Source organism: Thalassophryne amazonica, chromosome 1 (genome assembly GCF_902500255.1).
Source record: "Thalassophryne amazonica chromosome 1, fThaAma1.1, whole genome shotgun sequence".
Classification (NCBI taxonomy): Eukaryota; Metazoa; Chordata; class Actinopteri; order Batrachoidiformes; family Batrachoididae; genus Thalassophryne; species Thalassophryne amazonica.
Genome location: NC_047103.1, coordinates 146,783,021 through 146,855,109, shown reverse-complemented (window position 1 = coordinate 146,855,109; position 72,089 = coordinate 146,783,021). Strand labels below are relative to the sequence as shown.

The 72,089-nt window shown below is 40.3% G+C and overlaps 1 protein-coding gene and 1 long non-coding RNA gene across 3 annotated transcripts in view; one reads left to right on the top strand and one right to left on the bottom strand.

The window, feature by feature from the left end:
* LOC117520579 overlaps positions 1–13,294 on the top strand; it is a 15,526-nt gene extending 2,232 nt beyond the window's left edge. Inside the window, exons 2-3 of the long non-coding RNA XR_004563693.1 lie at positions 4,258–4,262; positions 13,283–13,294. This is a non-coding gene — a long non-coding RNA (uncharacterized LOC117520579). The remainder of the gene's footprint in view (positions 1–4,257; positions 4,263–13,282) is intronic.
* An 8,890-nt stretch (positions 13,295–22,184) lies between these two features.
* Positions 22,185–62,424, bottom strand: spry2 (sprouty RTK signaling antagonist 2). Of its 2 annotated transcripts, none has more exons than XM_034175591.1 (2): positions 61,965–62,424; positions 22,185–23,975 (listed from the first exon to the last, which is right to left on the bottom strand). In XM_034175591.1, exon 2 carries the CDS (start codon positions 23,925–23,927, stop codon positions 22,878–22,880), a length of 1,050 nt encoding a protein of 349 aa, XP_034031482.1. In that variant the 5' UTR covers positions 23,928–23,975; positions 61,965–62,424; the 3' UTR covers positions 22,185–22,877. The 2 variants fall into 2 exon arrangements, with proteins under 2 accessions (XP_034031482.1, XP_034031488.1); XM_034175597.1 differs by lacking the exon at positions 61,965–62,424 and adding an exon at positions 48,416–48,524.
* Positions 62,425–72,089: the final 9,665 nt, after the last annotated feature.

Here is a 72,089-nt window from a genome sequence, read left to right as displayed (position 1 = left end):
CTACTGCTCTCAGTGTGTAATGAACGCCTTGTATGGCAGCACCCTCACATCGACGTGAATGAGTCATTATTTGTAAAGCACTTTGAGCATCTGATGCAGATGGAAAAGCGCAATATAAATGCAGTCAAATTAACCATTTAGAATGAACGCCCAAGTTGTTACATGACGTACTATCATTTGTATTTAAAGAATGCTGTGCTGTTTTGTACATTAATATTTACAGTAGTGTTCAGAATAATAGTAGTGCTATGTGACTAAAAAGATGAATCCAGGTTTTGAGTATATTTCTTATTGTTACATGGGAAACAAGGTACCAGTAGATTCTCACAAATCCAACAAGACCAAGCATTCATGATATGCACACTCTTAAGGCTATGAAATTGGGCTATTAGTAAAAAATAAATAAAGTAGAAAAGGGGGTGTTCACAATAATAGTGTGGCATTCAGTAAGTGAGTTCGTCAGTTTTGTGGAACAAACAGGTGTGAATCAGGTGTCCCCTGTTTAAGGATGAAGCCAGCACCTGGTGAACCTGCTTTTCTCTTTGAAAGCCTGAGGAAAACGGGACGTTCAAGACATTGTTCAGAAGAACAGTGTAGTTTGATTAAAAAGTTGATTGGAGAGGGGAAAACTTTGTTGTGTGTTGGGGGGTGTGGCTGGATATTTTGGTGTTCTTTTCTTTTCTTTGCTCTTCAGGTGGCATGGAAACTGATTTGTCTGTGGAGAAGGTGCTGGCTGAAGAATCCTCACCCTCATCAACATCATGTGTAGCACCTGTGAATGGTGCTCACATGCAACCTTAAAGACTTTCAGCTGAAGCAGATAATTGGATGGCGTTCTGCATTTAAGTCATGTGTGATTCAAGCAGAACTGCCGGGAACTTGACCTTGTGATGTTCGTTTGTGAGACGCTGAGGACCGCGCCTGGGGTTGACACATCGAGTCCGTGAAGCAGGGAAGGGTGAGGACACATGCTGTCAGCACACATCAAAGGTGATTAAGTGTTTGACTAATTGTTGATAGTAACTTGGTGTTTTGTTACACAGTATACTTGAATTGTGGTGAGAGTTGTGCAGCTTGCTTCTCACTGCTGTGGCGTGCGGATAAGTGATCCTCCACCTGTTGTGAGAAGCTGCTCATTTGCATAAAGTTAAAAAAGATACAGACCTGAATGTGTTGCTGATAGCGTGTGTCTTTTGAAAGTTATTGTTGTAACTGCTGACTTACCTCACCTCTTCTTTGCTTCACAGAGAGCCAGTTTGTCGTGTCCACCTGGGGGGTGTTTGGCGGTGGTAGTGGGTCCAGGAGCGCCGGGCTTTGATCCTTGCGGGCGCTGGAGAGCGTGCCAGCCTTCACTCCACCAGAAGGACGCTATTTTTGTTTTTACACTTTTTAAGCACAGCGGGTGAAATAAATATATTGTTTTTGGAACCGCTTTTCTGGTTATTTGTAGCGCTGGGTTCCGTCTGACGCAGGTCCGCTCCTCAACCTGCGTCGACACATAACAAACTTATACGCAGGTGCAAAAAATTATAGGCTGTTCATCTACAATGATCTCCAAAGCTTTAAAATGGAAAAAAAAAAACAGACGCGTGGAAGAAAATGGAAAACAACCATCAAAATGGATAGAAGAATAACCAGAATGGCAAAGGCTCACCCATTGATCAGCTCCAGGATGATCAAAGACAGTCTGGAGTTACCTGTAAGTGCTGTGACAGTTAGAAGACGCCTGTGTGAAGCTAATTTATTTGCAAGAATCCCCCACAAAGTCCCTCTGTTAAATAAAAGACGTGCAGAAGAGGTTACAATTTGCCAAAGAACACATCAACTGGCCTAAAGAGAAATGGAGGAATATTTTGTGGACTGATGAGAGTAAAATTGTTCTTTTTGGGTCCAAGGGCCGCAGACAGTTGTGAGACGACCCCCAAACTCTGAATTCAAGCCACAGTTCACAGTGAAGACAGTAAAGCATGGTGGTGCAAGCATCATGATATGGGCATGTTTCTCCTACTATGGTGTTGGGCCTATATATCGCATACCAGGTATAGTGCAGCAGATAAACAATCGTGCAAATGGTGATACAAGCACTAAAGTTGGTACAAATACTATTTAGATATTACTCTTTTGACCAAACCGACTGGCCACTTGAATTTTCAATAAGCGGCCAGGTAGGGGTCAATTGAAGGATTACACAGGGGTCAAAATTAAAAATGCTCAAATCATTTTGAAAGCTACACCACATTATTTGTCTGATCGTAAAGATTCCAAAAAGGTATAGTTTGGACTATCTATGACTGAATGATCAGGAGTTATGGGGTAAAAACAGCAAAAATGGTGACAAAGGTCAGTTTCAGTTTGTACAGGGGTCAAAAGTTAAAGTTCCTTCAATTTTGGTAAAACGTAATGCAAACTATTGGTTGAGTTAATAGGATTAATAAATGGAATAGTTTTGATTGTGTTGAATGTTTGATCTCCAAAGTAAAGGTCAAACAAGGTCAACGTCCATTGGATTCTTTGACACGTGACATGTTACCCCGCAACATGATAACTAAGCATGATACATGGTCCAAACTATTCCTTTTTAAAACCCTGTTAACTCAACTAATAATCTGCATCATGTTTTACCAAAATTGGAGCAACTTTAACTTTTGACCCCTGTACAAACTGAAAGTGACCTTCGTCACCATTTTTGCTGTTTTTACCCCATAACTCCAGAACATTCAGTCATAGATAGTCCAAACTATACCTTTTTGGAATCTTTATGGTCAGACAAATAATGTGGTGTAGTTTTCAAAATGATTTGAGCATTTATAATTTTGACCCCTGTGTAATTCTTCAATTGACCCCTACCTGGCCGCCTATTGAAAATTCAAGTGGCCAGTTGGTTTGTTCAAAAGAGTAATATCTAAGGAGTATTTGTGCCAATTTTGGTGCTTGTATCACTATTTGCATGATTTTACTCTAAATATTCTCTTAGCTGCTGCACTAGTATCATGGATCAGTTTGGATATGTCAAAATACTTGAAGAGGTCATGTTGCCTTATGCTGAAGAGGACATGCCCTTGAAATGGGTGTTTCAACAAGACAATGACTCCAAGCACACTAGTAAACATGCAAAATCTTGGTTCCACACCAACAAAATTAATGCCTCGCAGATGTGAAGAAATCATGAAAAACTGTGGTTATACAACTAAATACTAGTTTAGTGATTCACAGGATTGCTAAAAAAGCAGTTTAAACATAATAGTTTTGAGTTTGTAGCGTCAACAGCAGATGCTGCTATTATTGTGAACACCCCTTTTCTACTTTTTTTTACTAATAGCCCAATTTCATAGCCTTAAGAGTGTGCATATCATGAATGCTTGGTCTTGTTGGATTTGTGAGAATCTACTGGTACCTTGTTTCCCATGTAACAATAAGAAATATACTCAAAACCTGGATTAATCTTTTTAGTCACATAGCACTACTATTATTCTGAACACTACTGTATGGAGCGTCACATTAAAGACACTCCACATGTACATTCAATCAAGGTAGGCAGCAGGTCACCTGCATACAAATGTCAAATGCAACACTTTCCAACCAATCACATAGCTCTACTCATCCACACACAGAGCAAGGCCCACCCATCTGGGTGTGGGCCGAGAGCAGGCTTAAAAACGTAGGTGGGGCGCTATGTCGCATACTCTTGTATGCAGCTCCAGGGGAACATTTGCTGCAAGAGTCCAGCACTGTCGTAATGACTCTTTTGGTCATCCTGTGAAGACATCTCTTTAATACATCTGATTTTGATGTCCATTTTCCGTCAGTCTCTGAGTCTTCAAGTTCGCTCACCACATTAAATTACCGGGAGGGGATCTGCCAGGCAATAAAGTCCCCTACAGGGTCTGTGAAAGAGAGAGCATTTTCACACAGAAAAAGTGTTGTTTTGCAATCCGTGAACAGTGGTTGCACTTTAAAACTCCTATAACACGTCACCGCTTGACACCTATGTAGCTAAAGCAGACACTTCTTTATTCTTTCTGTCTCTGAGCATATGGATGATTTTAAAGTTATATGGAAGTTTAAATGTGCATGGTGACTTAGTGGTTTGCAGTGCTGACTCACAGCGAGAAGGACCCAGGTTTGATTCTAATCTGGTCTTTCTGTGTGGAGTTTGCATTTTCCCTCCGTGTTTGTGTGGGTTCACTTAGGCCCCGTTCAGAGTGGGATTGGCAATACATTTGGAGCTAGATTCAATCCCGATTGCTTTCTAGCCAGATCGTGTTCAGACTTGGTGGATTTTCTGGCGAGAAGGTGGAGCTGATGGTTGTTTGCTGTCCTCGCTATTGCAGTCACACTGATCACCGCTACAGTGTTGATGTCGCTGTGGGTACAGGTGTAGTGAGGAAGTTTGAAGTCATTATCCCAGAGTTGGCGGTATTCTAGCCACATTTGTGTTCAGACCGTGGTGGATGCCATTCAAATCTGGCTCGGCCTACCTCATCTCCACATCTCAAAGAAATCATTGCGACATAACATGGTCATGAAACAACACAGTGGCTCGATGTCATTTTGCTGTCAATCTTGAAATCAATATCATAAAAGCCATGCAAATTTCAAATATAATGTAATGCTAAAATATCCTCGACCGTATGACCATTGTGTTCTTTATAATTTGCAGTTGTTTAATTAATTATTAAGATCCTATTGTCTTATGTACAATTTGTACATGTTCAAATCAAATCATTTGTTCATGTGGAAATCAAGGAATATTTGTAGATCACCCTCTGTGCATTTGCACGTTTTGAGAAATTTAACTCCATAGAAAGTTAGCTTTGAGTTTATGAAAGCTAGCGTGCAAGCTAACATCCACAAAATGTCTTGTAAATGACACCAGAGGTGTTATCAGGTTACAAGAACAGCGTTTTCAGTTTTAGAAGTGTTTATTTCTCACTAGCTTTTACATAATATACCAGAAACTAAGTGGCTAGCAAGTTGCTAAACTAGGAAGTGATGTCACCATGCTAACATCTGTAAAATGTCTTATAAATAAGTTTACAGGTGCTAATAGGTCCCAAAAACAGCATCTTCAGTTTTAGAAGTGCTTATTTCTTGCTAGCGTTTACATAATATATGAGAAATGTATATAAACACACAAAATGAACTGGTTTTGAAGAGACAGCTACTGACATCACGGTGCAGCTCTACTCTTATTAGCTGTTACCTGTGTCACTCAAACACAAAATGGATCAGATAACAGAATGCAACTTTTTAAACCTCTTAAAATACATCAAGGTTAGCCATCTTTGAACTTGTCCAAGGTCTGTGTCCCAAGAATGTTCCCTGTGAATTTCAACAATCTGGCACTAATAGGACTGACAGACGCAGTCATACTCTCACGAGTGCCACTAGCTTAACTTATGACAAACTAAAAGTGAACGCTTTCATTTTGGCCGCACTATTGTGTTAGTACGCGCCTGCGGCTGATGGGCTTGATGGATTCCTGCACAAAAAGTAGTTCCCAGATAATTGTGATATTTGGCACAAGAACTTGTGTATCTCCTGTGTTTTCACACCTAAATGATCGTAAGTCAATAGTCACACTCATCCAGCAGCATCTTTTCATGTCGGCAAATTCAGCGCTATTTTGCAAACAGCCGGAAACTGGATCAGGCAAAAGTAGTCCGGCGAGCTCAATCAGTGGGCGAGCTAACCCACAATGCCAAAATAGCAGAGATGTCGCTCCAGTGAGAGCGGCACACTGAGCAGGGTGAGACGCAGTGTTACCAACTTCTTAGTAAGAAAACAGCTATTGGCTGTCCTAAAAGTCGCCAGAAGTCGCTAAATGATGTCATCATCTAATTTACATATTATTTGCATAGTATGATATAATCACAAATGCTGTAGGAAAAAAAAAAACATTGTCAGAGAGCCATAATATTAAAACGTTGATAATGTCTCTCTGACAATGTGGAATTATGGACATGGAATTATAATATTAAAACGTTGATAATTCCATGTTCATAATTCATAATAGAGTATTGAAAAGGAATTTACATGGACGTCTGGCTGAATTTGAACAATATATAACCAGTATTAAGCTTATAGACTGTCCCAAATGTCATAATACTGTCACGCTCTATAAGGAATTTTTTTGAAGAGAATTAATATTAAAGAATGCCTTTACTTTTGTTACTGTACATTTTTTTTTCTGTCTTTGTGGCCTGTGCTTTGTTCATTTGCTGTTCATTCTGTTGTTAATGTATTTGTTGAAAAAAAAAGTGAGTAAAAACACCTTAATAATATTGAACTACAAATAAACTTGATTGTTGGTTTGTTTGTTCATTTTTCCATTAAAATTGGCTATCACATCTCAAAATAACATAACTTTTCAAGGCCAGGGATCCTCAAAGTCTGGAGACTAATTAGTTCCAGCGCAGCAATGAGGAAAAGGCTGTGATGTTTGCCATTCAATGCAGGAACAGCCGCACAGGTATCGCGCATTCCTGTTTGAACGCAGAGGATTGTAGATATCCCTCTGCTCAGTGCTTTGCAATCAGGCTCTGTGGCTTTGCAGCAGCAGCAGCGGAGGTGGGGAGACTCGTCGCTGCTTGGTGAGAACGGAGACTAGATCTGAGTCGCCAAACTCCAGTGATGCCAGGAAAAGTAGCTAGATTTGTCGCTAGTCACTTTGGAGAAAATGTCTTCAAGAGGGTTTGGAAAGTCACCAGATTTAGCTAGAATGTTGCCAAGTTGGCAACACTGGACAGATGGACGGACGGATGGACGGATGGACAGATGGACGGACGAAAAGCCTTTGCAATACCCAATGGCCATATTTTAGCCTTGGTTTAAAATGTCATTATTTATACAGTATGTTGGTGACCTGGTTACGAAAAACGAATTTCTTTTGGCAGTTGTTTTTCCTTGGGGTCATGATTCAGGATGGATTCACATGTTGATTTCACACACGTTTTACACCGGATGTCAATCCTGTCGACTTCATACGAGCATGAAGAATGCAGCACAGCTGGCCTTGAAGCACAGTAACCATATGTCCACCACCATCATTATTTAAACATACTGTGACAGAAACTGACATTGATACAGACTTTGTCAATGTCCACATATATACGTTTTAATGAGTGTCCTTCAAGTGCCAGATAAAATCTCACTAAACATCCTACTGTGTAACTTTGGGCAACCCATTCCGTTTTTATGGCTGCCTGCCTGCGCACCATCTGGTAGTTTCTTCATACATTATAACCACCTACTATATGATTGTAGGTGTTTTAGCAATTACACACTAAACAACCACGCGCCCGCATACACACAATTACCTTCACCCCAAACCACATGTGCACACCCTAAATGCAGCATGCTATAGTGAGTTGTCAGACCGCACTAATTCCTTTTTGTGTGCGTCTCTCCTACTGTGTAGCACAGGGATCATGATTGGCTTTCAGGATAACAAGTGGCGCTCTAAGCTCTTAACGTCTGTCTATCTGGGCAAACAACAATTGCCTGCTAAGCTGTAAAGAGTCTTGCAGTCACAGTGTCGCCGACAAATATCCACTGGCTGTCAGCAACAGAAGGTGAGCCAACTTCCTGTGGTGGACAGAAGTTAAGCGCCGCTATTAGACTTGTGCCTCCATTTGGGTTTTATTGTCTCCGGGGAAAAACGCGGTTATGCCACACACGTGCAAGAATACATAATACACCCTTGTAGGTGTATGTATAAACACCTGGGGGAGGTGATGGTCTGTTGGTTAAGGCATTGGGCTTGAGACCAGAAGATCCTTGGTTCAAATCCCAGCCTGACTGGAAAATCACTAAGGGCCCATGAGCAAGGTCTTTAATCCCCTATTGCTCCCGGTGTGTAGTGAGCACCTTGTATGGCAGCACCCTGACATCGGGGTGAATCTGAAGCATTATTTGTAAAGCGCTTTGAGCGTCTGATGCAGATGGAAAAGTGCTATATAAATGCAGTCCATTTACCATTCCATTTTAGGTACGCCTGTACCAGTGTGAATTTTATAGAAACTATGCAGGGTTGTGTGATTATTAGCCACCCTGTATGGCAAGCATTAATTTACCATGCTGCTCACCTAGAAAATTATTCATGGACTGGCACCTCCCTACCTAGCTGACGAATTAAACCTTACGTACGTACCAGCCCAGGCTTTGCATTCTCAAGGTGCAGGACTCCTTTGTGTCCCTAGGGTGAATAAGAAGTCCGAGGGTCACAGAGCTTTCTCTTATCGTGCCCCTGTTCTGTGGAATGATCTCCCAGCATCAATAACAGTCAGATTCTGTGGAGACTTTCAAGTCCACACTTAAGACGTACTTATTTTCCCTTCCATTTGGCTAGCATACTGGTGTAGTTCTGCGCTTTTTACTTTTAATTAATTTTATTAGGAAATGAAGCGTGCTGCAGCCTCAACTTTACCTAAATTCTGGGTCTTTTAGTGAAGCTTAGGGCTAGTGGCTGGCGATCACCTTAGTATTTCCTGTTTTTCTTGTTGTTTAATGCTGACAAATTATACTGTATTTCTTGTCTTTCTGATGCCTGATTCTGTTTTTTCTCTCTGTTTAAGGTGCAGCTCTATCCAGAGATGGGTGTGGTATTTGTGCTGGAGACCCTCCTGTCCTGTGCACCAACAGCATTTCTTGTATGTTTGTTTTGTGAATTGTTATCTAATTTGTGTCTGTAGCATGGCCAAGCAAAGGGTCACCCCTTTGAGTCTGGTCTGCTTGAGGTTTCTTCCTCAGAGGGAGTTTTTCCTTACCACTGCTGCTCTGGGGAGTTAGTAAGGTTAGACCTTACTTGTGTGAAGTGCCTTGAGGCAACTCTGTTGTGATTTGGCGCTATATAAATGAAAATAAATTGAAAAATTGAATTGAAAAGATTACCATGCAATGTTGGTTCCATATGTTTTGTACTATTGCAACTCAATTACAGTAAATGTTAGTAATGTCATGAATATAAGAGTGTCTTCATATTCTTAGTCAGATAATTAAATCACAAATAATAGTAGGCAAGATGGGAAATTCCATGATTATTGAAACACCTTTTCAGTTTTCAGTTTCAGTTATAACTCAACCACTGTTGTCATAATTAATACAATGGTAGGTGTGAATACACAAAGCTAACAAAAGTACCACTGTGATATTTGTTACAGTACTGGTTAAGAATACACAGCTGTCTCAACCACAATTATATATATCATTATCATCACTTAGGCCGTGGATAATGATACTCAATCAATAATGCCATTAGCCACCCACTACATTGGTCCCCTCTGGAATGGTGTTTTTTTTTTTTTTTGTCTTTTTTAATTTAAATATACTGTGGTATCATTGCATGAAGTGGCTGTAACCTGTTCAACAGCACAGCAGCACTCATCAGACCTTCACCCCAGGATATCGTTTATTTAGTTTTTTTAATTATTATGTTAAATGCAAGCAAGAGCAGCATAAAAATACACCGTATTAGGTGAAACACCACAGTTTAATCTAATTTCCTACTGCAGGATTCTGAAGGCAGTGTAACGTTGACATATTTGGTTGAAAAATAAAAAAATCATGATGGCAGAATCTAAAACTTTTAAATTGATTTTACAAAAGCAGCTATATTGAGTTTGGAAAAAGTTCTGCTGAAGAAGAATCCCAATGTACAGGTGCACTTTTCAAGTTTACCAAATGTGGGCGATACAATTTCCTGCACCTGTACACTATCTCTACCTTGTAAATTTTTGTGACACATATATTGTGTGTTTCTCCCCTATTTTGTTCAGTTGTCTTCCCTGCTGCTGAACTCTTCTTCCTGAAGGCATACCGCTAGTTCAGCTGTCACTGAGATATAAGATTTGGATTTTTTTTTAACCGCAGGCGAACTCCATAATTCACCTTTCACAGCTGTGCGCTCTCCCCGAGAGGCCGGCGGTGAACGGGGCCTGCAAGCTTCTCTATAAAAAGTCAAACTCAAAGGAGCAAATGTGGTGCTTCCGACAGATCGCTCCCTTAATGTTTCAGAGTTTTGTCAGGCCAAAGGTGACGCGTATGGTGGATTAATGTGCTGTATTCTTGCTGCGCTTTGTGACTGTCACACCTTGCTGTGTATTCAGGACAAACCCGGTGGAAAGTAAAGCCGCAGTCAGGTGGGGGATGTGTCGCCCACATCGGAAAAAAAGAAGAAAAAAAAAAATCAGCTTCTAAGAAAGCACACTCACTCGTACAGAAACGAAAGGTGTTGGTTACTTTTGTCACCTACACATTGTGGGGTTTCAGTATCATATCCTGTTTTTGCTGCCATGCTGTATTTGTTAAACCAATTTATTATAATCTTGGAATACTATGAAATACACACAAAGTTCTTTTATTATTATTATTCTACAGACATACTGTCATCTTTTTGGTTATCATGAATGCATCATCGCCATTTGGTGACAAGTTGAGTTTTTGCTTCTGTGACCGTTTAACATGATGAACCACAGCAGCAAACTTTAGCTGGTTTCAAGAAACTAAGTTACCACAAAAGATGAAAGGAATCTGAATTTTACCACATCCCCCGCAAATCACCATGAAGGCTTAAAGTTAACAACTGTTACTCTTAAACCTTTCTTTGAATAAGATTTACAGGACGTGATTATTATTAGTCAATTACAAAGCGTTAAAAAGTCAACTTTTGAAATTTGAGTCAGATTTATGTGATTACAATCACAAATGCTGTACAAAAAAGTCAAAAATCAAATCAAATCAATTTTATTTATATAGCGCCAAATCACAACAGTTGCCCCAAGGCGCTTTCAAATCAAATATTCTACTTTTTAATGGAAGAGATTTTCAGTGACATCTTGTCTATGTGTGACGGCCGACAGCGTATAGCGCAAGTCTACATACAACTCCACATTGCCATGATGGGGGTAGTGACATTTCCTGACTTTTGCCGAGTAGTGTGCCTTCAGGGGAGGTCAGTCAAGAGCTGGTGTAAGAACAGTTTAAGGATCAAATGTGCTGTTACCTGGCATTTTGCTATTCAGAGGGAAGAAGCGAGAGATTTTCTGGTATTGATACAATTCAGTAGACAAAAGTGACAAACATCTTGTCAAAGAACCACAAAATGCTGCAAGCCAGTGACTGCCTGAGACTTGCGTTAATGCTTCATCCATTTGTACTCGGTGGTCAGAGCTTCCCAGTTATGGCCTCTTAGGAACAGTGTTGCCACAGTTACTTTGAAAAAGTAATCCAATTACTGATTACTCCTTGAAAAAGTAACTTAGTTACTTTACTGATTACTCAATTGGAAAAGTAACTAAGTTAGATTACTAGTACTTTTTAGTTACTTTCCCCAGCTGCCGACAACAACCCTCTGCCACCTCAACATGACAATGATACTGTTTTGCCAAAACTCACTTTATAGTCACCCTTTCTTGTCTTCAATGAAAATAAATACTTGTTTTATAAAAAATAAAGACCTCTTTCTTGACTTCATATTTAACTGTCGACAGCACTGTAACAGTAAAACTTGCAATTTCTAACCTACATTGTTTATAAATGTAACTATTAAATTCATTCTAACATTTTTCTAACATTTAAATTCTCTCAACATTTTACTTGTCGAAATTATTATTATTTTAAGTAGTATTAGTAGTTGTAGAAAAAAACGGCTTCAAAACTGGACCTTTAATCTAGGGGTGTTGTGGGGGGCACATCCTTGCTCCACGCCCCCATTCCATCTGGATTCATCCCTGCTTTGGCGTTTGAGCACAAAGAATGGATAACATTTATTTATGCAGAAAACGTGACCAGATTTTCAGGTAAGAAAGTTTTATTGCGTTTTCACATCATGTGGTCCTCAGAAAGAGAGTTTAGGTGCATTTGAGTGGAAAATAGTGTTAGTTGTTGATACGTCGCGGAGGATCAGCTGTTTTTAGCAGCAGATACGGAGCGGCTCGGAGAAAAAACAAAAAGCATAGAAATGTCTTTGTAAAGCTCAGTGCAGGTGTGCTGTTGTCACCACGCTTTAAGAGGTGAGGACGAGTCGTAGCTGTTGCAGAAAACCGCAGATGAAAAGCTCACAGCTCGCTTAAAGTGTGTAGTTCAGTTGAACCCCGACCTCCTGCCCACGGACCAAGTTTAATGCTGCTATCGACCCACAATGCAAAAATAATAGTAACGCACAGTGACATGGAGAAGTAACTTTAATCTGATTACTGATTTGGAAAGATTAAGGCGTTAGATTACTCGTTACTAAAAAAAGTGGTCAGAGTAGAGTAACGGTAATGCGTTACTGAGTAACGCGTTACCGGCATCACTGCTTAGGAATGTCACCTAAAGTAATTCCAACTCGTACTAACCCCACATCCTCTGAGTTCACAATCCAACATGGTGGCTTCCAACAGCAACAGAAACAAAAGTTGAAGCTGTCATGGCTTTTTTTTTTTTTAAAGCACCGCTCTTTTTCGTGTCCATTTCACTATATGGTGCACAGTCCTGCCCTACAACTGTCCATCAACATGGTGCTTTGGTATTTTTATGCATAAACAACGTGTAATGTGATGTTTATCAATTGGTGCCACTAATATTGGCTAATGCGTGAGCTGTTGCTGAAAACAGTGGTTGTCTACAGTGGGGCAAAAAAGTATTTAGTCAGTCCCTGAATGTGCAAGTTGTCCTACTTAGAAAGATGAGAGAGGTCTGTAATTTTCATCATAGGTACACTTCAACTAGGAGACAAACAGAAAAAAAAAAATCCAATAAATCACTTTGTAGGATTTTTAAAGAATTTATTTGTAAATTATAGTGGAAAATAAGTATTTGGTGAATAATAAAAGTTCAACTCAATACTTTGTAACATAATCTTTTTTAGAGGTCAAATGTTTCCTGTAAGTCTTCACCAGGTTTGCACACACTGTAGCTGGTATTTTGGTCCATTCCTCCATGCAGATCTCCACTACAGCAGTGATGTTTTGGGGCTGTCACTGGGCAACACGGACCTTCAACTCCCTCAATGAATTTTCTATGGGGTTGAGGTCTGGAGACTGGATTGGCCACTCCAGGACCTTGAAATGCTTTTTACTGAGCCACTCCATTGCCCGAGTGGTGTGTTTGGGATAGTCATGCTGGAAGACCCAACCACGTTGCATTTTCAATGCTGTCACTGATGGAAGAAGGTTTTGGCTTAAAATCTCACGAGACATGGCCATGTTCATTCTTCCCTTAACATGGATCAGTCGTCCTGTCCCCTTTGCAGAAAAACAGCCCCAAAGCATGATGTTTCCACCCCCATGCTTCACAGTAGATATGATGTTCTTGGAATGCAACTCACCATTCTTCTTCCTCCAAACACGACAGGTTTTTACCAAAATGTTCTATTTTGGTTTCATCTGACCACATGATATTCTCCCAATCCTCTTCTGGATCATCCATATGCTCTCTGGCAAACTTCAGACAGGCCTGAACACATACTGGCTTAAGCAGGGGAACACGCCTGGCACTGCAGGATTTGAGTCCCTCTCTGCGTAGTGTGTAGCCTTTGTTACTCTATAGGTCATTCATCAGGCCCCTCCGTGTACTTATGGGATTTTTTTCACCGTTCTCATGATCATTTTGACCCCACAGGATGACATCTTGCATGGAGCCCCAGACTGAGGGAGATTATTAATGGTCTTGTATGTCTTCCATTTTCTTACAGTTGCTCCCACAGTTGATTTATTCATACCAACCTGCTTGACTATTGTAGATTCACTCTTCTCAGCCTGGTGCAGGTCTACAATGTTCTTCCTGGTGTCCTTCAACAGCTCTTTGGTCTTGGCCATGGTTGAGTTTAGAGTCTGACTACTTGAGGCTGTGGAAAGGTGTTTTTTTATAGATAATGAGTTTCAACAGATGCCATTAATACAGGAAACAGGTGGAGGACAGACGAGCTTCTTAAAGAAGATACAGGTCTGTGAGATCCAGAAATCCTGCTTGTTTGTGGGTGACCAAATATTAATTTTCCGCCATGGTTTACAATGAAATTCTTTAAAAATCCTACAATGTGATTTCCTGGATTTTTTTTTTCTCATTTTGTTTCTCACAGTTGAAGTGTACCTATGATGAAAATTATAGACCTCTCTCATACCCCACTGTATACTGTGCAACAAACCAAGCAATAAATTAAAATACTGACACTTCTGCGCCACCGCTCTGCCATCTTCCATAAGGACTCTTTGGTGGGCTGAATATATTTTGTGGAAATTGGAATGCATTTACCTTGTTGGGACGTCATTCCCACTTACAGCTTCTGTCTTCTGAGCTAAATTGAATGCAGGATTACACTTTGCATCTCCACACTAATGCAGTTTCTCACATCACAATCACAGAAGCATGTAAGTGTCTTGGTGGCTTCCCTCACTAGTGTCCTTCTTGCACTGTGACTCCATTATTGAGAACTGCCTCTTGTTACCTATGCCAACAAAACTGGACAGGGGTTATATTTTGTTATGTTTGTGAACAGCCTGTACCCCACAATTTTTAATAAATCGTTATGAAATTTTTACAGGCGATTCATATCCTGATAGGCAAGAACTGATTTAATTTTCAAAGTCAGAGGTCAAAAATTAAAGTCAAGAAAAATCCCTATCCTTTAACATTGAACAAATAAAAAACAAAACAAAACTCATAACTATCAAAAAAGATGGAATTTCTTTCATATTCGACATTGTTATGTAGGATGGGATCCTTTATAGACAGACAAAAATCTAGTTCTTATCCAGATTGTGGATTTTGTGGACATTTGAATTTAATATTGAAAAGCCCATTTGGTGTAGATTTTGCATTAATCAGTCTCATTTGTGACAATGAGGTGCAAACTGGCACTCTCAATGAACCACATCTGATCCATATTGCAGATTTAGTGGATATTTAATTTTAATATTGAAAAGCCCCTTTGATCTATATTTTGTACTATATTTTAGTTTACAAAAAGCCACTTCTAACAGGACTTTGACCTTGAAAATTTTTTCCAAGGTAAAAATTTGTGGAATTGTAAACTAGTGTTGGCGGAGGTTTGTGCTCTACGAGTGCGGTGCTCTAGTTTCATTTTGTTTCCAATTCAAAATTACAAAAATTATTGTCCACAGTACTTACAGTAGTGTTCAGAATAATAGTAGTGCTATGTGACTAAAAAGATTAATCCAGGTTTTGAGTATATGTCTTATTGTTACATGGGAAACAAGGTACCAGTAGATTCAGTAGATTCTCACAAATCCAACAAGACCAAGCATTCATGATATGCACTCTTAAGGCTATGAAATTGGGCTATTAGTAAAAAAAAGTAGAAAAGGGGGTGTTCACAATAACAGTAGTGTGGCATTCAGTCAGTGAGTTCGTCACTTTTGTGGAACAAACAGGTGTGAATCAGGTGTCCCCTATTTAAGGATCAAGCCAACACCTGTTGAACCTGCTTTTCTCTTTGAAAGCCTGAGGAAAATGGGACGTTCAAGAAATTGTTCAGAAGAACAGCATAGTTTGATTAAAAAGTTGATTGGAGAGGGGAAAACTTATACGCAGGTGCAAAAAATTATAGACTGTTTATCTACAATGATCTCCAATGCTTTAAAATGGACAAAACAGAGACGTGTGGAAGAAAACAGAAAACAACCATCAAAATGGATAGAAGAATAACCATAATGGCAAAGGCTCACCCATTGATCAGCTCCAGGATGATCAAAGACAGTCTGGAGTTACCTGTAAATGCTGTGACAGTTAGAAGACACCTGTGTGAAGCTAATTTATTTGCAAGAATCCCCCGCAAAGTCCCGCTGTTAAATAAAAGACGTGCAGAAGAGGTTACAATTTGCCAAAGAACACATCAACTGGCCTAAAGAAAAATGGAGGAATATTTTGTGGACTGATGAGAGTAAAATTGTTCTTTTTGGGTCCAAGGGCCGCAGACAGTTTGTGAGACGACCCCCAAAATCTGAATTCAAGCCACAGTTCACAGTGAAGACAGTGAAGCATGGTGGTGCAAGCATCATGATATGGGCATGTTTCTCCTACTATGGTGTTGGGCCTATATATCACATACCAGGTATCATGGATCAGTTTGGATATGTCAAAATACTTGAAGAGGTCATGTTGCCTTATGCTGAAGAGGACATGCCCTTGAAATGGGTGTTTCAACAAGACAATGACCCCAAGCACACTAGTAAACAAGCAAAATCCTGGTTCCAAACCAACAAAATTAATGTTTTGGAGTGGCCTGCCCAATCCCCGGACCTAAATCCAATTGAGAACTTGTGGGGTGACATCAAAAAAAGCTGTTTCTGAAGCAAAAACAAGAAATGTGAATGAATTGTGGAATGTTGTTAAAGAATCTTGGAGTGGAATAACAGCTGAAAGGTGCCACAAGTTGGTGACTCCATGCCTCGCAGATGTGAAGAAATCATGAAAAACTGTGGTTATACAACTAAATACTAGTTTAGTGATTCACAGGATTGCTAAAAAAGCAGTTTGAACATAACAGTTTTGAGTTTGTAGCGTCAACAGCAGATGCTACTATTATTGTGCACACCCCCTTTTCTACTAATAGCCCAATTTGATAGCCTTAAGAGTGTGCATATCATGAATGCTTGGTCTTGTTGGATTTGTGAGAATCTACTGAATCTACTGGTACCTTGTTTCCAATGTAACAATAACAAATATACTCAAAACCTGGATTAATCTTTTTAGTCACATAGCACTACTATTATTCTGAACACTACTGTATGGATGTGACTATTCAGTCCTTATAAAAACTTTATAAATGTTACTATAGTGATTAGGCTCCCAAAGTAGTGAAATGTGTTTGCTGAAGTATGCTGGATTTGTATCACGTTATTTGCTGTAGAAATGACTGAGCGTTGGGAGGAACATTGCAGCACAGCTCAAACAGGGAGCTTTTAGGCTTTAATAATCCTACGTGGTTGTGTGATGTCAGTTTACACACGGCGGCTACTCTCTCACACACACAAAGTGTAGTTTGATCGCCTAAGCCTGGTCGTCAGACAGACAAAGCGTCCATGAAGAATAGGCTCGCTTGCTTCCTTCCTGTCTTCCTGTGCTGCGTTCTGCATTGGTGAGCAGAGTGAATAGGTTGCTCTGCGCCGCGGCCGCTAAAACCAACAAAGAGCCGTACTGGGGCCCTTTTACTCCCCGGTCCTGTTTCTGCTGCCAAATCACTGGGACTGCCTGCTGGATAAACAGTCTCTGTAACCTTTTGATATGTTATTCTCATCTTTGACACAAACTCTGAAAATTGGTTTGACCAATTAAATCCTTGCATGTGGTGCTGGACCGGACGGCGTGCTCACATAGTGTAATAAGTCCTGGATCGTCCCCGAGGCGCATTGATGGCGGTGCTTAAGTCCTGGATTCTGTACTGTGAAACTGACCAAAGTCAGCTGGCATGGACAGTGTGACTGGGAATCAAACCCAAGTCAGCGTGTTGATCACACACAATGACTTCAATTCAGATATCCTATCTATATGCACTGGGTCAAAAGTATAACCTTGACCTTTCCCGCCACTCAGATTCTATAAATGGTAAATGGACTGCATTTATATAGCGCTTTTCCATCTACATCAGACACTCAAAGCGCTTTACAATAATGCCTCACATTCACCCCAATGTGAGGGTGCTGCCATACAAGGCGCTCACTACACACCGGGAACAACTAGGGGATTAAGGACCTTGCCCAAGGGCCCTTAGTGATTTTTCGGGCAGGCTGAGATTTGAACCAAGGATCCTCTGGTCTCAAGCCCAACGCTTAACCACCAGACCATCACTTCCCTATTCTATAGGTGGCTTGCACTAACATCACGGATTTCCCATGATCCTCTCTGATTTGCTAGTGTCCGCCATCTTTGATGTACAAGGCGGTGGCAACCATTGAGCAATGCGCAAAATGGGAGTTATATGTGCAGTTGTCAGGTGTTCTAACAAATCTGCTCGAGTGCCAGGATGGGCAGTGGGTCCATCTTTACAGCGAGGAACCACAATATGCTGTCTTTTAAAGAAGACAAGGAGCTGCCGTGTTTGGGAGATCCAAAGTCCTCGCTGCCACTGTAGCTCGGCGACTGTGGGCGAACACTGTCCCATGGCAGATCAGCCACCAGGGATGGCTTCTTAAACAATGGAGAAACTTCCCAAATGTACTTCACCTCCAGCGTCAGGTCTCTTATGAGGCAACTATAGTGTTTGATGCAACAACCACAGCCTCCCAGCTGCTGTTCAAAGATGTGTATCATTTTCCCCTCATGGTAAATCTCACCTTTAGAAAAGGGCCGCAAGTTATTGAGTTTAAGTCAGGTGAGGAAAGGGGCCATCATAATTCTGTCATCTTTGAGACTTTTTCTGGCGTGCCAAGCAATGGAGAACTTGGATGTATGTGATGGATCACTGTCCTGCATAAAAATCACAGCCTTGTTCATCTCCTAAAACTAGCAGTAGGCTCGGCCGTTAATTTTAAGTCTATGTTCACCCTATAAAGGTGCAAGCAGCCCAATAATAGCAGCTCATACCAGTAGCCCCACCCTCCAGTGCGATTCAGCCATCGGCCCATCAATATGTCTCAAACATCTGATTTTCAATTTGTAATGCTGTGTAAAATTACCTGAAAAAAAAATTCAAAAATGTCATCAGTATTACTAAACAAAGTCAGTTATTATTCTTCATCTGTCTGACCTAGTTTAAGACACAGCATTGTGTCCCAAAACATTAGAATGTTGTGAAAAAGCTCAACATTTTTTGTCAGTGTAAATTTGAAGTATTCTGAACTCATTCCATAAAAACAAAAATCTTTCAAAATTAAAATATACTGTGAATAAATTATATTGAAAGTAAACCTTTTCATGGTTTTGGAGCCCCACCTGCCTCCCAAAAAGCTGAAGGACTACCTAAGTCCCAATTTATTTATTTATTGTCAGGTCCTGCAATTTGTACTCTGGTGCGACTTGAACATTCTTTCTTGAACATTTATTATTAATATTAATAATAGTTTACATAGGGCTTTCTCAAGAACCAAAGTATAAAACAAACTTTAATAAAACAATAAATGCAAATTAAAAAGGTGCTCTACAACAATGCACAAAAATCCCACATTAAAGAGTTGATAATACAGAAATATGGTGTCATTATCAGCCCAGTCTCTCATTTTGTGCCCCCATCATGAAAATTTTGACATTTTTTTTTTAATATTGCCGTTTATAATCATCCCCTTCTCCTAACTCTAACCATAACCGCAGCATAAGGGTCCTACCGTCCCCTAAACCTAACCCCCAGATCCCCCCCCATTATCCCACATTTTGTGCTCCCGTCACGAATTAAGTTGTGCCCCTGCCACGAAAAGTGCTCCATTTTCGTGCTCCCATCACAAGCCATAGATTAATGTACTTGTGTAATGCTGCTATGAACTGCAGTGAGACAGGGTTGGATTTATGCTCTGATGAGATTTGTATATGTTCTTTTGTCCCCGCCTCCTTTAAAACACATTTTTACAGGGACAACTTGTACCCCAGAAAAATAGAGTAATAAAAACAGCAGTAGTTTCAGATAAATATTTTAGTGGTTCAGTATTATCAGTTACCTTTTCAATTCACAGATTAGGGATTATCAAATCATTTTTAGAATATATGTTCCCAACGCTGGTCCATCATATTCACTATAATCCCAGTGGAGGAAACATCCGTGATATAACAAAGAAAGTCTTCTGGAGTCAAAGTGTAGAAGAACTAAAGTGACTCAAAACATCTGTGGTGGTCACACATATAACTGAAATATAACTTTTTTTTTTTAAATAAATGGACAACCTGACTATTCTCAAAACAATGAAACTATTACTCTAAAAACTGCATTGCTTTCTTACTTTAGAATCAAGACCTTTTCCTTCCCTTGTACAAAGTTACAAAAGAACCTGCCGTGCGCCAACCTCCTACAACACAGCAATCTGCTAAGGGGAATACCAAGTAGGAGCAGGTAGCCAAAATAACCCCGCGACTATTGAAAACAGGACGAATGCACGCCGGGCTGAATGCGGGGGTAAACTGTTAGGCCTTTGTCATTCAAAGTGATGCTTTTAACCCCTTACAGGGCCTCTTCCGAACAACCTTCCCCCTCCAGCACCTGCGTCCCCCTCTTCATTCACACTGAGACAACGGAGGGAGAGAGCGAGAGAGAAAAGAGACCAGATCAACGCTCCCTTTTCTCCCCCTCTAATGGGATTGTTATTCTCCTTGTCAGGTTTCCATCCTGTCTCCAGCTGCAGAAACGGGCCAGAGTTGATAATTACATAAAGCAAACGTGTCATTCAGAAGCTGGAGATGAACAACAAGCGAGAGTGGGTTGGGCCCTCGACTCGTCAATCCTCGTCGTGACAGCACACGGAGCGGCAAAACACGTCCTCGTGCTGTCATCAAATGTCAAGGGTTTGCGATTCGCCTGCAGGAATCTTCACAAGCCAAGGATTTTCAAAAACAAATCCTTGATTAAAAACGCATCGAAAACGTCAGAATGTCTACAAAGACACCAAGAACCACACAGGGCAGGCTGTTGGTAGCAAGCCTGCATGAACACATACAGTACAACAGTACAGGACCCCCAACACACACACCACCATCACAATGGAGACAAAAGGGAATCCTTCCATTTTTTGAGCTCACAAGTTAATTGGATGAAATACATAAGGATTTTTTTTTCATACAAATCATCACTTTTACAGCCAAGTCTCTTAAGACAAATCAAGAGATGATACATGAACATTTTCAAAGTCGGGCTTCATTTGCATTCGATCCTTAGAAAGACAAACAGCACTGTACTGTTAGGGCTGCAACTCACGATTATTTTCTCTGTTAGTTATTGGGTCTATAAAATGTAAAAAACAAAACAAAAAAGGTAAAAAAAAAAAAAAAAAAAAAGAATAATTCCAACAATGCCATCCTGAGCCCAAGATTCGGCCTTCAAATGTGTTTTGTTCTGATCACAAATCGATACTACTGCAAGTTTACTGCCAGGCAGGAGTAACACGCTAGTAAAATAAACTGCGAGATACAAAGCTGAAATCAAAGAATTTGGATATTAAAGAAAGAAGACTAGTTGATTAATCTATTATCAAAATAGCTCTTGAGTCATCATCCCGGATTAATGGTTGCAGCTTTCTGTACTACAGGGTAAATCTGTTTGGAGTAGGCAGTTCTCAAAAACTGAGCGACTGTGGAAGCCTCAAAGGCACCCACGACAACTGCAAAGGAGTTAATACACTTCTGTGGGTGTGATTGGACAAACTGCACTGTGAAACTTTTGCCTGCTGCATCACCAGTTATACAGTTTCATGATGGAGCAGAAGAGAGGTTTTTTTCTTTAAAAAGATGTGAAATTTCAGCTTCTTCACCAGATGGAACACAGCAGGCTCAAACTTATCTTTTTTTTTTTTTCATGAAAATCCTCTCTGAACCTGTGGTGGTGCAACAGACAAACGTTACACTGTGCAGTTTCTCCAATCACAGCTGCAGAAGCCTTTCTGGTGGCTTCCATCTTAAGTTTCCTTCTTGTTCTCAGTATTTGAGAACTGCCTCCAGACATTTATCCTACAATGCTGGACTACTAATATCTGATGCAACTGAGGCCAAAGGTATATTAAATTGACATGGAATTGTTGATGTGTCCACCCTGACTTCTTAACACAATCTGGCTGTGAAAGAGTTTTATTACAAATTATGTTTATGTGCAGCTTGTTCAATTACTTATGGCTCTAAAAGTGGAGGAACTATGTTCAAAAATGGCTGTAATCCCTAAATGGTTTGTGAAACATTTTTTGTTCAAACAGCATTAAGATGGTGAACAGATGCAAAATTACAAAAATTCACTGTCCAAATACTTGCGTTTCAAACTGTATGCAACAACCTCACAGTTGAAATGTTGGAATTACACATCTAGCTGAATAATGTTTGCCGGTACAGATATCTATGAGGAACCACAGTGGATTTTATAAAACAAGAACAAAAACACACAGCCTTTAACAATGTAAAACTTCAAGGATGTTTAATTTCAAACGTTAATATATTTGTCTTCTCATTTAGAGTAAATTATGCTTCCAGCTCTTACACGCCACCGCAAATTTTGAGCGATGGCAGACTAACACACGTCAGGGACACATTAACAATGGTTTCTCAAAATAAATATTTTTATCATAAAATAAACCTTCAAATAAATATAGATTTTTTTTTAATTTACAACTAAGTAATGTTGAAATTAGAATTTTTTTTCCACATAAGGTCACTGTACAATTTACAGGTAGAAGGGGATTAAGATTTCTCTGCTGTAAATAAACTGATTCCAGTGAATGTAAAACGTGTTAAGTGACATTTACAGGTTTATATCAATGTGGATTCATCAAGTGTTTTCACAGTTAACGTATTATATGTACAAAAATAAAATCTCTCTTAAATCGGCACTGATTTATACGTCTTTGCATTTACTACTTTACATACAGTTAGTATCACGAGTCTGTTTCCAGACGTGTAAGTTGCATTAAAAGTTAAAGTCAGCTTTCCGTTTGGTCTCTTATAACAGGGAGACATCTGAGCACTTTACATCCTTTTTTAAAAAAAAAACAGCTGAATGCGTCTTCATAGTATGGAGCATGTGGAGCACTTATTTTGCCATTTACCTTTTCTTTTCAAGTGATACATAACGCTTGGGCGAGTGAATGCAAATTTAGTGCCGTAAAGCAGACAACTAAGTCAAATTTGGACACCCCTTTTCTAAGGTCTGAAGGCAAATGGCTCAGGGTAAAACACAACGGCTCTGGACAATCAGATTTTCAAATAAATGCTTAACTACTGGGTCGAACGAACAGTTCAGTCCGCGTGGAGGCCTTCTACGCCGGCTTCCCAACAGCCTCACAGTGAATTGAGTTTGTGTTCTTGCACCGACAGCCGGGTCGCACGGCGCGGTCGTAGCAGCTCTGTAACACAGCCACGCATCCTTTAGCTGGGAGGTAGCACAAGATACAGGGAAAGAGGATGGAGAGGAGCGACACTGTGGTCCAACGGACACAGCAGTGAGCCTGTGTGCACGAGAAGGGCTTGTCGGCGCACGTGTCCTCATCGTCGCTGGAGCAGTGGTAGAAGATCCCCTTGATGCAGCACACGCACGTCCCGTAATCCACAGCGGTGTGCCCCGAGCACACGCAGCGATGGTTGCACAGCCAGCACGAGGGGAGCAGCCGTGGGCGGCTGCACTCCGGACACTGGCACCGGCCGCACTCCTCGCACTGGTTGCGGTGTTTGCCTGGAGGCCGAGATTCTCCGCTGCCAGGCAGAGCCACCACTGCCCCAGGCTCGTTATGCAGGAGCTTCAGCTCATCCGGGCTTAGCTCAATGCATTTTGGCTGGGTTCTAATGATCTGTCCGCCGGCTGTTGGGATGCTGAGGAGCCTGTGACCTGAAGAAGTGCTCCCCATGCTGGTCCTGATGCTACTCTGGGTGTCCTCAACACTGAAGGACCCCAGCACCCCTTCCCTGGACGATATGGACAAGGTTGAGCTTCCATGCTGAGTCAATGAAACCAGGTTCCACAGATTATTGGGCCTCTCTTCCACAGTCTCCAGGTGTTCGCTGGTCCTTGGAGCGGGTAAAACAACATCTAAGTCTCCTTTCTGCTGCCTGTGCTGTGAGGCTGGAGACCTCTGAGCAGCTGTGGGCCCTTCTGTGTACTCATTGCTACTTCTGGTAATCCGAATCTGATGCAGGGAGAGTAAAGTTGGAGCAGTGGGCTGTTGCCCATCAGCCAACCCAGGATCTTGTGGAGTGTTAAAGGCATGGGTCGCATGTGGTCTACCTTCGTCATGCGGCATGCCCGTTAACAGCGGTGACCACCTGTAGTGCCCTCCTCCACCGTCGCTGTCGTTCTGGCTTCTGGACTCCATCTCGGGATTGAAGGGCCACTCTGCCTGGCATGGGACACATCTGAAGTCCTGCAAAAGACAGTTTATATTCATCTATGTGTGACACAACATGCAAATGACGGCATGCAAATCGCAGACATGGAAAGTGCCATGATGAAAATTAGCCCCAACAAATGCATCCAGTGTTTGATGAGATGACACGTCACCCAGTTTGCACCTGGAAGTGGTTCCGTTTACGTCAAATGGTGACTTGTAATTTCCCTGGTTTACTGTGGAATTTTTGCATGATTTTGTGATTGACATGTTAGGATACAGAGATCTTTGGACTGTCAGAGTCTGTCTGCACATGTGCATAAATCTGAAATAAACCCTGTAACAATGATATATTAGAAAATGCAAGAAGCTAGAAGAGGCGGAGCCAGAAGACTATAGGTTTGTTTGTTGTCTGATCATTTTATGTTAGCCCCTTTTCCATTTGTTCCATCACTTTTACAGTCAGTTTTCTTTAGTCAAGCCAGGGGATTGGATACATGAACATTTCCAAGCCACCGAATGTGTCAGATTTTAATTCTATCAATCTTTAAGAAATACCAACAGTATGGTACTGTCTGGAGGAGGCAGCTGTCAAAAACTGACTGTGCAAGGTGGAGATGAGTGAGTAAAGTCACCAAGGAACCCATGACAACTGAAGAAATGAGTGTTTGTGACTGGAGAGATTGTGCGTGCAGTGAAACTTTGAACTATTGCATCACCAGTTACACTGGTTCATGGCATACTGGCACAGGAGATGACTTTCTTAAAAAAAAAAAAAAAAAAAAAGACCTAAAATTTCAGCTTGTGCCAGAAGGCACATGGGAGATGCAAGCCTACATTTGGTCCATTTTGTTGTATAAAAAATCCTCTGCTTCGCTCCATTATGAAGTTGTGAGTACTGATGCAACAGAAAAAAGGTGCACTATGCACAATTTCTGCCATCACAGCTACAGAAGGAGGTCATGCCTTCAGAGTTGTCACGCTGGCTTTCATCATGAGTCTCCTTCTTGTGTAGTCATTCAATTGTTGAGAACTGCATCTTCCAGACACACTTTCCATAGAGTACCATACTGTTTATATTTCTTGATGTAAATAAATCCAATATTCAGTGACTTGGAAATGTTGATTGTGATGCCTCACTTCTAAGTCCCTTTGGATAAAAGCATCAGCTAATTTATGTATTGTAACGTGACATCTTCATGGAACCTTTAGTTTGTATTTTTGAAATATTTGCCACAGGCACCAGATGGTGGGTTTTACACAATACGTTTATCTGGTGGGTTTTGACTTGCCCTGTGGATCTTGGTGGTGCTGTCATTATCGTGATGAGAAACACGACCATCCATCTCCCCTAATACGGCAGGTAAAACTATCTTCAAAAGGAGCTTGATGTCCCCTCGAGTGTTTAGTCATCTCTATGATCAATATCAGTACATCCTCAGACTGCACCATATGGAAGAACATCAAATTTGTTTACAGTGCTCAAACTGTCAAACAAGAAATCGTCATGGTTTAGCATGACTACGTATGCAGCACTAAGACAACATGACAATGTCCATCATAACATGTTGCGTGCAAAAATTTCAGTGTAATTTAGGTACAGCTCTGTCACTCATTTCTTCACATTTTGTTGCTTCCTGCTACAAAGCAACACAACGTGGAGCTCATATTAGGCTTTTCGCGATAATCAATATATAGTCTTATCATTCGATATGTCCCTTCGCTTACACACACACACACACACACACACACACACAGAACAGCATGCCGCAGTAAACAGTCAGCCAAGTTGAATGAATTATGTATCCATAACATTTTGAAGAGCACGTGGACCTGGTTTCAAAGCCTAATTCCACAGCTCCGCTGTGGGAACATTTCAGACTGAAGTCTCATGAGCAAGAAGAACCCAACACAAATGAGCCAGTATGTCAACTTCAGCTCGACAACAGTGGCAAGGAAACCTGAAAATGCACTTTAAAAATCGCCATCCCATCCAGTTTTCACAAATGGTGCCAAACACTGCAGAAGATGTGGAGAGGACCCCCCCACCTCAACAGTTTGTTGTTTGCTATTGAGTCAGTACATCTAAAGTTACCCGGCATATTCTGATCATATCATCTTCAGATATGTAAGAGCACATGATGAAAATACAAAACTGTTTTTCATCTGGCTATATGGCCAAATGACAATGTGAAAACAGGCATTTTTTTAGCAAATATCTGCACAAAAACAATAACATTTCAGTTTAAACATTAAATTTCTTGTCTCTGTGGTGTATTCAATTGAATAAAGGTTGAAGATTTGCAAATCACTGTATTCTGTTTTATTTACATTTTACACAACATCCCAACTTCATTGGAATTGGGGTTGTATCATTATGTAGCTTCAAGTTATTTGTCAGCTAACCTTTTTTTTTGTACAAGTATGTACTCTGTAGACATGCACGCTCCTTGAGCGGAGCAGGTAGTATGATCACTGCTCATAAAGAACCAGCTATGTCCTGTCCCACTAGCGGACATTATTTTTATCTGCACAGAGCTGTAAATTTGCCGTTATGTGTGTGACAAATCAGACAGACCAACAGTGTATTTACTTTGTCTTTATGTGCCTCCACGCTTGAGATAAATGGGGGAAAACTCCTTTATCCACAGACGCCTGTGTTTACACAGGCTTAAGATTACTTCACACCCAACCTCCCCATAAACAACCTGCCCTACTCAAATAAACAATAAGGGATTATTTATAAGGGATAACAATAATAAGGGATTTGGCAGTCAAATATACTGCAAACCTGACCTTTTTTTGTTTCTTTTTTTTCCAGACATAGCAGATGACTGAGGATTTTACAGATTTGCTCCTGACCATGATTCACGTTAAGGCTCTATCATTTCCCAAAATGTGATACGATACATTGGATGACCAGCACTCAATACATTTATGTGTTTAAAGGCTGCTGTTTATATAAATTTTTATTGAAATGCATTCAGAAATTATGGTGTTATTGTGTAACCCAGCTTTTTAGTACTTCAGATATCTTCCTGGTAGTCAGGAGGCTATACCTGGCAGTCAGGAGGTTACACTGCTTAATGTGTGTTTTCTTAGTATTTTCTTTTGCACATTTTCACCTTTTCTTTGCCTTTATCCTATCCCAAATTGACATCATAACCTGCAATTTTGTTTGATTAAATTACTAATCACAGGAGACTTAATCATTTCATATTTATACATTCCATCACTCCAAGTGACCCCAACTGAACCCCAAACAAACTTAGATGTTGCTTTAAAAAAAGACTGTACTTCACATCCCACTTTACTCATGCAGACAAGTTCCATTAAGTGAACAAATTTTTTTATGGCTCATCAATTCCACTTAGTGCAGCAGAACTGTAGTCAAATCTAGGCAGAGTTGTACTGATTAAACATTTTAATTTTTAAAAATATTATTATCCTCCTTAGTACTACTAGTAGTAGTAGTAGAAGACAATAAAATGTCTTCAAAAGTAGATTTTACTCCTAAGGGTGTTGTGGGGGGGTTGCATCCTCTTTGCATCTAGATGAGGCCCTGGTCACCACAAGTCTGAGCAGGAAGAATGGACAGCTTGTGTATTTAGGTGGAAAGCATGACCTGATTTACAGGTAAGAAGGTTTTATCTGTACTTGTTTGCTGTGTCAGCACCACGCTGTGTGACAGAGAGGTGACACAAACTGTTTTTGAGCTGCTGCACAAAACAGCAGACAAACTGCTTGTAACATTCAACAGTGATATATCGAAAAAATGGGCATACATGTAATGAATTTCTTGTACCAGTGTTGCAAACTGAATGGTCCCCTCAAAAAATTGGTCTGCCCTGCCTTCACTGCGCATGTCATTTGGGACCAGAGCAGCATGTCTGAGATGGACTCGTCACCCAAAGCGATCAAACAGAATAATGTGATTATTAACCATCAGATGACAAAGAATCTTAAAATAAAGCATCTTACATCATTCTAAAGTCAGTTTTAAGCAGAAACAAGGTCATTTTAAGGAGAAACGAGGTGATAATGGAAAAAGTACTTGTTTTTTCTTTTACATCATACATAATGGAAATTCTGCAGCACTGCACCATGGATGGTTTGGACTTTGAAGAGTGGTCTTTGTGCATATTTTACATGGACGAAGGCATCAAATTTGCAGACCCATGCATCTGGAAATTCCATACCCATGTGAAGCAAAAGCTAGTGGTAAGCATGACAATACAAGCAGCAAGCTGTGACACAAATAGCACTGTGTTCAAGTCGTGAAGCATTTGAAAAATCAACTAATGATTTAGTGAATAAAATAATTTAAAATAGAATTAACAGTGATTATTAAGTCTTTGTAAAAATCTCAAATCATATGGCAACCGCTTGGCCACCACGCTGCCCATATGACAAGAATACACTGTAAAATATACTCATGGTACAGGGAGTCCCAAACAGGTAGTGCCAAATTTGGAGTCCACAGTGAAACAAGAAATGTCAATGTTAACACTTCCTGGATTGACAATGGAGTAGTTGGGATGGGTATTGATAGATTTTATTGATACCGCTTATTGATCAGATTCCTTATCGATACCCGCTTGTGAATTTTCTGTGTACTAAAAGTAGGCTTTACAGGTTTTCTATGTCAACATTTTATTGAGTCTTAAAGTAATATAATATGAAATTGGTCAAATTGGTCAGTGGAATCTTAACTCTAGACATAATAAACTCTACATGGTGGATCCTTGATCTCTGGACATAAAGAAAAACAAAATCTGTAGTTTTTGTCAAAAGCATTTCCTTTCAGACATTATTGGCATGAATGTCTTTCCATACATCTGAGCTGAGCTCTTACAGCCGGCTGTGCTGCACGTCAGCATGTAATTCATAAAGAATGCAGGACGTCTCATTTTGGGAGGAAAAAAACATAGTCAATTGTATTACAGTGTTTGGAAAGAGGTGTCATTTTATTTAAAGCGGCAATTCCTTTTGAAGTTATTAATTCCGACCGGATTCTGTCTTGGCAGAGAGCCATGCAGCGTTTGGTGCTGTGCCAACGGAACGGAGGACGATTCTCATTTCTTGATTGCAACAAGAAAAGACAAAGCGACTTTAATCCACACAAAAGTGACTCATGATGGACATCTTTTAATGGCTTTCAGAGGGGTTAAGAAGCGGACTTGCCGCTTCTGAAGAGCAGCAAATCAAAGAACCAACGAGCCAGAAGATCGAAGCACTGCTTCATTGGTCCACGCTTCAAAGTGGAGTCGCGCTGCAGAAGCGGTTGATTACAGAGTTGCTGCAGGGTCTGTAATCAACGTGGAGAAACTATAATTTCTCCATGTATAATATCTCTGCTATCATGAATAGCAGAGATACAGAGGAACATAATAAAACATGTTTCACTGAAATCCATAGGGGGCGCACTGAGCTATGGCCAAATGAAAATCGGCAAATATCGAATTCTTAGCATAAAGAGTGCCACCTATGCAAAAGCGCCCTAACTAAGCCACTGCCATTTATGCAAATTTGGAAAGAACTTGTCCCAGTGTCCAAATATGCATACATGAGCAAGGCTTATTCAGGGCACAGGCCCTGGGAGGGTCCCAAATGTAGCCCAAAATGCCAAAAGTTGTGACTTGAAGTACCGCCTATAGGCGGCGCCCTCAGTTAGCCTTGAAAAATATAACGCTAAATGAGAGAACTCCATCCATACATTCATGTACCATAAGATCAATGAGGCTTACTGAGGGTGCACAAAGATATTCAAATGTCAAAATCCACATTTTGACTATGTCACTGTTTTGGCCCCCTTTAACCCCTACCCTAAAAAGGGTCGTAATTTTCTGCCTGAAGGGATCTTTGGATAAAAAAAAAAAAAAAAAAAAAAAAAAATTCAGTGGCCTACTGAAACATGATATATCACCCCCTTCTATAAACCATTCCACAGTTACAGACTATGGCTCTTAAAAGGCTTTATTTTCTTCTGTGTGTCACGTTGGAAAGTTGTAGCTTTTGGTGCTACATTGATTAACTCTTACATGTCTTATGCGCATGCTCTAGTCTTCTTCTGTTTTTTTTCTGGGGATGTTAGAGCACCACACAGAGGCCTGGCATATGTACTACAATGTTAAACGGAGGTTCAAGGCACAGAATTGCCTCAAACATTTTTTGTAATCTAATTATTCGAGTTACTCGACTAATTGTTTCAGCTTTAGTAAACTGCATGAAGTTTTTTTTTAATTAGTCATGCTAATGCTCCCCAGAAGAATTTACTAAAAATAAAGTCTGAAGGACCTAAATGAGATGGTGAGGACTTCCCACACATGTAAGAGGCAAATAAAGACAAATGCATAAAATGGCAGAGGGGGGTGGTAAGAGCACAGATTTACTAGATAAGGTCGAGCTGTACAAAAGGCCTGCCCCGAGCGGATCGTGGCCCCGCCCATCTTGTAAGGTTGAAGCACTGCAGCACTCTCACGCTGTCACTGGAAAATGCATGCGCTGCACTTGTAATCACCGTGAATTCTCTGGCCGACTTCTCCACTGTTATTTACATTTAAGATGTGAAAACTTGTCCTCGTATGAGCCCTGGTGGTCACATACGAGGACATCCCATTTTCAACTGTCTTGGTTTCAGTCCCAGTCAAAAGTTAAAACCAGAGTTGAACCAAGACCAATAGAGTAAAAACCTTGACCAAAAAAGTCAAAACAACAAAAAGTGAACAAAAGTGTAAACCTGGACCAAAACAAGTCCAAACCTGGACCAAGAAATTCAAAACCAGGACCAAAAAAATGTCTAAACAGGACCTAGCAATGCATGGGTTCAGGTCTCAAGAGTTTAAGGCTGGTTAAGATGGCAACTTTGTTCTCACTTATTAATTGTGAGGTTCTTGTGCAAGAAAAGGAGCTCAGTGACATGATCTGGGGTTAAGCAGCTCCTTTTTGCAGTTATGATATCACCCACAGTAGAAAAAACTCTCTCCGATGCAATACTGGTCCCTGGGACACAAAGGTATCGTTTCGCCAAGCAAGCCAACAGTGGATACTCCTTTTCATTTGACCTCCACCAGTTCAGAAGATTATCATTCAACCCAGCAGGTTTTTCCATCCTGTATCTTCTGACTTCATCTTCCGTCCTTGTTGCTGGAGTTTTCTCTTCATGTTCCTGGACTGTTGGTGAGTACACTGCTCCAAGGAGTGACTCCAATGTGCTGGATTTCTTGGGCTTTTTGGGTGAAGTCGCTCCCCCGATCTCCTCAGCTCCATATCCACCAGCATCATTACCCTCAGCATTTTGCTGCTGAATAAAACAGAAAAAATGTAAATGAATTAATATATTTAAAATAATTTAAGTATTTTAAATTATGACATATTCCTTACAATCCAATAGCTTATCTTTTAATTCTCACTGAAAATATTCTTATTAAAACAGTTTTTTTTAATACTTACATCAAGTGCAGCAGTGGCAGCCTCAGTCTGAAGCCTGGAGAAGGTGTCATCTCGCTCTTGAGCAGACAGAGATGGTACAGCCTTAAAGTGAGGATCCAGTGCTGATGCAGCATACAATGTGTCCTTCTCATCATATCTTAAAGACATTTCACAAATGATTTTGTTATCACAGTATGAGAATAAACATGGCATGCATACAAATATACATACAACACATACAAATAAAAAGTGCATGGTCTATAAATTATACTGATTAGTTGTAGCTGCTGCTACAACTAATCAGTATAAGAAGATGCACATATAAAATAGAAAACTTTGCTTTAGTTGTGTTTGATTTGGCCTACCTACATGAAAACACACACATCCACACACAGACAAATAGACACCTTAACATTAGCATACCTTGTCCTCAAGTTATTCATTACGTCAGTCTTCAACTCCTTCACCACGGTGCAGTCTCCCAGGCAGGGGATTAAGGCTTCCTGAAGTAGGGCGAGGAGTGGGGCGATGACAGACAGTGTTGGTTGCTTGTCCTCCGACATTGCCTGTGTGGCTTCTTTCATTGGTTTCAAAACGCACACCAAATCTTCGGCAACTGTTACATCCTCCTCTGTTAAGGTGCAGATATCCTTTTCATTCCTGCGCACGTCTTGTGAAAGGAGAGTGGCAGAGATCGCCGGCTGTTGTTCTAAAAAGCGCTCCAGCATGTCTAGTGCGCTGTTCCACCTGGTCACGACGTCTAATGTGAGCTTGTGCGCTGGAAGTTGAAGTAGCTTCTGTTTTTCTTTTAGTATGTGATTTGCCATTGTACTTCGGTGGAAAAACGTTGCAATACGCCTCACTCGAGCGAGCAGACGTGACACGGGTGGGATTTTCAGACCCGCTTGTGAGGCTAAATTCAACGTATGAGCGAAGCAGCCGACGTGCATTCGTTTCATGATCCCCACTGCACGAACCATATTAGCAGCGTTGTCCGTGACCACTGCTGGGTCTTTGACGGTCAGACCCCACTCCTGTATAACATGCATCAGCATATCTGCCAAATTACTAGCAGTGTGGCTTGTGAGAACCTCAGTGGTCTGTAGCACATGAGACATGAGACACCACTCGGTGATATATGACTGCGATGACAGTGATGTCCAAGTGTCACAAGTGATGCCAACTCTCTCTGCTGACTTGGATTTTCATTACGATGTTGTTTTTCACATGTGTATACATCTAGGGGATAACTGTGTCAGTCAGGTGTTTACGCTGCACCATCACATAATGTGGATTGAGCACACATACGAGCCACCTGAAGACTTTGTTTTCCACCACCGAGTACGGACGCAAATCTTTACAGATAAAAGTTGCGATGCCTTCTGTTATTTTTATGGCCCAAGAAGAATCAGCGGGTAATGTCAGTGATTCCTTCAGTTTCTTTTGTTTCGCCCCGGGTGGCTTGTTGTCAGAAGCTAACGTTAGCGTAGTGTGATACCTCGTCAAGTGATTTTGAAGGTTTGTGGTGTTCCTACAGTAACTGAGCTCCTCTTTCTCCTCTATCCTCTTTGTCCTTTGTTGTTTTAAATCTGAAATGATTCCAAACGTCCGACTTAGGTTTGAATGGACTTTTACCAGTAACGGTCATCGTGCATGTTTTGAGCGCTTGAATGAACTGGACATGAACCTATGATGTAAACGTCACTTCGGCGTCATGTACACACCAGACTGCAATGGTTAACTTACGGGGAAGAATCGATCTAATGCCCTATGAATCGCTATTGTAAATTAAAAATGAAATCGATCCAAAATCAATTAAATCGATTTTTTTGCCCAGCCCTATTTGTCACTGTATACAGGCCCATATTCTGAATTCTTAGATGAATTTGGTATGTTCCTCTCCAACTTGTCAACTAGTGCAGATAACATTGTGATCATTGGTGACTAACATTCATATAAATAAGCCTTCTGATCTCCTCTGCAAATCATTTATGGAAATTGTGGATGCATTAGGATTTCGGCAATGCATTCAGGACTCGATGCACATTAGTGGAACTACCCTGGATTTGGTTCTCGCACGTGGTATTGCTGTCAGAAATACTGACATCATGCCTCTTACATCAGTCGTCTCTGATCACTCACTTATTAAGTTTACAGTTTTGCTGCCTTGTTTAGCGGAACAACAACCTTATATATATATATATATATATATATATATATATATATATATATATATATATATATATATATATATATATATATATATATATATATATATATATAACTACGGCAATGCATCAACTCCTCAACTAAGACTGAACTTGAAGCTAGACTGCCTGATGTCTTAGCTTCACATTTGGCAAATACCCAATCAGTAGACAGTCTTGTGGATAGTTTAAACTCAGTGCTCAAAACTGCACTCGACATGATTGCGCCACCTGTGTTAAAGCCGGGGTCCCCCAAAACACAGTCACCTTGGTTCAATGATTACCTGCGTGACCTCAAGCATAAGGCTAGAGGTCTAGAACAGAAATGGCATAGTTCAAAATGAGAAGTATTCCACCTTGCGTGACGTGATGCTATCTTAGACTACGAGGGCTGTCAATAAAGTAACGGTCCTTTTTATTTTTTTCAAAAACTATATGGATTTCATTCATATGTTTTTACGTCAGACATGCTTGAACCCTCGTGCGCATGCGTGAGTTTTTCCACGCCTGTCGGTGACGTCATTCGCCTGTGAGCACTCCTTGTGGGAGGAGTCGTCCAGTCCCTCGTCGGACTTCCTTTGTCTGAGAAGTTGCTGAGAGACTGGCGCGTTGTTGATCAAAATTTTTTCTAAACCTGTGAGACACATCGAAGTGGACACGGTTCGAAAAATTAAGCTGGTTTTCAGTGAAAATTTTAACAGCTGATGAGAGATTTTGAGGTGATTCTGTCGCTTTAAGGACTTTTCACGGTGCGAGACGTCATCAGCCTGTTCAAGCTGAAACCTCCACATTTCAGGTTTCTATTGATCCAGGACGTCGTGAGAGAACAGAGAAGTTTCAGAAGAAGTCGGTTTCAGCATTTTATCCGGATATTCCACTGTTAAAGGAGATTTTTTTAATGAAAGACGTGCGGACGGATCCGCGCGTCGGTACGCAGCCGACGCGGTGGGGCGGCACAGGAAAAACACCTCCGTGTTGATAACCATTTGTAAAATCCAGGCGGCTTTTGATGGCTTTCAGTGGAGTGAGTATATGAGAAATTGTTTAACAGGCAGGACATGTTCCAACTTGTCCTTAAGGCTTTCAACAGAGGTGTTTTTCCTGTGGCGGAGCGTCGTGGCGGCTGCGTCCCGACGGCTGCGTCCCGACGCGCGGACCCGTCCGCACGTCTTTCATTAAAAAAATCTCCTTTAACAGTGGAATATCCGGATAAAATGCTGAAACCGACTTCTTCTGAAACTTCTCTGTTCTCTCACGACGTGCTGGATCAATAGAGCCTGAAATGTGGAGGTTTTCAGCTTGAAACAGGCTGATGACGCCGCCTGAGAGCGCTGCGCGACGTCTCGCACCGTGAAAAGTCCTTAAAGCGACAGAATCACCTCAAAATCTCTCATCAGCCGTTAAAATTTTCACTGAAAACCAGCTTAATTTTTCGAACCGTGTCCACTTCGATGTGTCTCACAGGTTTAGAAAAAATTTTGATCAAACAACGCGCCAGTCTCTCAGCAACTTCTCAGACAAAGGAATTCCGACGAGGGGCTGGATGACTCCTCCCACAAGGAGTGCTCACAGGCGAATGACGTCACCGACAGGCGTGGAAAAACTCACGCATGCGCACGAGGGTTCAAGCATGTCTGACGTAAAAACATATGAATGAAATCCATATAGTTTTTGAAAAAAATAAAAAGGACCGTAACTTTATTGACAGCCCTCGTATAAGCATGCATTCATTACTGGCCACAAAGTGGACCTATTACTCTGATTTGATCAACAAAAACACACATAACTCAAAGTTCTTGTTTGACATGGTGGCAACACTTATTCATGGACAACCACCTGTAGTTCGCTGTCCTTTTACAGCACTGGATTACTTTGAGAATAGAAGACATTAGGTTAAACATATCCCAGCCACCAGCCACTACAGCCTGCTATTGAGGTGGGCACCATTACTGAGGTATTACCTGGATTTACAAAATTTGAGCGTATCTCTCTAGGCATGCTGACGAATCTTGTAATGTCAACAAAAAGCACAACCTGTTTATTTGATCCTATACCAACAAAAGTGTTTATGGACCTGCGGCCCACTCTTGGGCCGACTGTGCTTGAAATTATTCATCTTTCTTTAACTTCTGGATCTGTTCCTCATTGTTTCAAATCTGCAGTGATTAAACCATTACTTAAGAAACCTAATCTTGACTGTAGTGTATTGAAAAAACTATCAGCCGATATCAAATCGTGTACTATCTCAATGAGAATAATCTCTTTTCCACAGAGACAGCTCTCACTCAAGTGGTGAATGATCTTCTGCTTGCAATGGATTCGGACACCACTATGGCTCTGATGCTGTTAGATCTCAGTGCTGCATTTGATACCGTGGATCATCATATTCTACTTGATAGGCTGGAGAATCACTTTGGGATTACCCTTGCATGTTTGACGTCATATTTGACCAGTCGTTCTGTTTTGTACAGTAACACTACCTATAACCTTAGTTATAGGTATTAATTATAATATAATATAATTTGGGGTTCCACAGTGGTCCGTCTTAGGCCCAATGCTTTTCTCCCTTTATATAGCACCCCTTGAGCACATATTGCAGCATTTTGGGATTACCTTTCACTACTATGCTGATGATAATCGGTTATATGTGCCAATAACTGCTGGTAATCTCATTCACATAAAATCCTTAGAAGATTGCCTTGCATCAGCGAGAAGTTGGATGTCTAGAAACTTCCTACTTTTAAACTCTGATAAGATTGAAATGATGGTTCTTGGTCCAGTGAGACATCGGCATCAATTTGACTAGTTAACGCTTAGGCTCGTGTGTCATACATCACATTGACAAAGTGAGGAACCTTGGGGTAGGTTTTGATCCTACACTGTCCTTTGACCTCCATGGGAGTAGGAGTCATTTTACCAGGAGTGGGATGGGACAGGATTTTTTTTTTTTTTTTTTTTAACTCTAGCCTGGGATTGGGATGGGTCAGGATTCTTTCTGTGGAAGCGGGATGGGCCAGGAATGAAAATCTACTCCTGTGTCACCCTCTACTGTGGACAAAAAGTGGCTGAACAGAACTACATGACATTTTGTCTGTCCAATGCAACATTGTGTTTTGACAATTATCACATTGTTGTAAATACAAGCTAATTAAATCTTGAGAGAACTGTGAGGGAACGTTCCTGACAAGGTGATACGTTTCAAAGTGAGAATCCAGTCGTACTCGTCACCATATCACACTCAATTAAAGACCATGACAGTCGTTAACTCAAATCTCTTTTCTTGAGCTAATTAGCTTTGAAATTCCATCACTGAGGGTGTCATGTTCACCACTTCAATGACAAAACAGGAAGGACTTTTGTTTGTTACATGACAAATGGCTCACAGCAGCGTCTCTCCAACACATTTTGCAATGTGACACTCTTGAAAAGATGAGTGACAAGACAAAAGTGTGGCACATTCTGAAAGAGCTGATGTAAAGTGAACGTGACATGTTGAAGGGAGCATGGAGCATCACTCCCTTTGAGCATGCCTGAGGGTCCACTGGGATTTCTGAGGATCCCCCCCCCCCCATCTTTCTAAACAGGCACACTCGGGTCTACCTAAAGGTGCGCTGACACTTGCACGACTTTGATCTGTGCACTTGCACGCACATCGTCATGACAATCCCACCGTGTTCCCAGCTGGACGGCGTGCTTTGTTCCACTGGATGCCTGGCATTGTGCTTGACGCTGCGTATATAAAACAATTATTTTGCAGCGGATTAATAATTTTTTTCCCCTCTCTCTCTCGTGCGCTGAATGAGGTGGAGAATGCATTGGAACAGTCTAAAAGGAAAGTATTTGTCATGTTTATACTCTCTCTTTCTTCCTCTTTCTCTCTCAATTTCAATGGAGCTTTATTAACATGGGAAACATGTTTACATTGTCAAAGCAAGTGTTGCATAGAACAAAAAATAAAAACTGATAAGATGTACATACAGTTAACGATATTCTACAGTAAAATGTGTAAACAGGAGAGAGTGATAGAAATAATAGTAAGTTGTGCTTCTGGTGTATAAATATACTGTCGTATAAAATGTCTTGTATTATACATAGAGAAAGAAACAGTTTAATCTCCTGTTTTGGGTTTATGGTGGTTTATGTCCGTTGCTCCTTTTCATGTCACAGCAGCTCACAAACTTTGCTGCTGTGTTTGCATAGTGTTGTACATCACCCAAATGATACAGTAGTTTGTTGCTGTTGGTCATGCTCTCAAAGTCTTTTTGGGTGTTTGTGATCTGTGGGAAGTACGTGTCTGTGATGTCTTGGTACAACAGGCAGGTGGTTAGGAAGTGCAGGTCAGTCTCCACCTTGTGCTGTGAGCAGTGGGTGCACAGTCTGCCTTCGCTGGGGACCCAGGTCTGTCTGTGGTGGCCTTTCTCCACAGCGAGGGTGTGCTCACTGAGTCTGTACATGATCAAGGATTTCCTGAGCTTTGGGTTGGTCACAGTGCTCAGGAATTCTGCCATGGAATACTGTTTAGGACAAAATATCATTCCAATTTACTCTGCTTTTTGGTTGACTTTTTTTTTTTTTTTTTAATGCGCCACATAAGGCGCTTTTCTACTTCACAAAGTAGCACTACTCAGCTCGACTCTACTCGGTTTTTTTTTTTGCTTTTCCACTAGGGTTAGTATCTGGTACCGGGTGCTTTTTTAGTACCTGCTCAGGAGCGGTTCTAAGCGAGCCGAGCCGATACTAAAATGTGACGTCAACAGGCTGCCGGCCACTGATGTTCAGAGAATGTCGTCACTGGATGAGTCATGAACGCGTCGTCCAAGATGAAAATCAAAACCTGCCATTTTTAAATAGTCACAGCGACGTTACAGCGACCATCGTTTTCTTTAGTTTCACAGGGGTTTTTTTTTTTTTTTTTTTTTTTTTTAACTCGCACAAAACCACACCGTGGTCTGTGGATGAGCTGCGGACGTATGTGTTTGGTGGATGAAGCGATCCGAAATGAGAAAATCTCCCAGTCTTTGGCCACGCCTGGCTCACCGGACATTACAGCAACGCAGAGAACAGCTGAAAAAGCTTAGAAGTGATTACAGGACCACAACGGCCGGAGTAGGTTGGACCGTAAGGGCTGGAAACGGTTCGACCGCAGGAACGCTGTTTACGGACACCGACCGGCGAGCACCCGAGGCAGGATGACCGCAACTCGGCTGTGTTAGAAGCGACAGATGGTAAGTGTTTTTGTGACTGTAGTCTGCTTGAAAGCACCGTTTGTTACTTATCCCATTGGTGGGAAGCACACTTTAACAAACTAAGATTGTGAATCTAAACTTGTGTTAAAGTAACATCGTCTCATGTATGTGGACACAGTGAGCTAGCTGACTGCTAACTAGCACGCTAGCTAACTCCGTGCTTCGCTTTAAAGTATTAACTTCTGACAGAAAAACACCTAAAGTCAGCAAGACAACAAACATGTACATTTGACTCATTTAGTGCCATTGCTGTGATGTGTGTGTGGTTTTTTTGACTCTGTGTGTGTGTGTGCGCGCGCGGAGTCAACAGGCTGCAGACTGCGAGGGAGGGGGTGGGTGAGGGAGATTCCTGAATGGAAGCACGACACGTTACAGTCTGAGAACCATCAGTGCGCAGCGAGCGCAGAGCAGAGAGAGGATTTTAAACCGAGTGGACATGTTAAAAAACAAAACGTGACGCTTACTTCTCTCTGAACTTTCTCTAAAGGTGTGATTCTGCCGTTACCGTCCTGTTCACACCATGTGCGCATCGTATGCTGAATTGATGAGATCATGAGATGAAATAAACAAATATCTTTAAAAACATATTTAAAAATGAGAATATATGAATGAACTGAGCCACCCAAAAAAAAAAAAAAAAAAAACCTGACATGAAGAAGCTGTGGTGATGTTCAGATGCACAGATCACAAAAAGCAGGTGAGAACTCTGAACTTTAACAACTGTTACTTTCCAAAGGTATTTATTTGTTCAATCTTGAGCTTAATGTAGTGTTTAAGCACAAAACGTGACTGATGAGGAGAAACAATTTCAGAAATGCAACAGAAACCACAAATCAGAAAAAGTTAGGACTGTATGTAAAATTAAGATAAAAATAAAAATGTTGCACCATTCCCAGTTTCTCCACTCACAGAAGCCAAACGTTCTTCCAGAGTTGTGTAATTATACTACAATAGTAGAATATAAAGAAGGGGGGAAAAAAAGAAAAAAAAAATAGACAATATATTTGTCAATCGCAATTATTTGTCTGACAATTAATCGTCTCCAGAAATTCCTAATCGTGACAGCCCTAGAAATGATGTGGTGGTTTCTGCCTCTCGATGGCGGCTCGGTGCGCGCCATTGTGGGCCGTCCTTTAAGCTGTAGTAACACTCCTTATTCTCTGTGAAGCCCGTAAAATTTTCACCGAAAGCCAGATAAGTTTTTCGAATGGTTTCCAGCTGCCTGTCTCTAACAGTTTCTGAAAAAATCATTCCGCCATTTCCTCGCAATGAAACAACGACGAGAGGGGTGGACCAGTGCTCACTCAAAGCCTGACCTCAGGCGAATGACGCAACCGACAGGCATGGAAAAACTCACGCATGCGCACGAAGGTTAAAGCTTGGCTGACGTAAAAACATATGAATCAAATCCATGTAGTTTTTGAAAAAATAAAAAGGTACGATACTTTTCTAACAGACCCATATTCTTTCAAAATGATGCTCCAAATGGTCTGATTTGTTGGAGGATCATTTTGAAAGAACGTAATTTTTATGCAAAGTGACCAAGATAACTGAAACTCTGGGGAATGATCATACAGAGACTGAAGGTCTTTTGTTGTTGTTTTCTTAAATTTGCTTTCCCATTTCTACCTTCATTATTGTCCAGGCAAGAGAAAAAGGAGCCTGTTCCAGCAAGCAAATCTGTCTTGAGTGACGTTGAGGCTGAAGCTGAACTGGGCCCAATGTGATCGACACATCCGACTGATCCTTGAGGAAGCAACGGTGGTGGAAGCTGCATTTAATCAGGCATATCTTGGCGTGCTGGGTGACCTTGTGCACGCGATGCGTGACCGGGGCATGTGACCTGTGCCCCACCCCAGACTACAGACACAATGAAACTTTTGTATAGTTTGTGTGCTTTTTTTTTTGTATTAGCTCTTTTTTGTTGCAGTAAACAATTTGACTCATGTGACTGTATCATAATTTGTCATTTCATGCTGAGTCAACAGTAAAAAACATTGTCACTGATGTTTGGTGCAATGATGTTCATTTCTAAGAATTTTTCATTTGGGTTTTGCCGCTCCAGAAGACACTGCACACTACACCTGCTGAATCTTTACACAGATGCTTGAATAAGCATGTCTAAACTTTTACCAAATGGTATTTAACATAAACAAAAAGGTTTAGTCACTTCAGTGATAGCACCATTACATTAAGGAATTTTGAGCCAGTTTTACTGTCTGTTACATTTACATTTATGACCCCATTAAATGTAAAACTTATTTTACTAACTGGATTATGCTTAAACAGCTTTTCAAACTGTTAGCCTTTAAATCACTAAGCCTTGGTAACTTTTACAAATCAAACTGATGTTACACAAAAGTAGAGATTTTTAGCAAAAAGTACAAATTTATTCAAAATTCATAGTGAAACATAACATGATGATGATGACAAAGGTGTCCCATTCCGTGGCATGAACCTGCGCAGCGGTGACTCTGAGAAAACCATCTGAAACACACACACAGCATACATATTTTAATTAATTTACTACAGGGTTTGTGATTAGTTAATCTAAATGAATCATTTAATTGCAGGTATATTAAACAAAAACATCTGTGTGCTTGGGACATTTAATAATCAGGTAAAAAAGGATCAGGGTTATTTTTGTTGCATATCAAGGAGGTATTAAACAAGCTGTAAATTGATCTTAAATTGGGAGAACTGTCAAGTGTAATTTGGATGGGTTAAATGCAGACAAATTTCATTGTATGTGTACAATGACAATAAAGGCTATATTATAAAGAATGTCTATAAAAACAGAATTGTGGGAGTTTGGAGGCTGATTCTTTCTGCACAATATGACTCCTTTAATAATAATCTTACTAGATTTCATATTTTAAATTTGTCCATTGAACATTAAAATCTGGATGAAAAACAAACGTTTTTAATGTGTTTTAAGCCTGTTCGAGTTCAATGACGACGTTAATTAACGGTCATTAAAACCGAATCAACATTTTGTGCGTGAACGTCAGTAAACGCGCAAACTCCCACATCTGAGATTTAACAATAAGTTATCAAAGCAAGTTACTTTGGTTAAAAAAAAAAGAAAAAAAAAGTATTGACATTAACACGTTTATTGCTCTCAGAATTTACAGACCAACAAAATAAAACAAAATGGAGCAAAGTGTGACTGAAGGCGTGATAGGTATTGTAATTAATCTAAATTAACACTTTATTTTGACAGCCACAATTTTAATAGTTAATAGCGACAGCCTGCAGTTACTTATTTACGAGCTACTTAGGAAGCTAACGATTAGCTTACCGTCATGCTTTGCCTCTTCGTCTCTTTAGCAGCTTGTATCGTCTGGTCTTCATCTTCATATTGTTGTATGAATTCCCAAAGTCTTCTGTACTTCTCAAGCGTGTTTTGTCTCGCCGCCGCAACTTTCTCTTAAAACTTACAGAGCAGTAAACACACGGAGTCCACCATTGTTTGTTTGTGTCGCGTATAAAACAACGTCACTGCAGTTTGCGCTGCTGACCCCGCCCACATTGAAGAGGTACTATTTGCAGTAGAAAAGGATGCGCTTGGAACCAAACCGAGTAGAGCTGAGTAGAGTAGAGCCGAGTAGTGCTGGAGCTTGTAGTAGAAAAGCGCCTATAGTTTTCTTAGAATTTGGTTTTGTCTAATAGAGTTTGTGTTCTTCTCAAAATAATACAAGAAATCCTGCGCTGAAAAGGGAGAATGACTAATAGGTGGCTGCCTGTGAATAAGAAATGCTACCGTGTCAAACAAAAACTTGAGTTATGTTTGTTTTTACTGATCAAATCAGAGTAATAGGTCCGCTTTGTGGCCAGTAGTGCATGCTCTAAAATAGCATCCTGCCACACAAGGCGGAACACCTCTAATTTGGAACTACGCCATTTCCGTTCCAAACCTCTAGCCTTCTGCCTGAGGTCATGCAAGTAATCACTGAACCAAGGTGACTGTGCCTTGGGAGGGCGTGGCCTTAAAAGAGGAGGCGCAATCTTATCAAGTGTGGTTTTAAGCGCTAAATTTAAACTATGCACTAGGCTGTCTACCAATTTAGCATTCTCCAGACTCGAAGCTAAATATCAGGTAGTCTAGCCTCAAGTTCAGTCATAGTTGAGGGTTAATACCACAACCGCAGTAGTAGACAAGGTTGCTGTTCCACTAAACATGGCAGTAGGGCTGCAGTAGTAGACAAGGTTGCTGTTCCACTAAACATGGCAATAGGGCTGCAGCTATCGATTATTTTAGTAATCGAGTATTCTATCGATTAATCGAGTAATCGGATAAAAGTACTTTGCGTTTTAAAACATTAACAGTCCAGTAATGGCAAAGTGTCACTGCGTCATCACGGAGATTGTCAAATTTAGTGTATCCCTTTCTGTTTTCCTGGGTAATTATGTATTTTTTCCCCATCTTTACAAGTTTTGGATCTTTCCTGGTGTCAGGAGCTCAGCCAAAGTCTTGACATTTTGCTGAAATGGTGATGGGTTGTGGCTTTCTGTTTTTTGTTTTCCCCAACTTCTAAAATTTAACCATTTTTATTTATTTATGTATTTATTAAGGTGGTGGACTGGGTCCCTGCATGAATTTCTTTTTAACACTCTCTCTGCGATTCACCCAATGCATTTAATTTTCAGCTGGAGGCTGAACATGCAGCCTCGCAGTCACTGTTTTTTTTTTATTATTATTTTGAGGTCTCGTGTTTGTGACGCATTGTGTGTTGCCCAAAAAGTGAAAATTAAAACTCACTGCGAGTCTAAGCAAAACACAGAAGAAAGAGTGGACTTATTCCAGAGACTGTGGTGAGTGCTGAGCCGCTCACACTGGGCAGAGAGAGGCAGCAGCCGGCTGCCGCGTGTAGAGCGGCCAGCAGACGAAACTGTTTAAAAAAAAAAAACAAAAAAAAAAAAACAAACACACTGCTTTGCTTTAAATGCACAGTAAGCTATTTCAGATGATCAGCGTGGGCTGTCTTTTCCTAAAAGGCTTTATTTCACTCCGTTTGTCGCGTGGAAAGCTGTAGCTTTTGTGCTAATTTGATTAGCGCTTGCTCTACTTCTTAAGTTTGTTTTTCTGAGAACATTACAGCACCATACACAGGCCTGGCATATGTACTACAACGTTAAAGCTTCGAGGCACAGAATCTGCCTCAAACATTTTTTGTAATTATTCGAATTACTCGACTAATCATTTCAGCCCTACATGGCAGAGTAAATGTAAAGCTGAAAAGTGAATGGTCAGAGACTATAGATGCGAGAGGCAAGATGTTGATATTTGTGACAGCAAACCCACGTTGAAGAACCAGATCCAGGGTATTTCCACTAATATGTGTCGGGTCCTGAATGTATTGCTGGAATCCCAATGCATCCACAATTTGCATAAATGATTTGCTAAGGGGATCAGAGGGCTTATTTATATGAATGTTCAAGTAATGGCACAGTGTCACTGCGTCATCACGGAGATTGTCAAATTTAGTGTATCCCTTTCTGTAGATAACATCAAAATGTTATCTACACTAGATGACAAACTAGAGATGAACGCACCAAATTCATCTAAGAAATCAGAGTATGGGCCAGGGGGCCTATAAACAGTACATAACATTTTTCACGTTGTTATGATTTTCTGAGCTTTCCAGGACCGTAAGTGCCAATGGTCGGTGAAATTCTCAATCAATGGACATGCTGCGCATGACAATGAACAAAGCCTGTGAAAAACGGCAGTTTTCTAGAAAAAGAATGTGGCCGCCAAATTTCAAATTACTGTAACTCAGCAACCACTGGTCCGATTTTAAAAAACAAGACATTTCTGTAATGGGGAGAACCTAAGGAATCTAAAACTTGCATTGTTTTGTGCATTTGGGTACTTTTGAGTTGAATGGCCTTTTGACCTATATTTTGACCCTGAAATTGAAACTGACGGACACGCCCAACCTCTTGGGCTACATTTTTCATAACGGGGCTGTATATGTCAACTATAGCATATAAAAAAATTGGAGGGGTTTTCCTTTTTATTTTCATGCAATACCTTGTGGAAGTTTACATACCCATTCCTTCAGAGATCCATTCAGTGTCCAATCTGTATACTTCAGTACATTTATACACATAGTGGCTCAAGTTGATGTATTCCACAAAATATTGTCCAGGGGTCGAAATACATTTAACATACTTGCACTGTTGCTAGTAACAAAAAAAATTACTTGCACCAAAAAAAAGTTACTTGCACAACCAAAAGTCAATCTTATATCAACTTTAAAACTCCTCCTCTGATGTGTCAGACTCTTCCTCTCTGGGCCCGTAAAGCCCCTTTCACACCAGGGCTGCTTCCAGTTGCATCATGTGTCGTCATGACAACGCCGCGTGGAAGCAACTCAGTGCCGAGACAAGCATCTCGATGCCACAACAGCACGAGGGACGCAAAGGACGAAGCAAATCGGACGCCAAAAATTAAACATGTTTAATTTTTGTTTGCATCCTGTGTTCGACACAGAAATTAAGTGGTTTCAGCGCAAGTCAGAGCAAAGCGACGTTACTGGAAGCCACACCCTCACAAGACAACGTTACCCGACGCCAATTTATGATTCCTGCTGTGTTCCATTGTCCCTGAAGTATAAATCACGCAGGATTGTTTTTATACCGTGTACACAAAGCAGTAAAACTACACGCTCAAAAAAGAGCACAGAAAAAAAAAAATGCTGACTGCAGCTGCTGCTCCTCGCTCTTCTCTCACAAAAGTGTTTAAATAAAAGCCATAAACGTCCTGCTCACAGACTGATTGCCAGAGACAGGACATGTCCGCATGCAGTAAAGAGTCCGGACATCTCCAGTCCACTCACTGATGGTTCATTCATGCGCGCACATGTGAATAATTAAAAGAATGAAAAAAAAAAAACTGTCTGGCTGCAGGCAGTTTGTTCCTTGTTCTTCCCTCAAACTCTCTCAGTGTTAAAAAAAGATATAAGTCCTGCTGACAGACCGATTGCCAGACACAGGACATGTCCACATCAACTATAACTCCAGACATCTCCACATTTACTCACTGACGGTTCGTTCACGCGCACGCGCATCTGCCAGTCAAAGGAGGAAAGGTAAACTATAACAGAACTCAGAGTGTAGACCTGCAGCTCAGCACAAGAACAAATATAAACTAGAAGAGAAGTCAGAGTACACAGTAGGGCTGAAACGATTCATCGAGTAATTCGAATAATTCGATTACAAAAAATGTTTGAAGCAAATTCTTTGCCTCGAGGCTTCATTTAAAGCTGTACTACATACGCCAGGCCTCTATGTGGTGCTGTAACGCTCCCACAAAAAAAAAACACAGAAGAAGACCATAGCGCTAATCAATGTAGCAGGCGATGCTACAAGTTTGCAAAGCCACACGCTGAGTAAAATAAAGCCTTTTAAGAGAAAGGGTCTGCGCAGATCATCTGAAATGGACTTATTGCGCATTTTAAGTGAAGCAGTGTGTTTGTATATAATTAAAAAAAAACAAAACAACACACGTTTTGCTCCACTAGCCGTTCTCCACCTCCGCAGATGAAGTGAAAGGATGCGCACTTTAAATGAGTCATGTTTAATGATTAAAAAAAGCTTTTATTCAGATTTGGTAAGAGATTTTAAAACAGGCAGCTTTTGTGGAAATCCACAGCCGTTTTTCAAAGGCTCTGTTATTCGCCAAGTATCCACAGAAAACAAAGAATTTGACTTTGGTTTGAGCTACACTCTGTATGGCATGTAGAAATATACACTAAACACTGAATAAATCACAGTAATAAAAAGTGCAAATGATATATGCAATAAGAAGGAAAAAAAGAATGCACACTGAAGATTTCACAGACTGCCTGGGCTTATGGTTTGACAAAGCTCTAAAACTCTTAATATGAAAAAATTAATAACCCGGCAGAACAGAGAGAGAGAGCATCCTAAACTTAAAAATCTGCATGATGGCACAGAAACATTGTGCCACTGCTTAGGGAGAGCCCCGCCACTACTGATATTGTTTAAAAATACAAAGTACTTTTTATCCGATTACTCGATTAATTGATAAAATAATCGATAGAATATTAAATTCCAAAATATTCGATAGCTGCAGCCCTAGTGCACAGTCTGTCTGCTGCCAAACTGTGCACTTGATTTCTCTCTGCGTCGTCATAATGCCACAGGACTCGAAGCAGGTCCGGTGTGGTTATGACAGAGTTTGAGGGAAGAGCAGCAGCAGTGGCAGACAGTTTTTTTTTTTCACGTGCGCGCACGAACAAATAGTCACAGCAACTCGCTCCGTGTGTGAGAGTCATAAAACGCAGGGCAGACGAAGACAACACACTGGAAATTGTTTTTTTCCTCATTTATTCCTTTATTGGTTCATTCTACTGGTGCTTATAGTTGCTAAAACTTGGATAAAGTTACTTGCACCAGTGCTAGTGCAGTATAAAATTACGTGCACCGCTCGAATAATACATGCACAAACTAGCACATGCACGTACTATTTCGAGCCCTGTTGTCAATCACAAACCAAAAGTAAATGAAAATTTCACAAATGTCTCAGTCTTATGAACACTAGGTGTATGATTTTTACTCCTTGTCAACAGGCCAATTTAAACAGTGGTCAGAAATTCTGGCTCGGTCATTATGAGAAATACTGTAGTTTCTGGTTGAAGATGATTTCAAGAATGGAGTGCTTATCACACAATGTACATCAGATTCAGGAATCCAACAACAATCATCTCTGGATGGCCAGTAGAAGGTTTTAGCTGGTCCATGAGGGTGCATAAACTTAATCCTATAGTCACCAACCTCCTCTGAGACCTCCTCCACCAAACCGATCCATGGTACATTATCATAGCTGCAGCATGCAAAGTTTTGAGGTCAAACAACAAGAGGCATTTCAGCACTGCCTTCATGTTCATTACACAAGAGTCCTTGAACTGCCACCAAATCTGGAGGGTTCATCTGTTCACTGAGTTTATAGACATCTTTGACAACGAAACAGGGACAAAACGATAGAACTGTAATGTTCCTTTAATGGTCTGAGCCAGGTTTAATCGAGGCTTGAGTTCATCTTCACAACTACACACAACAGTTAGAACAGGAGTAAGATCTTTTCTGAACATACGCTAGTTTGTTTGTGTATGTATACATGTTAGCTTGTTGTTTAAAGACTTGTTTCTGGTGCTCAATACATGCGAATGTGAATCGTCAATTGTTCAAGATTTTCCAACATTTTTAAAAAAGTTCTGTGCAAGATTTGAAAGAGTAGCTGATTAATTGTCTGTAATAAGTTTTCAAAGTTAAAAATGAAATATTATAAAAGTTGGAAAATTTAAAATTCATACCTTAAATGGACAATGTATCTCTGGGGATACAGGGTGTAAAATTGAAAATAAAGATCATATTTTGATAAAAATCATGGAAGTATGTTATTATAGCCTTGATTCATTAGAAAATAGCAATTAATTTTCAAAAAAACGTATATGTCATTGACCATTTAAGGCTTAAAGAAACCATGGAAGTAATATTAATTCCAAGAAGAAATTAAAAACTTGAAATGGTAAATAAGTTTATGAAACTCTGGAGTACTTACATTTCTCACACGTAGAAATCATTAAGGAAATCAGAATTAGGACTCTGTTCTTCCCTTGTTTTAAGGAAACTAAAAACTTGAAATGGTTGTCAGTTTCTTTGTGCAAGCTGCTCACAGCATGTGACCAGAGCCTTGAGTATACTCTATGCTTCAGATGAGAAACACTGACTTCTTCCTGGAAATTGCTATCATAACACAGACTACCCAAAAAACTTAGTTAGCAGGGAAATGGCAAAAAGTAATCAGAAAACTAAACTGTATTGTAAACATTGATTAGAATATGGGCTTGTTTAGAACTGTTAAAACTGCAAGGTACCACAGCTGAATGACATGCATATTGGCTCTGTATGCATATCTTCTGCACTCTGTATACACAGAATTTACCAGATATCTTGAGGTAGCCCTATATTCTATTCCAGTTTGCTCAAGTATGAAAAAGAAAACCCCTCCAAATTTTTTTATATGTTGTAGTTGACATATAGGGCTACATTTTTCATAATGGGGCCCAAGAGGTTGGGCGTGTCCCTCAGTGTCAATTTCAGGGTCAAAATATAGGTCAAAAGGTCATCCAACTAAAAAGTACCCAAATGCAGAAAACAATGCCAGGTTTAGATTCCTTAGGTTCTCCCCATTACATTAGAAATGTCTTGTTTTTTTTTTTTTGGTTTTTTGTTTTTTAAATCGGACCAGTGGTTGCTGAGTGACAGTAATTTGAAATTTGGCGGTCGCATCCTTTTTTGCGAAAAAGTTAAAGAATGAAATTAGGGGTGAGGTTTAAAATTTTTTTTTTTTTTTTTGGGTGATTTGTGATGGACTGACCCCAACATGCACACCTTGGCAAGCAAATATCCTGACTGAAGCAATCTTCAACATGTTGGTGACTGACATGAGACCGATCTGACTTCACCACAATGATGGAAAAGAAATATGGCAACTTTTGAGAAGGTCAGGCTCTCTCTCACTCTTTCTCTCACAATTTGTTTTATTGGCAAGAATGTATTAAAATATTGCCAACAATAACACATAGTAAAATAAATCATTAATTGGGCAGCACAGTCTTGTTTGAGGGTGGGCACAAAGGGGTTAAAATATGACTAATGTGATGCAATAATCCTCCATCTGGGGACAGCCCTCTCTGAGTTTTTGGGCAAATTACACAGCAAAGTGAAAATGCAAAGAAAAAGTGACAATGTGGTGTAAAGTGGACATGTGTTGTGGGTTGTTTATGTCCCGGAGCTCAAACATGTCAAAGTGGTTGTGCAGGCGAGAGAACACAGCACCTCTGGTTAGCTGTGTAGGCTAACACTTAAAGATACGACCTCTCCCATTTACCTTGTCTTCCCTTTTCCACTGGGAACCAAAAAAAAAAAAAGTCTACTTTTCATGACTGCAGCCGAAAACATAACAGTACACCTTTTAACTTTGTGAAGTTATGCTGTTTTAGTATTGCGCAACAGGAGGCTGTAGGGCTGCGTACCAAACGTCTGTACTTTTGTGGCACAGACCGAAATGCTTCAATAGTACCGAGAATCAAAACATGCCTCGTCTTTCCGTGCCAAGTTTCGGTACACAGAGGTTAATCACGTGCAAGAAGAGCAGTCCAGCACAGCCGCCCCCCTCTCATCATTCAAGCCCACCTGTGGATGTTACAGAGCACGAGCAGCCTGATTCAAAATCTCCACCTACCAGACTCTGCTTCATCTGAGAGTACCAAGTTAGATAGATAAAGATAGATTAATAACTTCTCTTTCCAAATGTTGTAATACAAACAATAAACTGCAATCGATCAAAACGTTTTTTTCCCCCCCCTCACAAAATGATACGTCCTGCGCTGACGTGGAGCAGGACTCCGGCTGACCTCAGCTCAGAGGTATGGCGTGACACTGATGCCAAAATGTCTGAAAGGAAATGCTTTGACAAAAACTGCAGTGTTTTCAAGTGTTCTTTTGCACTGGAAATTATTTGTTGTTTATTTTTTCAGTAAGAAAACTGCTTGGAGTGAAAAATTACCAAAGCTGAAAAATAAAACTCAAGATTTGTACGATGTGTAATGTCATTTTCTTTTTGTTAGAACTGATCTTATAAAATTGGTATAGAAAAAAGTATCGTTCAGGAACTGGTATCAAAGTGAAGGTATCGGTATTGGTACCAATATCGAAAATTTTTGATTGATACCCAGCCCTAGGAGGCTGTCCCCAAAAGTGGTCAAATCTCGTGATATCACGCAGGAGTTCAAAAAAAGACTGCGCTCCCCTATTATATTGAGTGATATAATAAACAATAGCAACATTTAAAAACAAGTATCAACTGCATGCTGGTGCAATAAGCCACAATTTACATATGATCCGATTAGTCAATCACCAATTGCAAAAAGCATCAGTATCACAATCATCATTTGTGGCAGCCCGAGTAACAGTCCAACTGCAATGTAATTTTTTCAGGCAGTAGTGTCACGGGCCGTTACTCTGTTATAGCACTAGCGAGAACTACAACCATTATGGTGATAGTTTAATCTATGTGACAGTGAAGGAAATTTTTCACATTAAGACTATGGCCTGCATATATCGACTCAAGGCCCACTGACACAAGCATGACTTTGATTCACGCACTTGCACACAGGTCGTTGTGACGATCCCACCCGCTGTGATCCCAGCTGGACGCCTGCTTCATTCCACCGCCTGCCACACGGTCTACACTGGATGCTGCGTATATAAAATAATTATTGCATAGTGGATTAATTATTTTCTCTGCAAGTTGTCTGTTGAAAACGGGTCTAATCGCTTCCTGAATCACAGAGGACCGCTCCAGCGGCGCCGTTTGCACACGCCCGCTCAACAAGCCGGACAAAAGCATTTGGAGCCATCTAAAAAGGTAATTATGTGTCACGTTTAAATTGTCATGGCTCGGGAAAACAGTTGCATTTTCTTTCCTTCTTGTGTGCAGCTGTTAAAGTATGTTTATGATAGATTTAACATCTTCTAATTATTCAGACAAACTGCACTCTGATGCAATCCACTGATGCAACCACTCACTCTGTTCACTTCTTTACGCCACTTGACGAGCTGCATGTTGTGTTGGCGAGTAGATTGCGCCACATAGCACGACATTCATACGTGAAGGATTTTTTGAACATTTCAAAATTCTCTTTGCGCAATTGCACGAGCCGGCATCCCTCTCACGTTCAGTCTGCACCTGCTATAGACAAGTTTACTCTCCTGCACGACACAGGTCGTGCAAGTGCGTGAATCAAAGTCATGCTCGTGTCAGTGGGCCTATATCCATAAAATATCTAGTTCATGTTATGCAAATTTAGAGCCCATCAGCATCTCAGACAGGATAAAAATAGGTGATGCCACACCGGCTGCATGTATGATGCATCAAGACAAATTCCAATGTTAGCACCCTCGGCCCATATATGGACCAATGTAAACCTCAACCTAAACTGAGACATCTGACCTTCATTCAGACAAAATCACTCCCTGTTTCAACTAGATCATCTGCCAAATCCAGAAAGCTTCTTTGTTTAAGACTTATTAACTTTAAGTTCATGTCCTTCAAATCACTGTTGATTAGCGTTCTAATTTTGGAACATCTTTTAGATACGACTGGCTCGTGAGATCTGATTAAAACGACTGCAGGGCTGTACAGTGCGAGCGTTTTGCTCGCATATTGCGCCTAAAATTTGATTGTGCAAGGAAAAATAATAAAACAGGCGCACGTGTGCGAGAATGTATTTCAACCCTTTCATTTGCATTTTGCTCCTAAAATAAATACAGTGGTCCCTCGCTATAACGCAGTTCACCTTTCGCAGCCTCGCTGTTTTGTGGATTTTTTTTAGTCCAATTTTGCATGCCTTTTTTTTTTTTTTTTTTTACAGTGCATTGTGTTCTGCGGCCTCATCAAGCAGCCGGTCGCGACACTACAAAGGGAGAGCATGCACATTGTGTTCTGCATGTCTGTTTATAAGAATCTTCTCGCCCAGAAGAAAAAAGAGCACCAACAACTACCCATAACTGTGTTCTACACTCAGAAAAACACACCTGCAGCGAGGTGTGAGCCAGTGGAAAAAGACGTGACAGTGCAGCGGCGCCAGGACGATGACGCGCGATCAGAGGAACTGTGAAATACTGGTCAGTGACACATAATAATTTAATACACATAATAATAATAATTTCTTATGTGTCCAACCTCGTACATTGATCGTTAAAATTAAATTTGTTAGTTCTAAAAGCCATCATAATTATTTATAGGAAAACGTTCTACTTTTATTTCTCAAACAAATGTTTGGGCCTGAAAACAGGTTGGTCTTATTTTTCTCTTCCCCCCCCCCCCCCCCACTCCAGACACATAAGGGGCCACATGCGCGTTCCAATTTACTCAGGAAAGGGGGTACATTTAAACCGTTCGTCTCGGGAAGATTTTTCCCGAGAAAGTCGAGGAAAGGGGGTTGCTTTTCAAACAGGGCTGCCACAACTAGTCGTCTAGTCACGACAACGTCGACTAATGAAACCGTCGACAACTAATTTAGTAGTCGACGAGTCGTTTATTTTATTTAAGTCTTTGTTTTCTCTCAATTCATAGTTTTAGGCAGCGAGCCGTCCTGTCGTCATTTGAACATTCAAACTTGGATAAGATGGCTGATTAAAACGGTGGCCGTCTTGTTCAAAGCCGTCTAAAATGAGTCAACTCGCTGCAGACTGTAAACGGAGGCACGAGACGTTACATTCTGCCGAGAACCATCAGTGCACGTGACACAGCGAGCGTGGAGAAGAGAGAAGATTTTAACCCGAGTGAACATGTTTTTTAAAAAAAAACAAAAACAACAACAACTACTTTTCTTTACTTTTCTCTGCTCTTTCTCTACCGGTGTTTTCTGACGGCACCGACCTGTTCACACCATGTGCGCATCGTATACTGACTTTATGAGATCATGAGATGAAATAAACGGTCAAATATCCTTAAAAACATCCTTAAAAAATGAGAATATATAAATGAACTGAGGAAAAATTACGCAAACACTGGATAAAAATAAAACCCTGCTATGGAGAAGCTGCAGTGATGTTCAGAGGCACAGATCACAAAAAGCAGGTGAGAACTCTGAACTTTAACAGCTGCTATTTTCCAAAGGTTTTTATTTGTTCAATCTTAAGCGATGAGGAGAAATAAATGACTTCATCACACTAAAATGAACTGGAGTCAGAATAAAAATACAAGCTGCTGATTTTTGTTATTTTCCAAAGTTATTTAAGCTGCAGCTATATGTTTTATTCATTTCAAAGTGAGTTACCTCTTATTTTATTCTGATTTATTTATACAAAAAATATGGGGAGTCTAATCAGCCTGCATTGTTCTGTTCAGTTTATATCAGTTTTCCTGCACATGTCTGTGTATTTTTTCCTCTTTATAAGAGTTTGGTGTTTGCATTTGCGCCACAAAGTTTTAAAACACAATAAAATGTTCACACTTTTCTTTATAGCAGTTCTGTAATTTCAGAAATGCAACAGAAACAACCACAAATCTGAAAAAGTTGGGACTATAAGTAAAATGAAGCTAAAAATAAAAATGTTGCAGAGTTGTCTTGGTGGCTTCCCTCACTTGTCTCCTTCCAGCATGGACATTTAGTTTTTGAGAACTGCCTACCTGACACAGATTTACTATAAAGTACCACACTGTTTGTATTTCTGAATGATTGATGTAAATGAAGTCTAAGAAATAGTCACTGATTTGGAAATGTTCATGTTTTTATCCCAACGTTTCTCTGAAAATGCTGCAGACCTTAATTTAGGAAATTATGTATGATCTGACTAGTCGACTAATCGCAAAAATAATCGTTGACTAGTCGACTATCAAAATAGTCATTTGTGGCAGCCCTATTTTCAAACCATCTCCCGAGATTTTCGAAAAAGGGGGTATTTTTTCGTCAGACCCCAGTAAAAAATAAAATTATAAAAAAATATCATGCAAAAAAGCCCGTGATGGGGGGGGTGATTGTCTGAAGGTTTTCCCTAGATAGGGGGTATATTTTCAACATGGGGAACAAGCATAGGTACCCCCTTGAATTGAGGAGTGGGGGGGGCTGTGATTTTTCTACTCAGGTTTGAACTTTGAGAGTGTTTACACACGAGAGAAAAGTGAGAAAATGTTCATGCCTGATTGAGAAAAGTGTATAAAGTGTATAGTGAGGGGTTTTACAGCTTTAAAACATCTATAATAATTGTAAAAAATAACGCTGGCCACTTCGCGGATTTCACCTATCGCGGGCTATTTTTAGAATGTAACTCCCGCGATAAACGAGGGACCACTGTACATCCCATAGAGAAAACCATTCCCACATCTGTACAAATCAACAAGAGTGTGTCTGTGAGAGTGTGTGCTGTGGACCGTTGGTTGAATGTAGCTAAGCGTAGCAGGCAACCCGAGTATAAAAAGTGGGACCCGGATGTTATGTGTGTGTGAGGGTTTAAAATAATACAAGAAATACACAGCAAAAAGTAATGAAATGGACAAAAGCAATGATGTAAATAACGATAGAAAAGGAAGTAAAAAACAATGAAATAAATACAATAGAATCATATAAAATGTGCATGTGTGTGTGGAAAAGGTACTCTCTGTACAGTATGTGTCTTTGCGTTAATAATAAAATTGTATCAAGAAATTTCACAGTGCTCCTAAATTTTTATCTGTGCTGCTAAATTTTTTCATTTAGGAGCACCTGTGCTCCTAGTGAAAAAGCTAAGCGTACAGCCCTGGACTGGCTTGTGAAATCTGATTAAAACCAAATGTCCTCCTACCTTTGAATGAAAGGACTTATGTTGTAATTTTGTGCTATATAAATAAGTTGAATTAAATGTCAGCTGTTTCGTATTTGTATGTTTTACTTTGGTCACAGATTCAACTTACAGGCTTCAAGGGATTTTATGACTACTGATTTTTCATAATTTTAGTCAAATGGTCCTTATGTATTTATTTAGATGACACGTTATGTCCAAGCTTCAACCTCTGGCCATCTGAGATATCTTGCAGTTTCTTGAATTCCAACTTGAGACTGACTCTAGCAGTTAAGAAGCAGCGCGCTCACTGACTCCTTCTCTCTTCCCTTTTCTCTTTCTCAACACACGCACGGTGCCGTTTGTGTGGAATGAAAATGCACGCCAGACTGTTCTATGCCCGAGTCTGCTCTACTTCAGACTAGCGCTGAAACGATTCGTCGAGTAACTCAAATAATTCGATTACAAAAATTATTTGAGGCAAATTCTGTGCCTCGAAGCTCCGTTTAACGTTGTAGTACATGGGTGATTCTTAGACTACGGGCACTTATTATGTCCTTTGATCATATTGTATGAAAAACAGAAAAAAGGGGAAATTTCACACTTTTATAGTTATGTTTACAATGAAAGTGTGTTAAGAAATTTGTTCTAGTAGTCTATGATGACTTTTTCACCTTTTTTCAGCATCATTATATGCAAATATTGCCGTTTTGTGCTTGTCCCACACCCAGACTTTTGATCTTCAATGATAAAAATGAATGGTAAAGAAACGTTTTTTGTAATGTTTTAAAATATCTCAATAAAATATCAGTAAAATAATCAAAACATAATTGGGGTATTCAATGTCATACAACTGTTGTGATTTAAAAAAAAAAAAAAAATGTAGTTGTCCCACACTATTGCCGTAATTTCCACCACAACACTGTAATGTCCTTTTAAACAGTTTGTATGAAAGATTGTTTGGGTAGTTTCTATGGAGATACACAGTGACATCAGAGCACATGTATATAGCACCAAATCATAACAAACAGTTGCCCCAAGGTGCTTTATATTGTAAGGCAATGGTGTGGTGGAAATTACATTTACAAGGCCAATAGTGCCCGTAGTTAAAGAATCACCCACATATGCCAGGCCTGTTTGTGGTGCTATAACATCCCCAGGAAAAAACAGAAACAGAAGAAAACTAGAGCATGCGCATAAGCCGTGTAAGAGCAAATCAACTTAGCACAAGAAGCTACAACTTTCCGACGCAACTCGCAGAGTAAATAAAGCCTTTTTAAGAGAAAGAAGGTGCACACTGATCATTTTAAATAGTCTTACTGTGCATTTAAAGCAAAGCAGTGCGTTTGTGTATTAAAAAAAAAAAAAGAAAAAAAAACACAGTTTGGTCCGCTGGCTGCTCTCCGCTCTACGTGCACTTTAGGTCAATCAAGTTTATTCAAAAACCACCTTTATTTTGATTTAACACAAGTTTTCATCAACAGAGTGCATAGCGGATTCGTCATTGTGGCTTTTGTGGAAAAGCTGCACTCCAGAGACCAGTTTTTCACAGGCTGTGCTCACGTTCACGTGTAGCCTGACTGACTGAGGAGAGACCATCTGCGCTTGCGGTCCGTTTGCGGACCTGGAAAGATCCAAAACTTGTAAAGACGTGAAAAAATAAAGAATTACCCAGGAAAATAGAAAGGGATACACTAAATTTGACAATCTGCGTGATGGCGCAGCGGCATTGTGCCATTGCTTAGGGAGAGCCCTGGACTATTGATGTTGTTTAAAAATGCAAAAGTACTTTTTATCCAATTACTCGATTAAATAATTGTGAGAATACTCTATTTCAAAAACATTCTATAGCTGTAGCCCTACTTCAGGCTTTCAGTGAGTGGTGACACATATAGCTCAGCGGCTTCCTTATGAAAAATGGAGAGGTTTTCAAAATAAAGCTCTTGGGGCAGCTTGGGGGTGGGAGTTAGCTTTATGCTTCGACTAGAAACATCGTCACGTTTTAATATTGATAGTTCTTGTGCCCTGAGAGCTCATCACAGTCCCAGATAATGTTTCTATCCTCTGACTTTTCTAAAGAAATCAGATTGTAAAAGTGATGATATGTATGTTACATCATATTTATATTTATTATATCAATTACTTATGGCCTCTGAATATGGAGGGACTATGTATATGGATGGCTTTATTACTTAAATGGTGAATACAATGTTTTTGTTAAATCTTTGAATTAAAGCTGAAAGGTCTGACACCAAAAGCACATTGGGATTGTTTCATTTCAGCTCCACTGTTGTGGTGCACAGGGGTAAAAAAAAAAAAAAAAAAAAAAAAAAAAAGAAAAAGAGAAAAAAATTCAAAAATTGTTCAATTACTTTTGGACCTAACTAGGGCTGCCACAATTAGTCAACTAGTCACGATTATGTCGACTATTAAAATCATCGGCAACTAATTTAATAATCAATGTCAGATTGTTTTTTAAGCTTTGTTTTTCTCGCGAAGCTGCCGCTGTACCTTCTGCTGCCTTTCTGTCCTTGACACATGTGCAGTAGTAATCTGGGTCAGCCCTGATGTCACCAGAAAAGTTATGCCAAAACAATGCCATGGCTAGCCAGCAACAGAGCTCTAATGTTTGCAAATATTTTAATCAAATTAATGAGAAATACGGGCAATGTAACATCTGCAAGGCAGAAGCTGCCTTCCACAACCATAGAACAGCGATGCAGGAGCATCGCGAAGGAAGGGCGTCGGGCTGATTCAATCGAGGGACAGTCGTCTCTGTAAGCTAATTGGCTAGTTAGCCGCTAACATTACCGTCTATAGTGAGCTACTTACTTATATTGAGAGCTGTAAAGGTTAACAGTAACAATGATGATTTTATGGGCCTTAGCACACGTGTTATGCATTTTGCAGTAATAACAGCGATGTCATGTTTGAAGCTGGGTTGTGAGCGCTGCTGCCACTACCTTCGTGTACCATCGGAAATTACAGGGCAAACTCAGCCTGTTTGCTTGGATTTTTTTTTTTTAATCTGGGTGATGGGGGAGGGGTCAGCTTGGGCTCAGGCACCTTATATAGGCCAGAATTAATCTTTTGTGTGGATACAATTAATTATTTTGCCACCAACAACTGCTGAATTTGAAACAACAAAAAAGCAGCGGCAGCAGCAGCTCCTGCACGCACTTATTATTTTTTATTAAATATAACAATATGAGTGTAGGCAGTGTGACAATCCAGCCTTTGTGTACATGTGGCAACAGATAAATAATTCAAATGATTATATAAAGAGCTGTTCTGGAAGGCAGAATTCACGTTGTGGATCAGTGGCAGCTTGTGGAATAACTGCACATGGGGCGTCAATGTGCGTTCACACGGATTGATCAATTTACTGCTCAACGAATTGTGACTTTTTTTTTACTTTTTTACTTTCATTCAGGAATCGCCGTGTGACTGGGCCATAAAATGGACAATTATTTACAGTCAGGAGGCCCCAAACAATCTACATGGAATCCTTAAATGGGACTTGCCTCATTTAATGACCGGGTCAAAACTTGGTCTGAAAAAAAAATTCAAAGCCTACCTTAAATAAGTGCCGGACATTTCTAAGTCTGCTGCAGAGTGGTACCTTAAAATCTTAAAGCCTGATTTATGTTTCTCCAGCTTTTTAACTCTGTGGCTATGCAATGACATCTACATGCATGTTACACTTTAAAGTTCTCTGTCTTTATGCAGTTTGCCACAGGAAGAGTGGCTTTTTCTGGATTAATTTGTCCCTCAACAAGCTCCAGTTCTTTATACAATTATCAGCCTCCAAACCAACGATACGGTATGTACCATTTTCTCCATGAATTGCAGGTCATTTGAGCATCGTTTTCAAACTCCTTGTAAAATTGGTCTGGCCACAATAAAAGGCCACTCTGAAATGTGCAGTTTTGCTTTATTGGGAGGAGGGGGGAGTCAGAAAACCAGTCAGTATCTGGTGTGACCACCATTTGCCTCACGTAGGGCAACACATTTCCTTCGCACAGAGTTGATCAGCAGCCATCGAACGTGAGCATTTACCTATTCAAGTCAGTTACAATGACGAACTGCAGTCAGGTCCAAATGTTTTCTGCAGCTTGTTCAGCGCGCAATCGGCTCCGACTGGAGCAGTCCTCTGTGATGCAGGAAGCAATTAGAGCTGTTTTCAGCAGCCAACTTGCAGAGAAAATGATTAATCCGCTACAAAATAATTATTTTATATACGCAGCATCCAGCGTTCGGCAGTCGGTAGAACAAATCACAGCATCCAGCTGGGAACACAGCGAGTGGGTCCGTCAAAATGACGTGCATGCAAGCATCAAGTGTCAGTGCACCTTTACTTAGCTGTAAACATCAACATTAATGATGATGATGTCATTAGCCTTAAGGCCCCCTGACACTTGCACGACTTTGATCCGTGCACTTGCACGCACGAGAGTAAACTTGTCTCAAACTCATTGTAAACTGTGGGCAGCTTCATGCACGTGCGCAAAGAAAAATTTGAAATGTTCAAAATCTCCATCACGCATAAATGACGTGAACTTCAAGTGAACATTGCACAAACAAGTCAAAAACACAGTGTGTGAGTGCAAGTGATTGCGTCAGTGCCCCGCATCAGAGCGGAGCTCGTCTGGTTGATTATAACGAGATGTTAAATCTATCAAACATACTTTTACAACTGCACACAAGAAGGAATGAACATGCAACTGTTTTACCAAGCTATTACAATATAAGCATTACAAATAATTACCTTGTTAGACTCTTCCACATGCATTCTCCACCACATTAAGCATGCGCACGAGAGAGACAGAAAAACTGCAACTGGAGCAGTCTGCTGTGCTTCCGGAAGCGATTAGAGGTGTTTTCAACAGCAAACTCCAACAGAAAATGATTAATCCGCTATGAAATAATTATTTTATATATGCAGCATCCAGCGCACAAACATGTGGCATCCAGTGGAACAAAGCATCCAGCGTCCAGCTGGGAAAACAGTGGGTGGGATCGTCACGACGATGTGCGTGCAAGTCCGCGAATCAAAGTCGTGCAAGTGTCAGGCCAACTTTAGCACACATATGTGTTTGCTGTAACGTTATAAGAGCAATGTCATGTTTGGATAGGAAATGTGATAATGCTAATGTTTTATAATGCGACGTTACAGTCGTAAAAAAATATGTTCCTCTTCAATGGATGACTGTTACCAAGTTAAAGTTGAACGATCATCGTAATTGTCTTTATCTTTTTATGTGTCTTTTAGTTAACACATACCATAAAAATGTCAAGCTTGACGCTAATGATGGTTATATAAGAGCAGCTGCATACTGGTGCGATAAGCCGCAATTTACGTATGAACCGATTAATCAACTAAACGCAAAAATAATCAGTGACTAGTCGATTGTCAAAATAATCGTTTGTGGCAGCCCTAATATATGCACAACGGTGATAAAGGCTCTATTCTATTCTAGAGTGGCCTTTTATTGTGGCCAGCCTAAGGCACACTTGCGCAATAATCATGCTGTCTAATCAGCATCTTGATATGCCATACGGTGGGATGGATTATCTCGGCAAAGGAGAAGTGCTCACTAACACAGATTTAGACAGATTTGTGAACAATATTTGAGAGAAATAGGTCTTTCATGTATATTAAAAAATGTTTCAGATCTTTGAGTTCAGCTCATGAAAAATGGGAGCAAAAACAAAAGTGTTGCATTTATATTCTTGTTCAGTGTATAAATGCCTTGAGGTCCTTCAGAGCTGTCATGGGTGTCTTGGTGGCTTCCCTCACTTATATCTTTCTTGCATGTTTAACAGTTTTTGATAAATAGCAGATTTACCACACTGTAATTTCACATAAATTTAGTTCATGACTTGGAAAAGTTCATACATCATCCCTTAATTTTGCTAAAATAATTGGCTTTGTATTATCTACATTAAGAAAAAAAAAAATTCAAACTGTTAGGTGTGAAATTATTATTATAATTATTATTAAACCCCTGAATTAAATCTAAAAGTCAACACTACATGCACATCTTGTTTCATTTGAACACCAGTGTGGTGGTGTGCAGAAGCAATATTATTATATAAATAAATAATAAAAATAATCTAATAAAAATAATAAAAAAAAATGTCACATCCGACTACTTATGGACCTGACTGTACATATAAAGTCGACAAATAACGTTAATACTACTGAATGTAACATTCAGAGGATAAACAAAAAGCATTTAAACATTTTCTGGCGTCCCACATCATAAATCACTTTGTTCTTCTGATTTGGTCACTAAACTTCATAATGCTGGCAGTGGTGTTTCACATGCATTGGCTTGATGTGAAACTAAAATAAAAAAAAATATATAAAAAAATGTATCACTTTATGCTCATTGTTGCTCTGCAGTAAACACTTAAGTGCAGGAGAGAAAAGGGGTCAAAAAGTTAAGTACAAGTGGAGCGTGTCTCGCGCAGGGGGGTGGGACTAAAGACAAAATGTGCCAAGTTGGATACGACTACTTCCTAATAAAACAGTCACGAGCCGCGATAAGAGCAAGTACTGAATGAATAATAAACCATACCTAGCCACAGTTTTTGTTAGTGTGAAAGACACTTTGCATAAGTTAAAAAAAGTTTTGTATACGATTGGTTTAAACTGCACAACTCTAGCTAAGACGCTAACACTGCTATGAATCGACTATTCCCTGGAGTTTCAAAACAACGACATCAATGCAGAATGAGTTTTGACTTTAAAAAAAGAAAAAGGTGGACAGACTTACCGTGCACTCGACTCTTCAGCCCCCTTTTAGGTGAAATAAATCCAGTTCGAGGCGGTTAATTCCCTACAGAAACAAAGCAGTAAAATCCATTGAGAAAAGTTTGCAGCCGTGGCGCATTTAAGTTCAAAGCGGCGCAAATTAAACCCCGTGTTTCGCGCGAGGCGGTAAACTCAATTTAACGCCACTTTTTTTTTTTCTTTTTTTTTTAGCAGGTGGGGAGAATGAAAGCGAAGGGACAAAACTCCGGCACAGAAGTTGTTTGAATTATTTTCTCCACGGGGTCTGAAGGGCTGCAAAGTGCTTTTTTTTCTGGTGGGGAGTTCCTCCCCCCTGTCTACCCAGAGAGGAGGTCGGGATTTGGGCTGTAAATGGCGTCAAGCTGAAGGGGAACAGAGGGTTTATTGTTACAGCGGATATCTCGCATCCGGTGCTCAGCCATTGGTTGTTAGAAAGCAGCCATTCACACGCAGTCTGATCAATCCCACTGCTGGGAACTAATGTCAGGACTGACCTCTCACTACCCACCCCCAAAGTACCACTCCAACTCATTTGGTACCATAGTTCCTGCTGGTTTTCTTAGTTAACCACAGCATACACAATTTCACTAGGTTAGGGAAGACCGGGTATGGTTGTCACACTTTGAATAAGTTGGTTCCACTCCTCCAGTAGAGGTGGGCGGATCGATCCTAATATCGATAATATCGATACCAAAGCTGGTATTGATATTGAATGATCCTCGTGTAAAAAGATTGATACTCAAGCTTTTTTTCCTCTCTCAAAGTCTACTCTCTGTCTGTAAGAGCAGCGCTGCGCTGTGTCACACAACACGGAGCAGCGCACCCTTGTATTGTGGTTTGTCAGCCCTCTACCTCAGGAGATTTTGTTTTAAGTTGTGTTGAGTGATATTTTTTTAAACAAAAAATGTTGATTGTGATAAAGTATTTTGTTGTCACGTACACTGTTTGGCGAAATTCTATCCTAGGTCTTTTGGATCCTTTGGATCTATGAAATATGAAAAGGTATCGGCGTCTATATCGATATTGGTAATACTGGGCCTGTATTTACTTGGTATCAGCTCTATACCAAAATTCCTGGTATCGCCCACCTCTATCCTCCAGCCAGTGCAAAGGAGTCGGTATCGGGTTATTTGGTCACGTGACTTTTAGTCAGGATTCTGACATTTTTCTGATTGGCTGAGACATGCCGCTCTCTGATTGGCTGCAGACTTTGTTTACAACGTTTCAAACCTCCAAATGTTTTCGGTTGCTGTGCGAATTCCAGACACACAAAGCAAATACCTGGTTTCCATTTTGGTTTGACAGGGGTGAGATAAACTCCCACCCCCGACATTTGCGACATTTTGCAACTAGTTTGTCTCACTTTTCAAGTCTTTTGGTTTGTTTTTCACATTTCCGGCAGTTACGCCACAGCCAGTCATAGAGCGTGGCATGATAGCCAATAGCGGCCGATGTATCAGATGGACCAATCACAGCCATGTTTTCAAAAACACGCTACCAGTCTCTTTGTATAAGAGACTGTGGTACCAGTGCTACACTTTGGACTTCAGAGGAGTACAAGCGACATGCTAATACGTGTTCCGCTCAGTCTGTGAACAGGGACAATTCATTGTAGTTTTTTTCATGCCTGAATCTGACCGTCATATCCAGTGTCGCAGACCGATTGCCCCCCCCCCAAAAAAAAATCGTTCCACTCCGTTGTTGCGCATGCGTCATGGATTAATGGGATTATTAACCGTCAGATGACAAGGTAAATCCTCTTAAATCATTCTAAATTCAGTTTTAAGCAGAGACTCGGCGGAACTTCGTGATGCTTTGAAATGACCAACGCGCAGTGAACATATCAGCGAGAGTGCATTAATTAGAGAGAGTGGCGTCAACTCATGGAGCCATTTTGGTTCCAACTGCGCTGGACTACTGAATGAACCTTTAATGTCTTTGTTAACATTTTTTATAATCATTTAACCACATACAGCAATGCATCCAGGTACAGGTATTATGAAAATAAATATAAAAATCATTAAGCTATCAAATTTGCATAAATTTACGATTTATGATGATTTATTCAATTAATTTAAAGCCTGATTTTACAGCTGCACAGCTGTAATGCCATGTCATGCAATGAGGTGCGTGACAGTTTTAAAGTTCTCCGTCTCTGGATTGTGTTTTATTCTGGACTAATTTGACCCTCAACAAGCTTTTCTTTCTACAATCATCACCTCCAAATCAAAGGTAAGCTGTATATTTTCCTCTTTTTCTGACTTCGTGCGGTCAGACTTTTAATCACAGAAATGACTCCGGTCCCACTTTCCTCAAATTGGCGAGAGTCAGATCTGAACTTTAATTTGTACCTCTGCACGTTCAGACTGCTCTGGGTTTTTAATGGAAATTCAATAGCGATCAGGCGATGTAATCAGGCGGGACATTTTTTCCGATGGGAGCAAGATGTATGTAACAGATTAGTTACTGTCAGGAGGCACTGAACATCTATGGAGAATCCTGAATCGGGACCTACGCCTCATTTAATGACCAGGTCAAAATTTCCTCTGAAATTTTTTTCTGCCAAATGTATTTGATCCATTATCAAAATGTAAACAGCGTGCAGCAGCTTGGCATGTGCGTCAGGCTGGTGCAGGCTGTGGGTCAGAGTCTGAGCACGGTGTGAAAAAAAAAAACTCGGGCTTTATAATCACGGAAATGACTCCGGTCCCACATGCGAGGGGTTTTAATTAGAGGTGGGCGGATCGATCCTAATATCGATAATATCAATACCAACGCTGGTATTGATATTGAACGATCCTCCTGTAAAAAGATCGATACTCAAGCTTTTTTCTCTCCCACACGCACTGACTGCTGCACACGCAGATTCATCAAAGTCTACTCTCTGTCTGTAAGAGCAGCGCTGCTCTGTGTCACACAACACGGAGCAGCTTACCCTTTTATTGTGGTTTGTCGGCCCTCTACCTCAGGAGATTTTGTTTTAAGCTGTGTTGAGTGATTTTTATTTAAACAAAAATGGTGATTGTGATAATAAAGTATTTTGTTCTCATGTACAATGTTTGGCAACATTCTATCCTAGGTCTTTTGGATCCTTTGGAACTATGAAGCTTAAATATGAAAAAGTATCGCTATCGGTATTGATATCGGCAATACTGGGCCTGTATTTACTCGGTATCAGATCGATACCAAAATTCCCGGTATCGCCCACCTCTAGTTTTAATGGAAATACACTGCAATTGGACGGGACATTTTATCCAGTATGAGCAAAAAATCAATTATACGTATACAGTGTTTATTACATGGAAAACAATACAAAAGCTTGCGAATATCTGGTTTATATGATGACGGTTTAGGTGAGTTTTTACTGTATACGGATACGTTCGACCGTATAACAGGATGAACATCTGCCCATTATCAGACACAAGGGGGTTATTCCCATTCTAATCCAATTCAATCATTTGCATGGTTTATTTTTCTGTAGGTAATTCGGCTTACCGTGAAGCAGCGATCATCTCGCCAATAGCGGTCAGTAATCCAATAGCGGAGTAATCCATTGAATGTGAAAATCCAGCCAGTGTTCTGAAGAATTGTGCGTATCAAAAGTTCCGCGTCCCGACAATACTGCACATGCACATGCTGGCACATGCGCAATTGCGCATGGAAGGCGGGAATGACATTCGACAGTAATCACATCTCGTCAGAACACCGGTCAGGGCGCGGAGTAAAACATCTTTTGCTACCGTTGTTGCAAAAATTACACGTATATAAGATATACAGTCTGCGCGCTCACACGATTAACCAATCAGATTAGAATTGCTAGCTATCTGCCAGCTAGCCAACAAACTAACTAACTAACACAGATGTACACGTATCATATTCAGAAAAAGTTTGTAGTCAGTACAACATTATGTCTATCTAGCATCACCCCCCGGCATAAAAGTGCTAGCATGGAGTACTTCTTCCATTTGTTAAAAAGAAAGAAAATGCTATGCATGGTTTCTGTTTCTATGACAACAGTCACCAGCATTATTTAGAGTCCATTCAATCTGCTCTCATAGATGACCTTTTTTTTGTCTCTCTTGAGATAGTTTTGTGTTATATGTTGAACAGTTCAGGCAGTCAGCACTGTTGTCCTGATTTTGTATGTTTCACCGAAGCCAGAGTTCTCGATCATGAGTGTGGTGAGCACACGCACAGACGCACGCTCGGAAACGGACGCCTGTGGGTTGGTTCCAATCTGAAACCTCACCGCCAAATGTAACAGAAAACTCCATAATGCTCATTTAAATGTATATACAGGAAACCCTTGTTATATAAACTAGATGAGTGGCATGTAGTGGGGCACAATGAACTCCGTATGAGCAGCATGTGATTCATCACTGCAACAATGCACAAACCTGCTTGCTCATCTCTGAAATTGAAAATGCACCTATGAATGTAACAGTGTGCAGCAGTTATGAAACAGTCTATAGTCATTGTTGTCTGTACCTAATGAGAGGAAATCCAAAGCAACATTTCAGAGGAGGGAACCCAGTGCGTTGTGGGCCATAACCCTTACTGTCACAACAGCATGCATTATAATACTAGCGAACTGTACCCACCCGGTTGAAGACTATGGTAATCTGACATTTGACCCCACTGACAGTGACCTTCTTAGTTGTCCCATTTGATCAGAATTGGGTTGAATATCAAATTCCTTGACCTTTTCCAAAACAATCTTTTTTAACTGCAATTTCGGGGCCGACTTTCATTGACATACCAAGTTCAGTAGAAATTATCAAAAGGAACTTGAAAAAGTAGGCCGACAAACAGACGGGCAGACATAACCTTGGTCAAATTGACTGACTTTCTGCAAATACAAACGTGCTAAACAATTCCAGAATCCATCCCTATATTTTTGCCAGGTTCAATGCAAATTGGAGAGAAAACTTAAATTCTGACTTTTGTTGCAATGATTGCCCCCCCCCAGGCTATTCCAGAAACCACTTTCATATGTGTGCCAAGTTTGTTGCAAACAGGGGTGGAAAATGTAATTTTTGACCTATGATCCCAGTGAACTTGGCTGCAGTGATTGACCTTTTGGAAATTAATCTCACCTGGGAAATTTCACAAACCACCTCCACATGTGTGCCAAGCAGTGAACATTGGAGTGAAAATAAATAAATAGGGGAGGTGATGGTCTAATGGTTAAGGTGTTGGGCTTGAGACCAGAAAATCCTAGGTTCAAATCCCAGCCTGATTGGAAAATCACTAAGGCCCCTTGGGCAAGGTCCTTAATCCCCTATTGCTCCCGTGTAGTGAGCGCCTTGTATGGCAGCACCCTGACATTTGGGTGAATGTGAGGCATTATTTGAAAGCGCTTTGAGCATCTGATGCAGATGGAAAAGTGCAATATGAATGCAGTCCATTTACCATTTAAATAAATACAGTTGTATGTATAAGTTTGGGCACCCCTGATAATTTTCATGATTTTTCTTTATAAATAAAGTATATATATATTATATATAAATATAAATAAATCATTGGTTGTCTGGATCAGAAACTTCGGTTAAATATATCATATAGCAGACAAACACAGTGATATTTGTAGGATTTACAGAAAATGTGCTATAATTCTTTAAACAAAAGGTGCATAAATTTTGGTACCCCAACAGAAAAAAATACATCAATATTTAGTAGATCCCCCTTTGCTGAAATAACAACCTCTAAATGCTTCCTATAGCTTCCAATGAGAGTCTGGGTTCTGGTTGAAGGTATTTTGGACCATTCTTCTTTACAAAACATCTCAGGTTTGCTGGTTTCTGAGCATGGACTCACACCACAGATTTTCAACAATATTCAGGTCTGGGGACTGAGATGGCCATTCCAGAACGTTGTACTTGTTCCTCTGCATGAATGCCTTAGTAGATTTTGAGCTGTGTTTAGGGTCATTGTCTTGTTGAAAGATCCAGTCCTGGCGCAACTTCAACTTTATCACTGATTCATGAACATTGTTGTCAAGAATCTGCTGATATTGACTGGACTCCATGTGACCCTCAACTTTAACAAGATTCCCAGTACCTGCACTGGCCACACAGCCACACAGTATGATGGAACCACCTCCAAATTTTATTGTAGGTAGCAAGTGTTTTTCTTGGAATGTTATGTCCTTTGTTATGTCCAAATAACTCAATTTTAGTTTCATCAGTCTACAGCACCTTATTCCAAAATGAAGATGGCTTGTCCAAATGTGCTTTAGCATACCTCAAGCAACTCTATGGCGTACACGCAGAAAAGGCTTCCTCTGCATTACAGCATCATACATCATCTCCTTGTGCAAAGTGTGCTGTATAGTTGAACGATGCACAGAGACACTATCTGCAGCAAGATCATGTTGTCGGTCTTTGGAGCAGGTCTGTGGGTTGACTATGACTGTTCTCACTATCCTTTGCTTCAGATAATCTGAGATATTTCTTGGCCTGCCACTTTGGGCCTTAACCAGTACTGTGCCTGCGGTCTTCCACTTCCTCACTATGTTCCTCACAGTGGAAACTGACAGCTGAAATCTCTGAGATAGCTTTTTGTATCGTTCCCCTAAACCATGATGTTGTACAATCTTTGTTTTCGGGTCATTTGAGAGGTGTTTAGAGGCTCCCATGTTGCCACTCATTAGAAGAGATGCAAAGAGGGGAAACATTTGCAAATGGCCACCTTCAATACCCTTTCTCATGATTGGATTCACCTGTGTAAGGAGGTCAAGGGTCAGTGAGCTTACCAAGCCAATGTTGTGTTCCAGTAATTAGTGCTACATGTATTCAAATCAATAAAATGACAAGGGCCCAAATTTATGCACCTGCCCAATTTTGTTTAAGGGTGATTCTTAGACTACGGGCACTTCGGACCTGGGCCTATTCGTTGTGCCTAGGACAAGACTGAAGACCAGGGGGGACTGTGCTTTCGAGGTGGTGACACCTAAAATGTGGAATGCATTGCCTTTGGACCTACGCTCCGTGGACTCTGTAGAAACATTTAAAGTGAAGCTAAAGACCCTTTTGTATAGGCTGGCTTTTACCTAGTTTTTATGGTTTTATGTTTCTGCTGTTTTTAATTTCTCTGTTCTTATGTGAAGCACTTTGTGATTTCTATCTTGAAAGGTGCTATATAAATAAACCTTACTTACTTACTTACTTACTTACTTATTATGTCCTTCGATCATATTGTATGAAAAAAAGAAAACGGGAAATTTCACACTTTTATAAATCAAATCAAATCAATTTTATTTATATAGCGCCAAATCACAACAAACAGTTGCTCCAAGGCGCTTTATATTGTAAGGTAAGGCCATACAATAATTACGGAAAAACCCCAACGGTCAAAACGACCCCCTGTGAGCAAGCACTTGGCAACAGTGGGAAGGAAAAACTCCCTTTTAACAGGAAGAAACCTCCAGCAGAACCAGGCTCAAGGAGGGGCAGTCTTCTGCTGGGACTGGTTGGGGCTGAGGGAGAGAACCAGGAAAAAGACATGCTGTGGAGGGGAGCAGAGATCAATCACTAATGATTAAATGCAGAGTGTTGCATACAGAGCAAAAAGAGAAAGAAACACTCAGTGCATCATGGGAACCCCCCAGCAGTCTAAGTCTATAGCAGCATAACTAAGGGATGGTTCAGGGTCACCTGATCCAGCCCTAACTATAAGCTTTAGCAAAAAGGAAAGTTTTAAGCCTAATCTTAAAAGTAGAGAGGGTGTCTGTCTCCCTGATCTGAATTGGGAGCTGGTTCCACAGGAGAGGAGCCTGAAAGCTGAAGGCTCTGCCTCCCATTCTACTCTTACAAACCCTAGGAACTACAAGTAAGCCTGCAGTCTGAGAGCGAAGCGCTCTATTGGGGTTATATGGTACTATGAGGTCCCTAAGATAAGATGGGACCTGATTATTCAAAACCTTATAAGTAAGAAGAAGAATTTTAAATTCTATTCTAGAATTAACAGGAAGCCAAAGAAGAGAGGCCAATATGGGTGAGATATGCTCTCTCCTTCTAGTCCCTGTTAGCACTCTAGCTGCAGCATTTTGAATTAACTGAAGGCTTTTCAGGGAACTTTTAGGACAACCTGATAATAATGAATTACAATAGTCCAGCCTAGAGGAAATAAATGCATGAATTAGTTTTTCAGTATCACTCTGAGACAAGACCTTTCTAATTTTAGAGATATTGCGCAAATGCAAAAAAGCAGTCCTACATATTTGTTTAATATGCGCATTGAATGACATATCCTGATCGAAAATGACTCCAAGATTTCTCACAGTATTACTAGAGGTCAGGGTAATGCCATCCAGAGTAAGGATCTGGTTAGACACCATGTTTCTAAGATTTGTGGGGCCAAGTACAATAACTTCAGTTTTATCTGAGTTTAAAAGCAGGAAATTAGAGGTCATCCATGTCTTTATGACTGTAAGACAATCCTGCAGTTTAGCTAATTGGTGTGTGTCCTCTGGCTTCATGGATAGATAAAGCTGGGTATCATCTGCGTAACAATGAAAATTTAAGCAATGCCCTCTAATAATACTGCCTAAGGGAAACATGTATAAAGTGAATAAAATTGGTCCTAGCACAGAACCTTGTGGAACTCCATAATTAACCTTAGTCTGTGAAGAAGATTCCCCATTTACATGAACAAATTGTAATCTATTAGATAAATATGATTCAAACCACTGCAGCGCAGTACCTTTAATACTTATGGCATGCTCTAATCTCTGTAATAAAATTTTATGGTCAACAGTATCAAAAGCAGCACTGAGGTCTAACAGAACAAGCACAGAGATGAGTCCACTGTCTGAGGCCATAAGAAGATCATTTGTAACCTTCACTAATGCTGTTTCTGTACTATGATGAATTCTAAAACCTGACTGAAACTCTTCAAATAGACCATTCCTCTGCAGATGATCAGTTAGCTGTTTTACAACTACCCTTTCAAGAATTTTTGAGAGAAAAGGAAGGTTGGAGATTGGCCTATAATTAGCTAAGATAGCTGGGTCAAGTGATGGCTTTTTAAGTAATGGTTTAATTACTGCCACCTTAAAAGCCTGTGGTACATAGCCAACTAATAAAGATAGATTGATCATATTTAAGATCGAAGAATTAATTAATGGTAGGGCTTCCTTGAGCAGCCTGGTAGGAATGGGTTCTAATAGACATGTTGACGGTTTGGAGGAAGTAACTAATGAGAATAACTCAGACAGAACAATCGGAGAGAAAGAGTCTAACCAAATACCGGCATCACTGAAAGCAGCCAAAGATAACGATACGTCTTTGGGATGGTTATGAGTAATTTTTTCTCTAATAGTTAAAATTTTATTAGCAAAGAAAGTCATGAAGTCATTACTAGTTAAAGTTAAAGGAATACTCGGCTCAATAGAGCTCTGACTCTTTGTCAGCCTGGCTACAGTGCTGAAAAGAAACCTGGGGTTGTTCTTATTTTCTTCAATTAGTGATGAGTAGTAAGATGTCCTAGCTTTACGGAGGGCTTTTTTATAGAGCAACAGACTCTTTTTCCAGGCTAAGTGAAGATCTTCTAAATTACTGAGACGCCATTTCCTCTCCAACTTACGGGTTATCTGCTTTAAGCTGCGAGTTTGTGAGTTATACCACAGAGTCAGGCACTTCTGATTTAAAGCTCTCTTTTTCAGAGGAGCTACAGCATCCAAAGTTGTCTTCAATGAGGATGTAAAACTATTGACGAGATACTCTATCTCACTTACAGAGTTTAGGTAGCTACTCTGCACTGTGTTGGTATATGGCATTAGAGAACATAAAGAAGGAATCATATCCTTAAACCTAGTTACAGCACTTTCTGAAAGACTTCTACTGTAATGAAACGTATTCCCCATTGGTGGGTAGTCCATCAGAGTAAATGTAAATGTTATTAAGAAATGATCAGACAGAAGGGAGTTTTCAGAGAATACTGTTAAGTCTTCAATTTCCATACCATAAGTCAGAACAAGATCTAAGATATGATTAAAGTGGTGGGTGGACTCATTTACATTTTGAGCAAAGCCAATTGAGTCTAATAATAGATTAAATGCAGTGTTGAGACTGTCATTCTCAGCATCTGTGTGGATGTTAAAATCGCC

Coding starts and splice junctions, on each gene's coding strand:
- spry2 (XM_034175591.1), bottom strand. CDS start 23,927: ATGGAGTCCAGAAGCCAGAACGACAGCGACGGTGGAGGAGGGCACTAC.